This window comes from Cyprinodon tularosa, unplaced genomic scaffold, assembly GCF_016077235.1.
Source record: "Cyprinodon tularosa strain WSP-4 unplaced genomic scaffold, ASM1607723v1 ctg578, whole genome shotgun sequence".
NCBI classification, from domain to species: Eukaryota; Metazoa; Chordata; class Actinopteri; order Cyprinodontiformes; family Cyprinodontidae; genus Cyprinodon; species Cyprinodon tularosa.
The window spans coordinates 371,018-443,106 of NW_024039316.1; the positions used below are offsets into that span (position 1 = coordinate 371,018).

General features: G+C 39.4%; 1 protein-coding gene across 1 annotated transcript; it reads right to left on the reverse strand.

Annotated features, from left to right (window-relative positions):
• Positions 1 to 18,757: 18,757 nt before the first annotated feature.
• On the reverse strand, positions 18,758 to 58,991 carry aff2 (AF4/FMR2 family, member 2; the record flags this gene model as incomplete). Its single annotated transcript, XM_038306265.1, has 16 exons — positions 18,758 to 20,515; positions 21,837 to 22,051; positions 26,660 to 26,712; positions 29,783 to 29,876; positions 31,980 to 32,051; positions 35,753 to 35,889; positions 36,389 to 36,452; positions 38,660 to 38,793; positions 39,624 to 39,855; positions 47,854 to 47,969; positions 48,054 to 48,992; positions 51,885 to 52,089; positions 54,756 to 54,971; positions 55,053 to 55,203; positions 55,298 to 55,403; positions 58,872 to 58,991. Coding segments are annotated over 16 exons (2,976 nt in total), but the record flags the coding sequence as incomplete, so codon positions are not given.
• Between the last annotated feature and the right edge of the window lie 13,098 nt (positions 58,992 to 72,089).

Below are 72,089 nucleotides of genomic sequence, written 5' to 3' on the forward strand. Positions count from 1 at the left end.
CTCCGTTGTGTTCATTTTCAATCATCTCTGCATCCATACTACTATGCTAACGCCACCGCCACCAAGCTGCAATGATTTGCCGCGAATGAATACCGCCGAATCTGTTGATTCATCTTGTAGTGGTGCGTCAAATGCAACGTAGATTCCCATCCAATTAGATTGAATTTGGTATTGATGACGTGAAAAATAATAACGGTAACTCTATTGAAATGATTCAAAACTAAAGTAACGAGACAATTTTTTTAAATGTAAGGAGTAGAAAGTACAGATATTTGTGTAAAAATGTAAGGAGTAGAAGTAAAAAGTCGCCATAAAAATAAGTAGTAAAGTAAAGTAAAAATATCAGAAAAATCTACTTGAGTACAGTAACGAAGTATTTGTACTTCGTTACTTCCCATCTTTGGCCTTTGGTTACTTGGCTCCAAGACGTACCTTTTATCTCAGCATAACTCTATGTGAACAAATACCACAGAAAGTAAAAAATAAAAAAAAAGCTCTGTTTGAAGATACATTCAGACTGAGTGCGGTATCCGCGGTGAGGGCAGTGGATCCCAGCCATGAGCGTTAAATGCTCCCCTCTCACCTGCGGTGATCACTGAAGTTGAAAAATCGGAACTTTTCAATTACATCGCATCACGGTAGCCAATCAAATACTGGTTGCAGTTGTGAAGTAGATTACAGAAATGCAGCCGAAGAAAAGCTTTATTCAGTCAAAATGGAACAAAGAGGAAATAGTGTTAAAAAAGAATAAAATAAGGAATGTTCTGATGAGGTTTTCATGTGGCTTTTAAAGCTGTTTAGTTTAGCCCTAGAAGGGCTGTTCGTTGTCCTCCCTTACCTCCAGCTCACACCCCTGTCTGTAGCTGCCTCTTCCCAGCATTGGCGCCGAAATAAAAAATTATTCTATCTTAAAAACCAAATCAGCTCAAACAACTGTGTTACCTGAACAAATTAAGTAGGAATGAAAAAGTCGATTTTTTAAAATTCAATTCTGAGCTTAATGGGGGGATAGTATACCTCTGGATGACCTAAGAATTAATCTTTAATATCAATTCAATCCAGTTTATTTATTTAGCACCAATTCACAACACATGTCATCTCAAGGCAATGAAAACCAGCTAATTGCATCGACTCATTGACTCGCAGGCAATCCCTCATACCAAGCATGCTTGTATCTCAGAAACAGCAGTAGCAAAGATCTTTTTTCATTCTTTTTTTTATTTATTTTGTAGAAATTATCATTTTAAATGCACAAACCTGCACTAAAAAAGCATTTCAGTCTATCTGCTGAATCTTTTCACATGGGTCGGGCGTCGTCTTCACCAGCCGAAGCTCCTCCTATTTGATGGTGCGGTCCAGGATGTGAATACTGCATCTAAAATGCAGAGCTATGAACTCCCCGCAGTGCTGGAAATCGCCACAGACACTGAGTCTGAATGCACCTTTAGAGTACAGCAGCATAAAGTAGCATCTTCGTTTCACAAAGTCTCCACAACTATTTTCAGGAGTGATTACAGAAAAAAACAACATTTTTTTTATTTCCATCACAAACCTACACATAGTGTGTCTCTGCTAAATACACTTGTGATTTTAACTGGAAGCATGTATTTTGGTGAAATATTAGATGAAGATGAAGTATTATGGGAATAAATTACTCTGTTTGACATAAAACAACAAATTAATATGTGGCAAATAATAGGGTGACAAGATTTCTGAAATCAAATCTGTGGACAATCTAGCTCGTAGATTAAACGAAATACATCTCATCAAGATGAAATTGGGAAACTGGGAGAGTAATGGTTTCATTTATTTTAACATATTTATTAATATTTAAACACCAAAAATCGAGTGTAGAAGGAACGTGTCTCTCCACACTGTCCTTATTTCATAAGATTAACTAAAATGAATAAATTGATAGTGTTATTAATCGAAAACTAAACTGTAGTTCTCTGGGTTGGGAGAAAGAGGTGGGAGTGGAGAGGTCAAAGGTGGTAACCATGGCTCTCCAATTCTTTGGAGCTAAGTGGAGAGTGACATGAGGAACAGGAAACCCGGAAAGTAAATACAAACATTATTCCAACCTTTAGCCTGCCTGTGGAGACAGAGTTCCCTCACCTCTAAAAAAAGTGCAACAAATGCTCATTCTGTTCACATCTACATATCTATGAGAATGAGCTTTTCCTGTGTTATCACGGGTCAAAAACAAGTAGCTGTAAAGCCTGCAGGTAAAGGATTATATAGGTCTATTACAGCATCAGGAGCATCTGCAGCTCAAAGAAGCAGATTAATTTCTCCCACTAACGGGCTCTATCCATAGCTCCACTACTTCCTGAACTTCAGCTGCTCCTTTGTTTCCTGTCTTTCATTACTTGACAGTCTGATTAATCCAGGTGTGTCTGGCTGGTTACTGCGGTCCTTTTCTTGGTAGCTCTCTTCTAACTTCTGCCTGCTCTCTGCTTTACTCTTTTAAGTTGAATTCTCTCTCTCTTCTTTTTAACTGTTCTTTTTATCCATGTTCCTATGTTCCTCCGCTTTCCTTCAATCTTCTTTTTTTCAGTCTTCCTATCATCTTCCTCTCTCCTTTTCTATCAGTTTTACACTTTTCTAAAACAGAGACATAACCACAAATCCTTCCAAAGACTAAGAATGTAGAACATGAAAACTTACCATTTAATAGTTAAAAGGGCATTTTTTGTTTCACACACCTGTTGGATGTTGGTTATTTTTGGATGAGATACTGGGGTTATTATGGTATAATCTCAAAATACATATTTTTAATATCTCATCTGACTAAATACTGAAAATGACTAAATACCACAATATTTGGAGCAGCAAGCAAAAACAAGATAATAAATGAAGATCAAAAGGTGGTTATATCCTCCTTCATTGTTCTCAGATCATATAGATCTTTCCTCATTTAGTTCTCTTGTTACTCACTCCTATTTTTTTCTTGAGTTACTTTCCTATATTCAAACCGGATGGAAGAAAAACATACCTAATAACTATCTGAAAAGATAAACCAAAGGTCACCAATTATTTCTAAAATTAACCCTTGTTTTCAATCATTTTCTTACATTTTCTCTAAATCTCTTTTACTCCTGCCAGTTGCAACCCATCCTCTTGTCTTACCTTTTGTTCATTAGCCTGGTTTATGTTACATTTTGGGTCCTAATATTAATGAAAGAAAACACATGGAAGACCTTTTTTTTAATCACCTGGGCATTAACCAAACATTGTAGTGTTTTGTTGCGGCTGTTGTTGCGGTTTGTTGTGGCTGTTGTGCTATGCTGCAGCTGTTTTTGTGTTGTAGCTGTTGTTGTGTTGTGACTGCTGTTGTTTTGCGGTTGTTTTGTGGCCGTTGTTTTGTGGCTGTTGTTGTTTTGTGGCTCTTGTGTTTTGTTGTGACTGCTGTTGTTTTGCGGTTGTTTTGTGGCTGTTGTTGTTTTGCAGCTGTTATTGTGTTGTGGCTCTTGTGTTTTGTTTTGGCTGTTGTTGTGCTGTGGCCGTTATTTTGTTGTGGCTGTTGTTGTGTTGCAACAGTTGTTGTGTTATGTTCCAGCATTTTTTTTTTGTCGTGGCTGTTGTTGTGCTGTGGCTTTTGTGTTTTGTTGTGGCTGCTGTTCTGCTGTGGCCGTTATTGTGTTGTTGGCGTTATTGTGTTGTGGCTGTTGTTGTGCTGTGGCTGTTGTTGCGTTGTGGCTGTTGTTGTGTTTTGTTGTGGTGTTTTTTTGTCGTGGCTATTGTGCTAAGGCCGTTTTTGTGTTGTGGCTGTTGTTGTGCTGTGGCTGTAATTGTGTTATGTTGTGGCCTTCTTTTTGTTGTGGCTGATGTTGTGCTGTGGCTGTTGTATTTTGTTTTGGCGTTTTTTTGTTGTGGCTGTTGTTGTGCTATGGCCGTAATTGTGTTATGTTGTGGCCTTTTTTTGTTGTGGCGGCTGTTCTGTTTAGGCTGTTGTTGTGTTGCAGCCTGTGTTGTGTTGTGGCTGTTGTTATTCTGTGGCTGTTGTTGCGTTGCAGCTGGTATTGTATTGTGTGTGGCTGTTGTTGTGTTTTGGCTGTTGTTGTGTTGAAGCTGGTGTTGTATTGTGTGTGGCTGTTGTTGTCAGATCCAACAGCCTCGCTGTTAGGTATGTCAGTTTGCTTTGCTTCTGTCACCGCTGGGCTGTAATTGCTCTTTAGTTTATGCATCGTGTTTCTCTCTGTCTCAGACTTTTGAAGCTTCGTCACACACTGAGCCTGAAAGCAGCTATTTAGAAGCAGGGGATGATGGGATGTGTTTGCTGTCGGTTTGAAGCTGGTTAAATCAGGAGTCATTCGGTTAGAACAGACAAGTTCTTGCCTTGTTAGTACCTCTGTAGCTGAGAACCCAAGAGCTGAAGAGAAAACTGGGTTTTAACTGGATCACAGCATTGAATAAGGGGAGCAGCAATTTATTAGATCCGCCACTCTGCTTGTCAGCAGGGAAAATTCATTTCTGAGCGGAAACCCGATGATCAAATCTTTGGCTGAATTTACAGTGAGGGGAATATGTGTAATGAATGCAAAACAGAAACAAACTTCCTTTTAGAAATAGAATACATTTGGTCTTTTAATTTTTTTCCTCCTTTTGTTTTTAATATTCTTTGTTTTAAAGTCTTATATGATTTTATTAAAATCGCTCCATTTTGATTACTTGCTGTTGTCTTAATTACTTTTACATAAACATTTACATGTGAAGGTGACTCCTCTTTGTTTTCAGTGAGGTAATACTGCTTTGTTTTTGTTTTTGACCATCATCTTTGCAACATGGATCCTGACATAGTTAAGTTTCCTTTTCTTTCTCCATGACCACACTTCAAATTAATACACTATGTGCTGAAATGTATTTATAATACTTTCAAACAGTTGATGTTTTTTGATATTTTTTGAAGGTTAATTGTACTTTGTTAGTTTTTTTAAAAACTATACTCATTTAGAGTGAGTGTTCCAAAACATTATCGCTTGTGACCCCAAAACGAAAAAAAAAACAACAGCTGATGACCTCCGAAAAATAAAGTTTCACTTAATTCATCTCAGTTTATTTACATGTGTAAAATTAAGTAATTCTAATTTCAATTCACTTCAATAATGTTTAAATATTTTGTATAAGACTTTACATTTTTCTTTATTCAATTTGACGTTTATCATTTAACTTGCTATTTGATAGCTTCATGTTTTAGATAAATACATTAATGTAATTAATTTCATGGGACATTCACATTTCTGATATATATCTCTTATACCACCAATGCTCACCCACTTGGTTTCTTGTGACCCTTCATGGGGTCCCTACCCCCAGTTTGAGAAACACTGATTTGAAATATAGTTAACACACTTATTATCTATACTTTAAAACTTATTATTGACTTCAAATATAGAAAGAAATCAACACATCCACTTGAATGTTGCCATTATTTAAATAAAGGTTTCGATTCCAAGCGGTCAATTTTTTTTTTCTAGATTGTGGGGTTCTCAGTGCCTCCATTGGACCTTTTGCAAAATGGGATGTTTTGGCGTTCTAATTCTGTCAATAATATCTATTGCTACAACAACAGTCTGATGATCAGATAATTTCCTCGACTACTATAAACAGCAGTAGAGTGTTTTCAGTGAAAGGCTCCTCCAGATCTGCTGCAAGACAGACTGCATTCAACGTCTACAACAACAAGTCAATATAATCAATAATGTATTTTTGATTGACTTGAATTGAACAAACTCATTGGACTTCTGTCAGTATTGTTTACAGCCCCCAAATAGAATACATCACTTTATATAACTGAAAGTTATAATATAACCTAATATGTTGTTTATGTACAGTAAATCTGTTGTGGTTTAAACTGCATTAGCAATGCATAAACAGTGCAAAAACATCAACAAACAAAACATATTTGAAACATAAAAAAATAAAATAGAAAAAAAATGTAATGGTAGAAAAATTGACATAATTAAACCACTTGAAAATAAAATATTAAGCTTATCTTTTTGTGTGTCAATCCGGTATGAAGCCCAATATTTTGTTCCATGTATAAGTAATAATATCTACATGATTAAAAATCTTTCATGCATAAAAATATGAAATTGTGGGTTTTTAAATATTTACATACAATATAAATAACTATACATGTAACAAGAATCCAAACAGTTAGTTATAAGCAGTCACTAAATGTGCTTCTGCTTTGGGCCGGCCCTGGAAGTGCTTTTTATCTCTCCATAGGCTAAAGGTCTGTTTGTTCCCCATGATTTTCTGCAATTTGATAATATTTTGGTCATAATTTGGATTTGTTCACTCCTTTAGGAATTAACCTAAATTCTAAAGATTTTCTTAATTACTGATTTTGTGGTCTTGATAAATCTTGAAGCTATAATCATTCAGATCCAAAGAAACAAAAGGCTGAAATCTTTAACTTTATGTTTAATAACACTAAATAAGATACGATTTTACTTTCTGAGAAAAGGAACAAAACATTGAGCATAAAGTTATGTTTCCCACATGTAATTGTTTGAAAAATGATGTGAGCTTCTCCTTAAAGAACTTAAAAGTTTACTAAAACAAAAGATTTAGTCGTTCTGAATCCTGTTATTACGATTTTAACAGATGGGTCTTCAAATAAACACGTAGTTACTTAATATGAACAGTAAATGAATATGGATATTTAATAGCTTCTTTAAAAGACCAGTCACATCAAAAATTCAGCTGATTTGTTCGTAAAGCTTCTTTTTTTTTAGGCCTTTGCTCCAAAATCTAAGTGGAGTTCTTATTCAGCCAGTCTGCGAGCATAGAACTTGTAAATGTTTGATAAGATTTTTACAAGTTGGAGCTCTTTCAGTGTTTCTGAGCTGCTCACAAAGCCGTCTTGATCCCAGCACCAGTCCACATGTAGCAGCCGATAACGGCGGCGTACGTCAGTGAGTCCCAGCGCTCAGACTCCATTAGCTGAGAAACATCACACAGAATAAATTCACTCTAATCCCGAGGAGTGAGTTTAGAGGTGTAGTTATGCCGAACTTCAATAATTACATTCAGTAGAGTCTCTGATAGAGAGATGTGACACTTTCAGATGGATACGATCTTTAGTAGCTTAAATTCAGGAACATTTCCTTTGGTCATCTTTGTCATCTTTATTAGAGCACATTTTGATTAAGCGTGTTAGCATTCAGTCTGTCTGCATCCAACATGTTGAACTGGACAATATTTATCCACAGTAGCATGTGCTATAGAGAGTAAATATATGTAATATTGTGAAAAAGATGAGGATGTTCAAAAACTTTAACTTTCCTCTCAGAGCCTAAAAAATAGAACCTCACTTCATTTTCTTCCAGCTGAGAATTGAAAGCTTTAGGCAAAAACTGACAGGTTTTTAAATCTGCTCATAATTTAATCCACAAAGACAGGAAGCCCAATTCCATTTGAGGAAAGTAGCCCCAGATTATTATATATCTATCTATCCCTGCTCACCTTAGAGGTAATATCTACAAGCCTTTTATCAAAATTATCTCAATAACTCAAAGGTTGCAGTTTAAAAGTATTAATTTTACCAAAAAAATGTAAACTTAAAATTACTGCATTTCTCTTTGAAGTTTTTCTTTCACAGAGGCACCTTGTTGAACAGCTAACAGGTCCTCTGGAACATACTAAGTTGATGGGGGTTATTGGGTGTTTCGATTTCAAAGGCTTCATCCTCCAAGGACCTGGTCTACCTGGACTGGGTCCTTTCAGGTCAGTGAATATACGAAGGATGGAAAAGGTTTGGATTCAAACAGGACCAACCTTCTCTGGCTTTCACTGCCTGCAGGCTCTGTTGCCCAGCAACCTTGACAGTTGACACACAAAGCAGGCAAAGTATGGATACCAAACTTCTCACAACTGTTCTTAGTGCTAATAATATTATCGATAGGGTTGGGAATTGATACGATTTTCATGATTCTGATTCTCTTATCGATTCTGTGAAACAATAAACTTGGTAAGTGCACGGTGACATTTGTCTACCTTCGCCTGGGACATTCTATTTCTGCCTGCCTCGGCGAAAACAGAAGGCAGTGAACGGGAGCTGCCAGTCTCCCCCGTTTTAAATAAATGAGCGTCACCTTTCTCTCTCTCCCTGACTTGCGAAGCTACTTTGTAGCATTTTTAATAGCCCCAAAGAGAGGTCGGAAATTGGTTTATTTCCAGAAATGGCATCTGATTTACTAGTAACCACATTAAGCACAGCCAGTGATATAAAACTAGCTACTAACCACCAGAGTTGCCTTCCATGCTGGTCGTAACTATAGCTTCTGTCCGAAAGCATCAAAAACATGGCATTCGTTAAAATGTATGCCATGTTGTGTGCGCAGGTGTTTCTGTAATTGTCACTCTGCAATGATTGCAAAGCTCCTTGTTGCCATCTTTCTCTTTCTTAAAATGAAACCAAACTTTCTATTGCTTTACCCGCTAGGGCGCCATTTTTTTGTTTTGCTTTTCTAGACTTGCATCTGGTCACGTCGTACTCTCCTTTTTTCATCCACTAGATGATGAGAGGACTCAAGATTTCCCACAATGCACCTTAAAAAGAGGTTTTACATCCATGGTCACTAAAAAGTGGTATATGCTTTGAAAGAGTTCTCCTCAAAAAGCATCATGGGATTTGTTAGGGAGCGAGAGAGAACAAAGATGGCACAGGATTTGAGCAGAGACCCGGAGTCACTTGACCAATGGGGAGGGAAAAGTATTGATCATCTGTCCGAACGGTCAGGTAACTGAGTTCACTATACAGCCCACTCTAAAATACCCGCTCTATATAGTGCCTGAGGGGTTAGAGGTTAGGGCGGACATTAAGACACAGCCTATCGGAATTTTGTTTTTGCATTGATATAAATCTGTATTTGAGATGAAGGTAAGTTCACCATCTCTGTGATAATTAAATAAGCCAGACTTTGTCTTCCACCCTACCCACATTATAATTGTATTTTTGTTTTGTTGTATTATTTGTGTGAATTGACTTTGTAAACATTGAAATCAAGCTTGATTTAAATACGAGCCTTACATTAGTTCATTAATACAAAGATTAGTGTCTTTCCTTAATACTTGACAATAAGGACTTATGACCTGAAAAACAAAGACTTGGTCACACCTCTTTTTGTGGCTTTGTTGCAAGTTATATTCCAGTTTCCTAAGATGTACCTGTAGGGTCCAGTTAAAGTCCACAATGGAATACAAGGTCTGGGTTTCCTAGAAGAAACTTGTGGGGTGGAGGAGTGGTGTATACAAAACTACTAAACTATGATAATTTAGTAACTGTTCATAACTAACTGTTATTGAAATGCATCATAACTCAACCTTACTTCATTAGATGTGTGAATTATTATCCATTGCCTGTATCCACAATTCTTATATCTAATTTACCAAACAGACAGTAATCGGAGGCAAATGCATTATGACCAGAAACAGTTAGTTTCCTTAGAGAAAAAGCAGATTATAAATTATATTTACATTATACTTATATTCTGCTTTGTAATCCAGTGCAGAATCATCTGCAGCTTTGCTCATTGGTTATAGATCAACTGTAGGAAAACATAGCAGGGCTCCGCTCTGCCTGTGAGACAGCGCTGAGGGAAGCAGGGAGCGATGAAGAAGGATTTCTGCTTTAATGTGAAGTCGCTAAACTAACTGAAAACAAAGAGAAGTCTCCAGATTTGTCTCTAATCGCCCTCTTGAAAAAAGGGGCCTGATAAGTCCCCAAATAAGTCACTATGTTGGCACCACTGGGCTTCCGTCTCAAGCTTTCCTTCATCACACAAAGCACTGTAGGTAATTATAATATTTTATACATTTAGAAATTGGATATTTACATTTATGTTGAATGCTGATAGAATAAGTATGCAGCTATACAGAATGCTACATCATATATTTAACATTGTTTTAACCTCATTTTGTTCATTCTGAAGGTGTGGGAGATTTTATTTTATGTACTGGTAGTAGAAACCCGGAATAGAAGATCTCTCCACAGATCTTTCCACCCAGACTGCTTGTTGCTGACCTAAAACATCAAATCCCACTGAAATAAAGTGAAATATGCAATAATAATTTGGTTAAGGGGCTACTCAGTGGAGCAGTGGGTAGTACTGCTGCCTTGCGGCAAGAAGGTTCCAGGTTCACTTGCTGGCCTGGGGTCTTTCTGCCTGGAGTTTGCATGTTCTCCCTCAGCATGCCTGGGTTCTCTCCAGGTACTCCAGCTTCCTCCCACAGTCCAAAAACATGACTGTTAGGTTAATTGAATTCTCTAAATCCTCCTTAGGTGTGAGTGTGTGCGTGAATGGTTGTTTGTCTCTGTGTTTCCCTGCAATAGACTGGTGACCTGCCCAGGGTGGACCCCCCCCCCCCACTCGCCTGTAGACAGCTGGAGCTTAAGCGTAATGGAAAATGAATAATTTGATTAAAGTAAAACAACCAAGCCATTCTAACAAATTGCAGATCTGCCGTTAGAGTTCAGGGTCTCTCTTCAATAAAAATAGAACTTCCATTATCACATATTTATGCCCCTCAAGAAACTAGACTTTAAATCAACTTTAACCAGGACATCATGTCTTTCTCTCCTCTTCCTCCCTTTTGAATTTTAATATGAAACTTTATTCAGTGAATAAATCGTGTATGCTGAAGTAGCTTAATAGTTGCTATGATGTAGAGATAGGAGTTCATTAGTAGCAATAAGAAGACTAGCTTGACACTTGTGTACATAAAGGCCTCTCAAAGGCTAATTTATTGCAGAATCTCCCTGATTGTTAAAGCAAGCGGATTAAAGCATGCTCTTCTGTTTGCAGACTGTCTTATAGTTATGTTTTGCCCTTTCATTAAATGCTCCACTGGTGCGGTTCACACACTTCTCACATTCTTACAACCAACTTTAAAAAACCATGATGTGCATCTTAAAAGCTCCCGCTAGGGATGAAAGATGTGGCAGACAGCGGGATCACTGGTTCAAACAGGTTTTAATCCATATTTCAGAGACATTAAATATTTAAAAACAATGGAACTGCATCACAACTTTTTGATCATCATCACATAGAACAACTTCATTATAAAAAGAACCATAGAAAAAAAGGCCCAAAATATAGCACTGGTAGAAAAAAGAAGAAAAAAAACAGTGGAGGTTTTGCAACACATCTGAAGATACGACATGAACCATGTTGGACGGATGTGCTCTCAGTGGTGTTCTGCACAGATCTTTGTTTGGTTTAGCCAGTGTTTTTGATACAATCCACCCACAGATCAGAGTCACCTGCTGCTGATGCTGCTGCAAAACCACTGATGGCTGGTCTGAACAAGATGTCACTTGAGGTTGGGATGCATTTAGTGTAAAATTGTTGGTGTTTGGTTGGTGCATTAGTGTGGCCAGAAACAGATAAAAAGATGCAAACAAAATAGTTTTAGCAGTTTTTTTTTTTCTAACCAGAACAATAAATTCTAAGCTTTTACAGCTTCAGTGTGAAACTCGTAATCGTAAAAGTGAGTTCCAACAATTGTTGAAAGTTTGTTTCACTTCACCATATAAAATCTGCATTAAAAAATGGCTCAAATTTAAGAAAGTCAAAATAATTTTCAGTAGAATTTCACAGCTAAGTCTTAACAGGAAAGCGGAACTGCTGCATAATTTACTTGATAAACAGTTTTACAGTAAGTTGGAAAATAAATGTAGGATTTTTGAGATAAAATTTTCACTGTAACATAAGGGTCAAGTTATTTAGTTCTGCAGGGGAACAAAAATCATAGAAAAGCTGTTGAGTGACAAAACTTTACTGGAGGGAATGAGGGGTGACCTTTGTTAACCTTACTGAGTACGAATGCTAAGAGCTAGCAGTGCTCTTTTAAGTTAGCAAAAACCAAAACAGATAATTAACAAGCTTTATTCACTCAAAGATGCATGTTATTTAGCCACTTCAACATTTTTTGCATTTATTATGTTTTTTTTTTTATTTTGACAGCATTTTTCTTTTTTTACCATCTGGCCTTTTTGTGACCATATGCAGTTTGTACCTACAAAGAGGATGCTTTCCTGCTGTTTTGACAACAGATCATTTAAATAATTTTATATCATCCACTGATTGTTCACAGGGTTGTCAAAGTTATTTTGGTTAGATCTCTTAAGTGAACCCAAAAGGGGATCTAGGCAGAATGGAATAGCAAAAACTGAAATAGAAGTATTATTAAAACTGCAACACCTAAACTATATGAAATACAAGCAATTTATTCATTATTTAGCCCTCTACATCATGCTATATTTAGCTGTTAATAAAAATAAAATAAATGGTTTGTACAAAACAGCATAAAATAAGTATGACGGCCAGAATGAAATTCAATTAGCCCCTTTCATACGGTAGTCCCAGTATTTACCAAGACCACATTCCCAGGGCGACCAAGAATTAGCCCCTTTCACACACTCAAATTACCCCTTTTAAATAGCTGTGTCACTTATTTTCGCATTTAACCCGCTAGCGGTGGTACTGATGTACCCAATATTCCCTGCAGTAATGCAAAGCTATAGCTTACTCTAATCAAGCCAACATCTAAAGAGGTCCATAGGTTTTGGGGGTATCTTGTTTAGCACAGGGGCTAACTGTGGGTAACGGAGAAGCGCCCAACGGTGAGCTGCTGGTGTTTGTATCTGCTGTCTTATAATCTTTCTGCTAATCGCCTGGCTGTGTGACAGCGGCTGTGTCTAACCGATTAGGGAAGCCAGTTTAACATGTTGACTTTTAAGTTTATCTATAGCATGTTTCAATCAACATTTTTTTGTGCATTTTGAAGTATTGCTTTGGAAAAACTTTATGTAAACAAAAATTTTCTAATCATCTTACAAAAATTCTTTAAAAAGTTTTTACCCTCACTATAGATGGTTTTTGACTTTTTGACAGAGTAAATGCGCTAAAGAGGAGATGGAAACAAATTTAAAAAAAAGTTCTGATATAGTGAATATTTAACTCTCGTGATTTATTCCACCTTTGGCGTCCATGGGTGGGCTGCTCGATGCTGATACGCATACATACTCAAGGATTTATCACTAACAGTGGCCAGACAGGTTTTCCTAATGAGTCAAGAGGCAAAAGTGATCAATCAGGCTGTTGTTTTGCAAAAAGACACCGGGCCATTTCTACCCTTTGTGGATTCCTTCTTCCACCTCTTATTTTCTTATTTACTATCATTCCCTTCCCTTTTATTTTGTTTTGCATTGTATTAATCCCATTTGTGTATCAGCTGACCTATGATTGTTTCTTAACATGCAGTAAATTATAGAAATTAATGTTTCTGAAAGTAATTGTAATTTGGCTCTGATCCCTGTCTGGGCTTAATTTAAAGAAAAAAATGATTTGTTTTTTTCAGATCTGTGATTTAATTAAATCCAAACTATCAGAGGAAGTCGTCACTGCTGGAGAGATTATTACAGAATATTGGCTTGACACCATCTGCCAGCAACGAACTTTACACTTCCCATTATAATTATAAGTAAAATAATGTTTTATTGTTGCCTTTCATAAATATGTTGACAACTGTGATAATACAACAGCAACTAATGAGATCTGTAATGAGATACCAGCAGTATAGCAGGAGAAGCTGATTATGTCTGTTTCCAGAAATATTGTAGAAAACACACATTTTCAAATAGCAAACATTGAAAAGATTTGTTGCTTAAGTTCAACTTATCGTATCAATTGTGCAACAATACAAACATTTAATAGTAGCAGTGCACAACAACCCATGAAATAAAAAACTATTATAGGATAATTTTTTCACAGCAACTAAGCCATAAATAATGGAAATGTTTTTGGTTTGTTTGCTAACATGAACGCCAACATTTTGTCTTAGAAACTTGGTTATCCCCTTATGATTTTGAGAATAAAATGAAACTTATCATTCAAACTGGTCTTTATAATGTTCATATAAATATATATTTTGTAATATTTAGATAATTTTAAAAATATGCTTATTAATAAAGCTTACTAGATGTAACAGAGTCAGCGCTCAGCAATGCTTTGTACTATAGCTCCTAAGATTAGCTAATTTTATTTTACATTAGCATGGAAGACTTAATCGCGTCACAACACAAGTCCCATCGTTTTGGGGTTTTTTTTGGACAGTTTTTGTTGGCATTAAATCTATTGAAGTAAAGCATTAACAGTTAGCCATTCCCCCAAAAATTGTATTTCTCAGCATTCAAACTCAGTAGGCATTGAACACAGAAACAGCTTTTTGTTAAAACAAGAAAATGTTTTTCTTCTGTTCCTTTGCAAACTAATAATATTAAATATTATGCTAAAATGAATGCATACAGCATTACAGATGATTGCCATTTCAATAGCTATAGATGTGGCTTTTAAATTAAAAATCAATTCAGTCAACAGTAGCACCTAGGGGCGTAGGATGGAAATTACGATAGTTTTAGTATTTCTTTAAGCGCAGTAGATGACAGTAAAAACATTTTAAAGGAGACAAGTTATCGGAAGCCTGAAAACCATCCAAATTTCAATGGATTTTTGAGGTGTGCCCAGATATTCTGCAACGTATTGTTAGAAATATTTCTGTCAGGAGGGAAAAATAAACAATTTTCAATGGAAATATGTCATCCATTAAGGCCATGTTGGGTTTTAAGCTTGAATAAATAAAAGACTGGATTCATAAAATCTGATTTAAGAAAGCATTTCTGTTTTCAAACCTTTAATGTAAGCATAATGTTAAGAAACACATAACTAAGTAAATTTTAGCTTAATATGTAACTGCTAATTTACATATTTACATTTGATGGGGAAAAAAGGGGGGAAAAAAGCAATCAAAGGCAAATACTGTCCCTATAACCTGACTTTTAGATACCATATATTTTAAACTTGTTTTAAAAAACCATTAACACAGTTGGTTAGTGTAATTCCCTGCCATATGAATGTTTTTAAATCATGAACTGCTTAGATGCATCAGCAAGACGATTGTTGACAAAAATTTTGGCCTTAACCATCCCCACTTTTAACTTGTCACTTAAAAAAAAAAAGCATTAGAACAAAAATCTCCATGGAAAAGTTAACTTTAAAAAGTAAAACTGCCTAAAGCTAGGCTGTAAAAAACAGAATCATGTCCTCCTTGCAGCCACGAGACATCAAATTTCTCTGGCTAGTGAAGAGTAGCTTAAGCGTCAGCCACTATAGCACCAGGGTTTCAATTAAAACTTTGGTAAAAGGAAGGATTCTTTCATTTAAACAAGAGTATAATTGTGTTTGTATTAGCTGGTATCATATTTTTGTTTTAAACAAGTACTAAATTTGTATTTGTAAAAGATTTAGCTAACGTCTGAAGATAACTAGCTTAGCATAGCTAACTAGCTAAGCACTTGAGGATTTGTCAATAATTTTCCCACTGATCAAAGCAGGAATTGTTTGTTTTCTGTGCATCCTTTGAACGTTTTAATTGTTTTTGGATAGCCAAACAGCCGTCAGTGAAGTGCATTCAAAGCAGCTAGCTTCAGGTGACGAAAAAACCTTTCAATCAATAACAACATAAAAATAGACTATTTTCTTTTTGTCTTTCTCCAATGGGACACAGGCAATTATTGGTCTGAAGGTATCATTTATTGCATGCAATAATTTTTAAAGTTTCAAGCAATTCAGACAAAACAAACAAACAAAAAAAAAGTCAAATCATTAAGGAAACAAAATACAGCAATGGATGCTAATCAACACGCTTTTTTTTCTTCCCATCTTAAAGCCGAACCCTGGTGTCATCATAACGCCAGTAAAAAAGCTTATGGAGACATTTGATTTTATGAAAAAAAAAGTCATATTTATACCAATATGGTATGGAAAATTATTTAGATTCATTCTTTGTTTTTGTTTTTTAAATAAATAGAGCAATTCCAACTGGACACAAATAGAGGCACTTGAGTTTCTTTCTTTCTTTTTTCATGTTAACCTATAAATTACTTCCGACATCCAAATTGTCCTTTCACGCACATTCAAGCATGATAGATGATCCCAAACTTATGAAACTCATGCTGGATGTGCTGGATTTACAGAAAGCCTTACAAGAAGATTCTAAGCTTTTGTAGCACAATAAGCAACGGAGGAGAAATCACATAGAAACGGTGGGGATTCTTCTTTTAAATGTACCACAAAGAGTTAAAAATCCCTTAAGTTTTTGGGCTGTGTAAATGCAGCAATAACCTGTGCATGGACCCACATATGTGACACTCACTCATTTTCGTTCTTTCACATTGACCCATTCACAAGACAACAAAACAAAAAAAAAACCCAAAATACGCACTGCTTCCAGGTGTCACAATCTGTACAGTATATTACACAAACATTATTATTGGTCAGCAACAATTTCGATAGACTTGACAATCAGCTGTACACGTATACACACCAACAACACAACACAACAAATGCTGGGAAACGACTAGAAGATGATCCAGCAGATGATCTGATCTCATTAGGTGCTGTACAAAGTCGCATATTCGTCTTGACATCGGGGAGCAGAGATGAGATCTTCCTCGTTTACTCGCTCTGCACATGGGGGTGCTTAATTGGAGCCAAATCATACTGAGTCTAGTAGTCCCCCCCCCCCCATCACCACCAACACCGTCACGGTTGGGTTACTATGGGAACTAGAACTGAGCTGGAAATTCACAAAAAGCCCATAACCAGCAAGAGATACTGCTTTTGATTGAAGCCGGCTCTCATTTGGAGGGAAATTGAACAGAGAGCTCATTATGTCGTCGTTTACATCCTAAACTTTCTGTTCACAAACTTTTCTGACTCAAAAAATGACTGTTCTGACCCGATCTATTAAACAAGCATGCCTGCTCACATTTATTCTCCCTATTTCTCATGTAATTTAATATTCTTTTAGGAAATAATGCCTGTACTTGTGACCCAAAGGCGAAAAAGGGCATCAGGTCACAGGATCCTTTTATCTACTGTTGCTGGTATTTGATGATGTGATACATCTTATCTGACACCTTATGCCAGGAAACTCATTTCATTTCATAGCTTTAGCGTTCTGCTATTCTTTCTGTTGTGATGGATTAACATTAACTGCCTGTTCATGTGTGTATTGATAAAAACGTTTTAATTTAAATAATTTTCTATCCATTGTTGCTGTTAGTGCAGCAGTTGGCTACATCAAAGAATTGTAAATTGGGCTTTTACATCCTAAAAAAGTGCTTGATTTTCGTACAGGGCCCTAAAAATCAATCTCTACTTAGAATTTATTTTTTCATTTTTTTATTTTTAGTTGATTTGTGGTAGATTAAATAAAATTTAGATTGCTTTTTTTCCCCATAAATTGCTACACATTTCTTTTCATTATGCATTTCGCACAAGAAGAGGAAATTTCCTCTGAAAGATTTACAAAAGTAATCTGCTATTTTAGTATTTTGTTTACTTTAATTTCACAACAGGCCTAAACAAATCAGCTTGTTAGAAAACACTATGGCGTTTCACAGATTTGTAGGGAAGCATATATCAGGAGAAAAAACTTTTTTTTTTTAAACTACTGGTTTATCTGTAATTTTTTCCCCTCCGTAATTATTTGGAAAGTGGACATTAAAATGTAAATAACTTTGATTTTTCATTTAACACACTGATATATATATAAAGGATTTTTGTTTATGTGTTGATTTTTCCTAATTTCCTAATAGATTTGGACCTCATCTCTCTGTAAATAATTTGGACCACATTATTCCAAAATATTTTTTTCATGATTAAAGATTTTTTTCAAATGACAAAATATCCACAATCCAGACAAACATTTTTCCTACTGACTGCCCTGTGCTCTTCCCTCTGGTGTTCCCCATTTATGTTGAACGTTTTTCTCTTTAATCATGTAAATTTCTACAAATTTTTTTTTAACACACAAAAAAAAAAAAAATCAAGATAAAAGAAATCCAAACTTTTTTTTGTTTCAAAATGTTTTAAGAGGCACTCTTCTGTATGGTGTGCTGATACCATTTTTTGGCCCAGATACCCGATACCTGGCTGTGCAGTATTGGCCGATACCGATACCATCTGTTTGAAATTGATGTGTGTATAAATGAAGAACTGCATACTACTTGGATGTAAAATAATTGCCATCATGGCTTTATCAAGCTGCTGCTACCTTTGTAAAGCAGGAAAAGGATAAATACAAAGTGACTCCAGTAGAACTTTTTATTGCCTACCTGGAATGGGTGACAATAGTTGAATAAACCTTTGGCTCTCAAAATGGTATCAGTGCCCTATTTGTTGGTACCATTCAATACCTTTTGAGATGCTAGATAGCGACTCGCCTCACCTTGGATTCGGTCAACACCTCTTGCCTGGGAAAAGCGGGACGGCATTTTGCTCTGTAGTTCAGACTGGTTTTAAACAAAATGTAAGTGAACTACTCTCAACTAATTTACGCTTAGGTTTATTCTTTCCAGAGTCTTGTTTGTCTCAACTTGGTGTTTGTGTAAACGTGGTGTTTTTAGATGAGCGATTAATTAAAACGCTAAGAACCAATTGGGTTGAGTACATTTGCTCTGCACCATGGCAGGCATGGGATTTATCTTGAGAATCTGACATACAAGCATTTAACTGAGAAAAAAATCGAAGGTATTTTGATGGAAACATTTATTCTGGGTTATTACATTTTTATCTCAGTTTTAACTGAAAGGAAATATCATGGGATTCTATTCATTGTAAGCTACAAATTAAGACACAAATAACATTTAAAATGAATTCGGTATCTGCTTATTAAAGGTATGTGTCGATATCAATACCACCATTTTAGTGCTAGATAGTGACCCTACCCGGTATCGGTACAACACTTCTCTTCTAAAGGAAAAAGGGCGACGCCATTTTTACAATACATGTAGTTCAGACTGGCAGTTTTGGAGAAAGTCGTAACTAATGGTCAGTGGACTAACTACCCAAACCTAATTTAACACCTTAGGTTTATTCTTTCCCCCGAGGTCTAACGCTTGGCTAACATTAGGGGTTAGGAAACGTAAACCTACGGTTGGTGGATTTTAGCGATGGGCAGATCAATTCCAAATATCGCTAATATCCATATTGTGTTGAGTCATTTGTTCTGCACACAGGGACAGGCCCAAAATGGGATTTATTCTTTGAAATCTGACATCTATTTCAATTTGATCATTTTAACTGTTAGTATTAAAAAAATTCCTGAAGGTATTTGATGAAACAATTTATTTGTGGTTTATTAGCAGTTTTTTCTCCTGTTTTTCACAGAAATATCATGGGATCAACCCGGTTCGTAAGCTGGACAAAATTAAAACCACAAAAACATTTAAAATCAGAAGTTCGGTATCCTGCTTAGACATTAAAAGGTATCAGTGTTGATAGTGATATCGTTGATGCTTCCTCCTGTTTTTCCTGGGTATCGGACTGATACCAAAATAAGCTGTATCAAACACCTCTAGTGGGTTTAGGACTAAAAATGTCGCCCCCTGCTGCACCGTGCCCTTAACATTTTTTTTTGCAGGAATTTGCTCCTTTTTGTCCTTTATCTAGAAGCACCCTGACTGGTCACAGTTTTTGCATCCAATCTTGGTATTTATTTTGAAACACATGAAGAAATATCTAGTGAATTTAAAATTTGAAATTAAGCTGCCGACTGAAAAGAGCAATTCCCGCAACTCTGCACACGACACTCGGCAGTCAGGCTTCAGCCTGTCTTCTCGTGTCGGAGGATTCCTCGCTGAGGACTAAAACAGAAGTAGAGGACTGACTTCTGCCTGCTTTGATTCTGCCTGAGGGGTCACAGCCCGGCCTCTTTCTCCCCACCGGTGTGGTCCTTATCTGATGGATCGGTCTGCTACTTTCCCAGCTGGATCAATATCAGCCTGAGGCTTTAAATCCAGACCCAATCACTGACACATTTCTGCTCCTCTGCTGGGCTTGATGAGCCTCTGCTGAGCTCTTTGGCCACATTTAGCTGCCTTAATGCCGCTCACCTATCTTCTAGACAATCCTTCCATCTCAGTAAAAATCACTTTTTTTGTACTTTCTGCTCTCCTTTTGTTCTTTTTTTTAAGTCAGAGTCAAAGGGAGAGTTTGGGGGAGCGCTGTGTCTCCTCAGGAGTTTAAACCACCTGTTCTGACTCTTTGTTGCAGCCGCTGTAAAAAGCAGCATTACTGAGGAGCTGATCTGTGTTCCGATGCAGCGCTGACTGCAGGTGAATTTCAGCCTGATTAACAGACTCAGCCTAAACCGTTAAGTTACCGTGTGCAAAGCTGGGTCGTTGCAGGGATCTCTGTGGGAAGGGAAGCGTCCTTCCGGGTCTCGTCGCAGCTGTTATCCCAGCTCTAGTTCCCAGGCCCGTTTCTTTTATTTGCTTTCTGTTATTTTTTTGTTTTATTTCAGCTTATGTTCAGTGTTTATAACAGCTGAGCCTCTGTGCGGAGCCAGTGAAGTCCCTGCCTGATGTAGCGCACCAGCTCCGTCATACTGCTCTGCTGACTCAAAGGCCCCATCAACGAGTCCAGGTTCTGGAAGAAGTCTGCAGGAAACAGGAGGGGGAGAGGAGAGACGACAGGCAGAGGTTAGAACTGCTGCTGAGGAGAGGTCTGAATGATTTTCTGTAGGAAGACACACATATGAGGTTTAACTCTGCTCTATATTTGTTGTTTCAAAGCTACCATCTTTCTCCAGCACACCTGAATCCAATCAAAGGCTCCTTAGCAGGCCTGAATGCTGATGAGGGAATCCAGCTGTTTCATTCAGGTGTATTGATGAAGGGATGCACCTAAATTGGTTTGTTGACTCACCTTCACCACTCTGCCTTTATAATTTAGATTAGGATTAGTAACACTAATTCCCTCTCTTCTAACATATAAATATCATGTTGACACAGACTATAAGTCAGCAGTTGCAGGAATATATTTTTTGTAAAACATAATTTTTACTAATTCCTAATATTTCAAACTATAAAATAAACATGAAATTAATGTTCACTCACTATTTAATCTAAGCGTAAGATGTAAGGGTTGCAAGTCCCTAGACGTGAAAATATGGTAGAACCACATTAAGACCCAAGAGAAAGAAGTTTAGGGGATAAAATTACTGTAAACTGATTTATGATCTAGTATTAACACATTTACCAAAAGCTTTTCTTGCTTTTATTTTGATATTATTCATCAACAGGAAGTCATTTGGTTTGCATATCTTATTGGGCTCAATGTCCAACTCCACTACTTCCTGAACTTCAGACAGCTCCTTTCGTTCCTGCCTTATTTGACTGGACAAACTTATTGATCCAGGTGTGGTTGTCTATCGTCGTCATGGTTACTGGGCTGGCAGAAGTTCAGGAAGTAGTGCAGTTTGGCATGTAGGCCATAATTATTTTTGATGATCTCTCTTGATCTGAGTGAACATACTCCTGTTAAAACGGGCAAAAATAGGGTGGAAAAACTTTGAAACCCCTAAAAAAACGTCTTTTTGTTTTGATATTCGATATAAACACCTCTGTTGGCTTTCATTTGGTTGCAAACTTCACTCCCTTCCTTTCTTAAAATCATATGCTGAATTTGGGGCATTTCTCCAGCTTCTCTTCTGCTGCTTAGTGAGTGTGACCTAAATCTTAACCAGATCATAAAAGCTTTTCTATTTGCTCATCTAAGCGCCTGCTGTCAGGTGGGAGTTCAGACACAGCAGGAGCCACGCTTCTCCAACTGCAGCGGAGTCAGGGGCTCAGTAGGAGCAGAAACACAGTGAAGGAGCAACAAAAACAGCAACAGAACGTTGCTGCTGTGACAAACCAGAAAACGTTTGTCGAGTTATAATCCAAGCACATGTTGGGGCCCGAGTCTCTGTGGTCCTACCTCTGCTGTCGGCTGCCAGTCTGTCAGCCGTCTCCCAGTGCTCATAGCTCCTCAGGATGTTGTTGGTGATGTTCACATGACTGGCGGCCATGTGGTGGATCCGCTGGGGAATCGCCACACTACCAGACGACCCTGATGCGCCGCCTCCTCCCGGCGCTCCTCCGCTGCTGGCGGGAGATGGGCTGAGAGAGAGAGGCGACGGAGTGCCGTTGACCCTGGAAAACACACAGACAGGCGGTAAATCCCAGCGACATCCTGGGGGCCGAACAGGGAGCCTCTGTTTGATTTAAACGAGTCAAAGTGAGACAACTATTCTGGAACTCAGAGAGGTTATAGTAGAACTGCAAAGCTTTACAATAGATTCAGAGGGATTAAAGCAAAAAAAAAATAAAAAAAATCCTGAGCCTGAACTTTATGACACAGGTGAGAAACTCTTTGAAAATCCAATACCAAAAAAACAGCAAAGTGCATCTATATCTAGTGTGAATGAGAAGTCTGGTTCGGTGAGGAAAGCACAAACCCTTATTTTTAACTAGCATACACGGTCATTTATTGATGCTTTTAACTCAGCTGTTGCCATTAACGTGTAGTGTGCGCAGCTGCATGAACAGCAGCTTGATGACCAGGGTCTAACTCATGTTTGCGTAGTACCTATTTGCCACTGGATGCGTAAACTCCAAGCAATTCTGTTCTCTCTATCATCCTTCTCTCCAAACACAAAGTTCATTTATTTATTTTTTTACTTTTGACCCCTTGCTCACACTGGCTCCGGTGCGGTTACCGAGCCGACGGAGACCGCAACTCCCGCACACCCCCTCTCACACCGCCCTTTTGACTACGGTGCGGTGCGGCTCTGCTGCTCCGGCAACAGGTCCGGAGATTTAACTCGCGAGAACAGAAGTTCACTTGAGTTCACGTAACTTCACGCGATAACATGGCCCAAATAAGGAAGTGTCGAGTAAAGAAAGATCGCATTTAGATATATCACGCATGTCAGCACACTTCTCCGCATTTTTTGGCGACTTTTTGACTTTCTACTATGAAGGCGGAGAGAAAGGACAGACAATACATGCAAACGAAAGTGTTTTATTTAAAAAAAAACAGGAAGTCCTTTTATTCTCATTGGAAAATTTCCTGTTTGTGCCGTGATATTTGCGAGAGCTTGTTGCGGAGGGCTCCGGCACGCCGCAAGGATAGCTTTCTTGCTGAATTTTCTGCAGCGCCAGAGTGTCTCGGTAACCACAGCCGGACAGCTCAGCAGCCGGTGAGAGAGGTTTACGTCTTTTTAATGACTTGGAATCACTGCGGCGCCGCACCCACCGCACCGCAACGGTAAGACCGGAGTCGGTGTGAGCCGGGGGTAACACGTCTCTCATTTGACTGGAGCTGTAAACTGAGCAAGGTGACTTTCTGTTTATAACTTACGTGTAACACTGTACCACAATCTATCTGGCGACTTGAGCAAGAAACGAGAGGATGTAGACGCTTTCCTAAGACCTGCCCCCTTCTTCTTCTGATTGGCTAACACTGTTAGTTTCAGAGTGCTCCTTTGCTACCCTTGGCTGACAAACTTAAGTGGGATTTCGATTGTCTTTTTTAATTTATTTACCATCAATTTATTTTCAAGTGATTTTTTATTTTTTTTTTACCCACGGACAATCGCTACAAGCCGCAAATCCGGCATGGGGCCGGAATACTTTAATCCCTGGATTCATATCCCCCTAATTGTAGTATTTTATTTTATATAACATGACAAACATAAATAAACAATATGGTGAGAAGTCCCCTTTACTCTGATATCTGTAGACTTCTTTAAGATTCCTCCTAAAGTCGCTCATCTCAGCAGAATCTCAAACCTTCTCCTTATCAGTAAGATTATTGAAATAACTGTTTCAACAGTCAAACAGCAGCTGATTCAGCGTCTTCCACTCAGGTTCTACCAAAGTACATAGACTTCCCTTATCAAGGTTGTTCAGTGATATCTGTATAAAACAGACCGTGGAAGAACCAGAGTGCTGATATTATTGGACCTCAGTGCAGCGTTTGATTAACCTGACAACAGCCAGATGCATGTCTCGCTCCGCCTAGCTCCACTCACATACATCTGGGACACCGCTCATTGAAAGCGATTTCCACAACCAAATTTATGGTCTGGCCAATCAGGACGCAGGGCGGGTGTGTCCTGCATGTGACGTAGTGGAGAAGCGAGTTCTGTAAGTCGTTCGTCTATACTTTTTTGGTTGGCTTCTTTTTTTTAAATAAGTCTGCTGTGCACAATGTTGCCTTTTATCCGCACATTTTCATGGCCCAAAGGACATTGATCATTTACCGACATTGTGCTGATTCCACTGTTGCTATATCCAAGATGTCGGCTGTTCTGTTTTGTTTTTTTCCTGCGTAGCTCTCACAGCGTCACGGGTTAGCTTCGGTGTGAGTGGTTGAAATAGCACGTCGATAAAGATGACAGACAACTGGCTTATCCAATCATATGCAAGGAGTTTTGATAAGGCCCAGCCTTCAGTAAAGGCAATTCCTATGGCGGTTTCACAGATGTATGTGAGTGGAGCTAGGCGGAGCGAGACATGCATCTGGCTGTTGTCAGGTTAGCGTTTGATACCATTGATCACTACACTTTATTAGAGCGTCTGGAAAACTGGTTCAGCCTTTCTGGTAAACCACTGGACTGGTTAAAGTAGTTCGGGAAGCAGGTTATATCAGAGACCAGAGAAATTATATGATGTTCCCCAAAGGTCCATCTTAGGGCCCCTTTTATTCAGTATATACAGGCTCCCCCTAACTCAGGTCTTATAAAACAACAACAAAAGTCGCCATCGCTATGAAGACGACACCCAGTTGTTCATCACTCTGTCCCCAAGAGACTATGAGCCTATTTCAGCTCTGGGTAAAAGAGAAGAAATCAAGGCATGGATGAACAAAATATTCTTTTGTTGAAGCCAAACAAAACTGAAGTCATTTTTTTTTATTGGACCAAAGTTTAAAAGTTTGCAAACAGCTTCAGTTAATGCAGCTAGAAAGCAGCAATCAGGCTGTAAATCTGGGTGTAGTTACACCAGCGTATGTCTGACATATGCCAGCATTTTTTGCTAGATTTTTCATACGTCAGGCATAAAATTTGGCAAAAATGCTGGCATACGTTGGATAAGTTATGGATACGTTTTGTATACGTTATGAGAATGCTGAAGCATGGTGAAACACGTTGACATTACTTGTTGTATGCCACCGTATGCCATACATGGGTCATAAGTTACAGGTTAGTTATTTGATCGTTGACATACGTTAAGTGTAAGTTACTCATAAGTCCTGGCATCTACCTTATCCGAAACCTGTGAGTAAGTTGGGCATAACTTATGTGTAACCTATCAATAACTTCTCTCCAACGTATATCAATGTATTTGACGCGTTGCAGACGACCACTGAACGTGTTTCTAACTTCCAGCTACTGTATAATGGCGTATTGGCAGCGTTTTGGTATAAAGAAGGTTCACAGGAGGAAACCGTCAGTTCTCCTCCAGGCTTCATCCCCATCACAGGGTGAGAGAGAAGGTGAGTCTGATGGATCCTCCTTGCTTTCACACCCACGGCCAACAAATTCCTAGCAGATATGATGCTGATTTATTTATTCTTTTTTTTTGGGTGGGTGTTAAACAGCTAGGTTAATACCGCAATCAAATAAATCTTTTTATGCAGACCAGGGGCCTCAGGGCGCATCGCTGCCCCCCTCAGGACACTGGATTGTGCATCATTTTATGGGCATTACGCTGCCGTGCGTTATGCATAAATAAGGCTGTCTATGGAAATACTCTCTGGACTCATTATGAATACGCTATGTAAAGGCAAAAAACTTAAAAAAATACATAGAAAGTTCAGCGTATGCCAGCCATTTAAGAGATTCTGGGACGTCGGGAATACGCTGCCTAAATCGGCAAGCTGTGACAGGGCCCTTTGAGTCCAATGCTGAAGCTCTTAATAGTCACTGCTGCCACCCTCTGGTTTAGGGATGAACTGCTTGTTCCGTCAAATAATGTTAAAGAATCCTTGTAAAAATTCCTGTATCCAGATAATAATCTGGATCATCACCAACATTTAATGGACTGTTCCTTGGACTGAGGCACACCTCTGATAGAAATATTATTAAAATCTGTTCTTAACTTTTTAAGATATCTTTCTAAAAGAAAAACACGACTGAAACCATAACCTCTCAGGTTATTACCACTTCAACACATTGCCTCTATCTTTAGGTCTAGAATTCAGTAAGTGGGGGGGGGCTTCTTTCATTCAAACAGTAGAAGAAGCGAGATCCGTTCTGATATTCTCAGCAAACGAACATAAGACGTGTCAGAACGAATGAGTCTTCCTGTGTAGCGCAGCAGGGCACGGGTCTGTGCCAGTGATGTAATGTCTGTGATGTGGCCTTGACCTCACCGACCCCCAACTTGTGTCTAATTCAGTACCACTCCCCCCCCCCAACACACTCAGAGCGAGCTCCAACCCTGCTGCTGCGCAGCATCAGAGCTGTCCAAACTCATTAGTTTCACATCCGCGACTCCTCCACGCCTCTCCTCCTCCATCCATCATCCCTGCCTCCATGCCTCCATCACTCCTCCTCAGCAGCCCCTCCAGTCTTCTCCTTCTCACATCTACAACAAATCAATCCCTTTATTTGCTTCCTGAGGGGTTTGTTTGAGCAAGCGGCTGTCGTGCGCCGGCTCGGAAAGCTGCAGCAGAGCTCCGGTGAATTATAAATTCTCAATTATGGAGGTGAACCAAGGGGCTGATACTTGTTGGTGTGTGCGGTTACTCACTTTCCGTTGGTCCTCCAAGGAGAGGGGGCTTGATGGGAACTCTTTGCCGAATTCTGGATGACAAAAACACAGTTTTATTAATGCATGTTGTTTACGGCTGAGCAGTAGGAGGAAAACACAAGTTGGAATCTTAGGAGAAAAATGAAAAAACTAAACCTTAAGACAATCCAGAGGCGAGGGTTTACAACAAGACAGTGAAGATTAACTAAAGTTTAGGCATATTTATAAACATGTATCTTGAAATACATCCATTGTGAATCCTTTAATAAAACAGCTAATTTATTTCACAATCATTTAACATCCCAGTGTACTGCAGGGCCTAATATTAGGAAAAGAAACACAAATAATTATGAATAATAATTTAAAAAGGGAAACAAAACTCTATATAAGATCAAAATTATATAACATTACTTACAAAAGGAAGTTTTGTTTTATAGTTTTTATTTTTAATCTGCATTTTTCTCTTAAAGAAAAGATAACAACCGGGTGAACAGGAAACAGAGGAACAGTGAAAATGTCAAACCTTGCAGCTCTGTCTCGAGATTCGGCCCATTTTGGTACTTTTTTTAAAGCTCAGTAACTAGTTACATTATTGCAGCATATTTATGAAAAAAACTAACTTTACGGATTGGTATTTTTGGACAACCATTGGAGAAGTGAGGAGGAAAAATAAAATTTAAGAACTAATATTCTAGAGACATCCAGTAAATTTTTTTTTATTTATTGATATTAATCATTAAATTCCTAAAACTATTTATGTCAGTAGAAACGCTAGAAGGACTATTCTCCCTGCTGCCCTCTGGGAAGAGGCTTTGCAGCATTCGATGCAAGTCCAGCTGATTCTGCAACAGCTTCTTCCCCACCGCCATCAGACAGCTGAACTGTTAAAAAACTCTAAATCATGTCATAGAGTCTGCATCACACTGATAACACCAAACCAAAATACGGCATATTTGCACCGTATATATTTGTCCTGAAATGCTCTGAACTTCCATATAAATGTGTTTTTGAGCCACATTTTTTTTTTGTTCTCCTACACTGTTTACATTTGATCACTGCTGCACTTTATGAAATGTAGATTTATTTCACTGCTAAGCTGCTGCTCATTTACAGTCTGAAAGCTGTTCAAAATGAAATTTTGGTTCGTATACTGTATACTGTGTATACAAAATTACAATAAATGTTGTCTAAGTCTAAAAACTGTCTCACAAGCTTCAGCACACTTCATTGTATAGAATGTGAATGTTTTAATGAGAATAAAAGGTTCTGTCTGAAAGGTGAGATGTCTCATTTCTTCCAGAGCAGGAGCCTCACTCCTGCCAAAGCAGGACTCCTATAGCATACTACACATCCATTACAGGAAAACATGTTCAGCTTAATTTATTAATAATAAAATAATTGAACTTTATTGATCTCACATTGGAGAAATTTACCTCTGCATTTAACCCATCCCCTTGGGAAGCAGTGGGCTGCCATCGTGGAGAGAGCAGTGCAGGGTTACGGGTCTTGCACAGAGACCCAGACAGGCAGTTTGTGGGAATTGGGCTCGAACTCACAACCTCAGGATTCCACGCTCTATGCCCTAACCACTAGGCTGCCACTCCACTCTAGTGGGAAAAATCCCTTAAATGAAAAGAAAACCAATCTAATATGCTGCTGTAATCTCTTATTCTTTTAATAAGCCATGTAACTTGCTAGGATCACATCTGATGTTGCTCACAGGGGTCCTCAGTGAACTCCGGGGGGTTTTGTTTCTGCTCAGGCACATGAACAATTAGAGGGAATATTTAGAGGTATAGTGGAGGATGTTATTTTTCCGGGTTGATCACCAAAATAAGTGATCCTCCTAATTGTCAATCATTCTGTTGCTATGTTTACATAAGGCCATCCTACATACTCGTCTCCATTTTCACTTACCGGCGGTGAGTCTGACATAGTGGGAAAATTGCAAATCTTCTTTTGGAAAGTAACTTTTAAACAGAGCGTACACGAGGAGTAATGGGCTTGTGCATTCACTCGTACACGTTTAATAGGTGTTCCCTCTCTGGAGCAGGTACAGAGTTGTGCATGTGCCCTGCAAAAACAATCTAGACCATCTAGAAATAAGTAAACATTTCTTAAATTAAGTGTATTTCCCCTTAATTTGAGCAGGTAAATTAGATGATTTGCCAATGAAATGAGTAGTTTTGCTCTTAAAATAAGATAATTAGATAATATGCATTTGAAATAAGACAATGAAACAGTTTTTTCATATTTTAAATGTAAATTGTCTTGTTCCATTTGCAAATTGTCTCACTTACCACCTAAATTCAAGAAAAAATGCACTTATTTTATTAAAAATGACATTTAGATTTCTAGTTTTTTGCAGTGTGCATTTTTTTTAAGTGGAGAGAGCAGGTCTTCAATAATTATTGCAAATCCTCTACAACACCTTTAGCTTCCCTCTAATTCATTGCATTATAAAACTGCCTTTGTGTGTTGTTTTTTTTTTTTTTTATTTAAATGGTACAAAAAAAGTTTTGAGGACGAAGGTTTGAAGACAGATTGACCAAAAGATGAATTTCCTCAGTTTTAAAATGTCTCTGTAATTTACACAATTCTCTAAATCATCTCTATTCTTTTTTTAAATGCTAATTTCCTTCCTTTCCAGGCTGTAACTTCTGAGAAACGTTAGTCGGCTAAATGAGTTACAGAACTGCTCTGACTGTTGTTTTGCAAAATGAACCGCTCTGACTTTGTCAACACATCTCGTCTGTAAACAGCCTGCGCACATATGCGCAGCTAAACCCCCTGTCAGTTCCTACCCAGAAATCCAATCCCATCAGTGTAAAACGCAGAACTGTGATAATGACATCCTCAGTAATTAATTCAACTAAACGTAATTAATCAAAACAAGCACATTAAACTGCAACAATCCACTGTGATGATGGATGGAGCTAATTAGTGCATTAATATTAAAGGAAAAAGAAAGGAATTTCACAACGGCATGCAAAATTAATGCACAGGCGGCATGAAAATGGATCTGAAATGAGTTTTAGGGGACTGCAGTTGGCGCTGCGCCGCCTGTCACTGAGGCAGGCGATGAGAGACAGGGGAAGGAAATAAACTCTGTTCAATTGCTACCTTGAAGTAGTCCATGAGCGAGCGCGAGTACTTGACAGCGTGGTCTTTCTTCAGATGGAACATCCTCAGATACAGCAGAGACAGACAGCGGTTACTGTGGGAACACAAACATTAGGAGGCAGGTGAATCCTCTGTACAGATTTCCTGGTAAAGCTAAATATTATTTTATACAATCCATACAGAATTCAGTTCAATTCCGTTTATTTATATGGCGCCAATTCACAACACGTGTCATCTCAAGGCACTTTACAGTTCAACCAGATCAAACAGTCAAATTGATTCAAAGTTTTCTTTTGTAAGGAAAACCTTGATTGCCTCATAACTAATTGACTCGAAGGCAATCTCTCACACTAAGCATGCTTGTAGCGACAGTGGAGAGGAAAAACTCCCTTTTAACAGGAAGAAACCTCCAGCAGAACCAGGCTCAGTGTGAGCGGCCATCTGCTGAGGCCGACTGGGTTCAAGGAGACAGAAGCAGAGATACAAAAAGCAGCTGTAAAAGGCGGCCCCATCCAGGAAACACACAGCCAGGCAGTCGAGCTCCATGCCAGCTCCCATGTCAGAGGATGAAGAGAGCACACCAAGTTAGTCACAATCAGAGAAACAGGACTACACTGAAAAACAGGCCGATCTCCAACACCTATAAACAAAGGTGTTGATGGCAGCAGCACAGCTGATATTTCTCTCCAGGATGAAATATCCCCTGTGAAAGCGAAGACTTCAGAAACGCCCTTTATGAGAGGAGACTTATGTTAATATTAATTTAGCTTTTATTTTATCTGCATATTCTGGGCATGTCTACATTTATTTTACACTACACTGAGATCAAGGAGCAATGAAAGACAAAAAGGGAAACAAATAGGGAAGCCTGCAGTCGTTAGTGGTACGAATCTTATTTATAAACAACATTAATCTGGTAAAAAGGCAGATTGAAAACTGTTGGTTTTCAGGACACCAGACATTACTTTTCTGCTTTTCTGGAGTTAAGAGGATATGGTCTGCCTGGAACAGAGCACTGACAGTCAGCTGGACTGCTGGGGTCTGAGGATTCTATGGCAAAATGCATCAAACAACAAACATTTGAATTGGTTGAGGAGGTCAGAGGGGCTGAATTTTTACAGAAGATGGAAGACCATGTACGGAGATGCTATTTCCCTACTATTTAGTGCTTCTAACGTGGAAAACTCCACAAAGATGAAAGTTGTTACCAAACTGATCACATCGTAGCAGGTAAGAACACATTGTTGTCGCAAAATAAGCTTAGCTATCAGTACTTATTGTTTATAATAAAAAACTTGTCATATTTATTTAAATAGTATACTATCCATTTTAGTTACACTCAGCTCAACTTTATTTATAAAGCACTTTAAAACAACCACAGCCGCCACAAAGTGCTGTACATACCAAGTTAAGTTAAAATTGTATAAAAACAACATAGAAGTTTAAAAAATAAAACAAATATAATAAGATATATTGATTAAAACAAATAATAAAAATAGGTTTTAAGACAAGTTTTAAAAAGGATTGTTTAATATGGGGGAGCTCATTCCATAAATCTGTAGCAGTAACCTAAAAAGCTCTGTCTGCTCTGAGCCGCTGTTTGGACCTCAGTGCCTCCAGCAGCAGCAGGTCAGCTGACCTGAGGCACCGAATTGTTTTTATATATTTATATATATATACATATATATATATATACATATACATATATATATATATATATATATATATATATATACATATATATATATATATATATATATATATATATATATATATATATATATATATATATATAAAAATGGCAAAATCTTTTGTTTTCCAGACACTTTTTTGAAATTCACATTTTCCTAATCTCGCTTTTTCTCCACCACGAGCTTCTTTTCCGAACATACGGCTTTACGATCAATCGGAAGCAGTTCTGTGCAAACACGCAGATCCACCTATATTCTATATATCCGACAAAATTGTTTTTATAAATTTATTTATTTATTTATTTTAATAAAGCATTTTAAATGCCATGATAATCACATTTAATGAATTTTAAGGCCTTAATTTAAAAAATAATATTTGAATGACTTAATGATTTTTAATGACCCGCGGAAACCCTGATTAAAGAAATTAGGTGCAGAAAAAGTAGGTTTCCCTTCTTCGGTATGAAGCTGACACACAAACAAATGAGTGAAGAGGAAGGACGTACCAGAGAACTGCTAGCCTCTTCTCCAAGATGGTGGCCGAGTGGCTGGTGAAGTTCTTTAACCTCATGGCATACCTGTAAGAAAGAGAATATGTTCACCCCTTCAGGAAAATTTAGATAAATTCATCTGTTACTGATGGAATAAAAGAGTTTTTAAGAACCAAATGGACATAAATCATTGGAGATTTATGGAAGTAACAGCTTTATTATTTATTGATCTTTGAAGACAAATTCTCATCTTTTCTGCTGTCGTTTCTTTAGGGGAGCAGTCAAAGGGGAAACCACTGATCTGAAACCCTGCTTCTTCCAGCGATTCAGTGCCTTGCTCAAGGACACTCCATCAGGATGGATGAGTGCAGATGAGCGGATCTTGAACCCTGACACTCGAGTTAAATGACCGTGTCCCACTTCACGGCCCCACCGTCGGCCCAGCACCGCTCAGACGGAGCCGCTCAGATGGAGCCGCTCAGATGGAGCTGCTCATTTATTATTCGCGCCTCGCTCTTTCTGAATCGCACTCACTGGTTAGACAAGCTGGCATGCAGCTCTCAAAAGACAAAACCCTGAGATCTGGTAGTGTAGCACTGGCTGAATAACACGGATTAGCAACCATGTAGCTGTGTGAGGCTGGAAAAACAAAAAGCCTCTGAGCTGAAGGGTCCAGCTGATTAAAGACAGGTACAGTCTAGTTTGTAATTTGCAGTGGAAATGGATGGAAACATACATGGCCGCAGTATTTACGGTAAAAATAAAATGACAAATTTTCAATTTACATAAAAGGAAGGACTATTTTCACATCAGGCTATCACAGTTCCACGCCTCCTAGTGACCATCTACAACTAACAAGCAAATTAAAATGGTGGCGCCCTTAACATTCAGAAAGTTTGGTTGTAATTTTGTTGTTTGTGGAAAGTCAGGCAAAGAAGGCAGCCTTTGGTGAATTTACTTGACAGATTCGGCTTTTGGGAAGTGGATATAACAAACAATACACTGAAAAAAAAATGAAATCTACTCATTTTTTCTTAAAATAAGTAAATCTTTTCTTGAATTGAGGACGTAAGTGAGACACTTTTCCAATAGAACAAAACAATTTACATTCAAAATAAGGAAAAAACAATTGCATTGTCTTCTTTTACGTGCAAATTAGCAAATTATTTTATTTTAAGACTAAAAATATTAATTTCATTGGCAGATTCACGACGCTACGGAAGCCGGCAGACCAAACCAGATGAAAGTGCGCATTCAGCGTCTGCTCTGCCAATAATGCAAGCGTAGAAGAAGAAATGTGCTGTTTACCTGTGCAAAGAAAGAAACAACAAAAGAAAAATGTCTGAGGACTTCAGTGTTGAGGAAGAGCATGAGTTCTTTGCCGAGCTGAATGCGCACTTTCATCTGGTTTTGTCTGCCGCGGTTTCCGTAGACTCGTGAACGCGCTTTTAGGAAATCCTATACACTACTGTTTATGCTCTAAAAACATTCTAAATGACTTCGTTTCGAGTAAATTCTGGATGCTACCCACTCAGGACACTTGGAATACATTGGACGAGCAGTATGGAGGAATATTGACACGTTTTTTGTGGACTTTTATGGACCTTTCTGTCTCGGTCACCATAGACCTCCATTATTTGAATGTCAGCAGACAGCAAGAAGCCTCCCAGATCTCCAGATGCATTTGAGATATCAAAAAAGTACTCCAGAGTTTTGTTCAGCATGAGGGTGAGTAGAAAATGAAGGCTAATCATGTTTAGGGTGTACTATTCCTTTAAGTAATGTTGACTAATTTCTAGATGTTTTAGCAGTGTAGTCTAATCAGGGCTTACAGACGCAGGAAACAATGAAAGATGTTGAGGTTGATCACACTGCTAAGCAGAATCATCACTGGAAATCGTGTGACACGGTAGGAAAGCTAGTATTTTTATGAATGTCTGAAATTTCATTAATACGGAGGCTGACTGTAAAAAGATGATGCTGTTTTGTGGCAGTTGGCAAGAAACTTACTGATCTGCGTTACCGCCAACTACAGGAAGCTGACTGTAAGGAGATGATGCGGTCTGCTCATGCGCTCGTGAGCCAGAAATGAACCGCGCTGAGCCCTACGGTTCGGTTGTGTTCAGTTTTGCGTGCCGTTTACACTCAACAGTTATCTCGGTTACCATGCTCGGACAGATCTCGGTACGGTTTAAAAATACGTAGTTTAAATATGGATAAAGCTTAATGGGTAGGTCTTAAGACATCTTCAAAAAACTAAGCTGAAGTCCAGTTGCTTTCCAATTTAAGCCTGTTGATTTTTGCCATGACATAGATGGCTGAGAATTTACACAGGCAAATAAAACAGAGTATTCAAAAGTTTACTATGCTAACTGCATTAGAAAGCACAGAAAACGTTAAGCCTTTTTCCAGTAAAGGGTAATACTAGTTTAACAGCAGTTATTTGATTACCATCACAGGGCCTTAGAAGAAGATATATTAAGGAAAATGTTTTGCCTCTTCAATATGTTTGCTCTCTGTTTTGGTATGACTTGCTGATATTTTACCCAGTAATATATGTGAGTGATGGAAATAAATATTTATTTTATTTTTGGAGCCTAAAGCTTTACTTTAAATGTCTTAAAAATTACTGACCAGTAATTTCCTTCCTGCACAGGACATCAAACTACCACATTGTAAATAATGAAAACACACAGATTTAGTGGTCTACAAATAAAATAATCAGAATAAAATAAAAAAAACCTTTAAAACCACAGACACAAAGAAATAAGCAAGTTTTAAAAACTGTCGGCACCAAATGTGCCTTTATAGTTTACTTTTTGTGCCACTGGGAGGGGAGCAATAAACAAATATGTCAACAAAATATGTCATAAATTGTCAAAATAATGCCTGGGACGTGCAGACAGCACTAAAAGATCCATTTACTCAGTTTGTCCTGCTGAAACTCTGTTCCACAAAAACAACAGTTGTTCCAACATTACAGAGACATTTAAGCTTTGCTTTCTGTAAACCTAATGCATGTTGTGGAGTAAAAATGTTGAGGTATGTCTGTTCTTTGCCTCAAAGGCTCCAAATGATGATCATGTGAGGTAAGAATGAGTTAAACAGCCTACTTCATGGTATGAAGGGGAGGACTGTTGTTATGAGAAGTGAAAGATATATTAAACTGACAGGGAACGGCCTTTATGAACTCAAGTTGTTTTTCCTCCAAATGTTCAAGTGTGAGAAAGTTCTTTATGCAGGGGGTGGGTTGGTTCCCCTGGGATTTTGTAAGGTATAAATGTATGTACTGAGGTTGCCTTAGTCAGAGGTCTATCTCTCCGTCTGAGGACGTTAATTAAATTTGAACCTTTTTCTTGCTAGAAATGTCTCAGCTTCCTAACTCCACAATGTAAATTTAAAGCCAAAATAAACCTTTTCTGATTTTATAACATTTTAGCAGCTGATGTTTGAGACCAGGCAAATAAAGAGCAGGGATGGGTTCATGTTGACTGTTTGAGTGATTTCTGAATGTTTAGTTAATGGATGAAAACCAGTCTTAATCTGTGTGGAGGGAACCTGAGCTGGATCTTTTGAAGGTCGAACCTACACAACACAGAGAAGTAAAAGTTGTAAAAAAATTCATTAAGGTCAGTAAAACTCCATTCGACTGGCAGAAGAGATTACTCAATCCCATTGTATTTGACAGACAAGTACGTAAACGAGTACTTGTCTTAAATAAATAAACTTGTCTTAAATAAAAACCATAGATGTGCGACCTGTTACCTCCTGCTGCTTGTTCTCCATACCTGATCAGCTCCACGGTCTCCGAGTACATCGTATACGGCGATTTGGCCTCCAGCGGGTCTCGCTCCATGGCGTTCCCACACTCTATGAAGGAGAGGGCCCCATCTGCGTAGTTCACAGCTTTCCCGAATTTATCCGTCTGCAGCATACGGAAATAAAAGGAAGATGATAGACAGGTCGAGACGGGAAGAAATGCCAGAGAGAAGCATCCTAACAGCGCAGCCTTCACTTTGAATAATCTCCCACTAAGATGCTTATCCCCCAGATAAGTCTGAGAAAACAATGAGTACACCTAAGATAAATAACAAGTTCAATAAATCTCAGTTCATTGTTCGGGGAGGATCCAATAATTCTTCTGATACTGTATAGTCTTGCAGACATCATCACTCTTTGAGTACAATGCCCCCTTAGAGACAAACGGTGTAATAAATAACACAAATTATACAGTCCAGTCCTTGATACTAAATAGATTTGCATTCTGCAGAGACTGAAAGCCTGCATACGAATACAGCACAGGCAGTAGAAGTTAAACACCGAGTGTTTTCAAAGCAGTGTATCTAATGCTGTCTGAGCCTGAACTCATAGGGGTGACTGTGGATCATTCACCGATTGATTTTCAGAGAAGTGCAACATCTTACCAAAGCATCAGCCTTGTGCTTCAGCCTCTTTGCCTCCTGCATGTAGTACTCTGCACTGTGGACTCTGTAAAATAACAACAACAAGAGAGGACATTTAATTCATGTCTGCACAAAGCAATAACTAAACAAACAGGCTAGAATGATGGAGTGATTTACATAATCACTGACTACACAGAAGCCTGCTTATGTATACAAACCTCAGGCTTGTTGTAACCTTAGAATAACAACAACGAAATATGCTTCATGAATAATGCAGAGGCCTTTTGGGATAAATAAGTACGGAGATGTATCATCTGTCCCAGTTTTAACAGAACTGGACAAGTGCTGATGTAGTTAATGTTGCTACATAACACTAACAGGCCACCTTTTGGCTCTTATTAAGAACAAACCGCAACATCCTTAAAACTGAGAGTGTAACTTTGGATGGGCTTAACTGTTATTCTTTCTGTCTCTGAGGAGTTTGTGATGTCCTGGGACTCTTAAAGTCTCTGAAATCGTAAAGGTTACTTTTTTCAATACGTAACTTGAGACCCCAAAAAGTTCTGAACATGTGGCATTCTCCAAGGCTCCATCTTAGGGCCCTTGGGGCCAGCTGCTTCAACTTCTTCCATTCAGTCTGTTCCACAGACTGTTCTTATTATGGTGTTCAGTGCTCTTTATGATTCAGGACTGGATCAGTTTATATCCTACTAGAGAAACAGGGACTTCTTTGAGTCAGTCGGTACCTTTACATCAGAGACCAACAACTTCACGAGTTTCCCAACGGTTCATCAATTTATTCACTATATACAGAGTTTATACAGACTGAGTGACTCTAATTCAATGCTTTTTAATGCTCTTAGTTGACAGAGAATGTCACTCCATTATACTGTCTCCAACTGTGATTTAGCTCTCTGTTAGGTGGTGGTTCAGGTGGTTCTGGTGACTATCAAAGGAATGTTAAAATTTGGCTCCAGGAAGGGCATTAGTTTACAGAAGTTTTCTCCATCTTTCATGCTAATTGCTGGCATGTCCTTTTCTAACATGTTCCAAAAACTTAGCGTAATGTCCACCTCTTTTCTATCATCACAACCTCACCTTCAGAGCACAGCAGAGACGTTATGCTGCTCCACCATGCAGCATGGTTGAATTTTCCCTATTTCGGTGAGAACTGAAGGAGTTTGTCCAGGATTCATATTTAAAAACATATAAAGTTCATTCTGCACATGTGAAGAAGTTGAATTCCCAAAGAGTGACAATGTGTGTTTCAGTGGAGATTGATAATGCATCATAAGAGAACACAGCTTCATGTGTGCTGAGTTTCTAGTCATCATCATGCGGTTTGTTCTCTGGTGCTGTGTAAGAAACCTCTGAGGCCGTCACAGAAAAGCCAGATTTAGATTAGAGCTGTAGCAATTAATCGCTATTGTTTGATTACTAATTTGGTGATAGAATTATGTGTGTGTATAAACATTCCATTAGCTGAAAATAAAATACAGTCGCAGCAGTAATTAAGCCAAACCTGTAACCTGTATGTAAGAAATACATAATTTATTTTTTTCTTTTAATATACTGTATTCAAATCTCCTCAAGTGGTAGTTTTAGTTTCAAATTCTGTACATAAAAAAAATCCTACAAAACACAACTACATTAATCAATTAGCAAAATAATCATATATATATATATATATATATATATATATATATATATATATATATATATATATATATAGGATTCATTTTAAATGTTTTTTTCATTTTATGATTCTTTTTTTAAAGTGTGCAAGTTTGGATGTTAATTTACTGAGTATATGTTTTATATACTCACCAGATTAACTGATAACTAAAATAATCAATGGCTGTAACGCTAATTTATGCTGAAAATAAATTACACCTAGTTGGAGTTCTGTTATTGGCTAGTTTAGCTTTGAAAGCAACTGGTTGAGCCTAATGTGAATTTATTATTTTTTTTTGTTTAGATAAAAAGTCTCTAAACAAACAAATTCTTGTTGTTTCTAAAAGTGAATGGGGTTTGAAATGTGCAAGTTTATGATGTTCTGTCCATTAAAATCCAAATTAAATATATTGCTGTTTGTGTATTTGGTTTTCAAGTGAGAAATGAGGAGAAATTTACTAATAGTGAAAACCTTTGTTAGGCCAGTATTTGGCACATGATTGGCTGGGATTTCAGGAAACACCTGCTCCTTGTTGACCAATCAAGGCTGTCTACAGATAATGCCACATATATGACGTTGAACTCTGCCGGCGTTTTCTGCCGTTGCGTCGTACGTACGTGTCAGTGAATGAAAGCCTTGGCCTTCGTGGTTCAGCCTGGTCCAACAGGGCCTCGGACCACACCTCCGAGTCAGAGTGGCCGTTGGAGTGGTAACTGTCTGCGCCGGGTTTGTCACCACCAGAGTCCAGGTCCTAATGTAGAGAGATCGTTAAATTTCATGGTTTCAACAGCTGAATAAATTGTTTAACAATTAGGCATCAAACGTTACTGTTGATCCAGAGTGCGTCATTAAAACTTAGAACAAAAAAGGGAAACCATCAGCTTGCTCAGTCCCATAAAAGTCCTGTATCATTATAATAGAAATAAATCATCAGATGTTGGCCTATCCTTTAGGGCAGTGGTTCCCAAAGTGTGGGGCGCGCCCCCTAGGGGGGGCGCAATGCCATTGCAGGGGGGGCGCGGGAAGCGGTATGGATGAATGAAGAAGAAAAAAAAAAAAAAACAGCGCTTGCTTGACTGAGCATAATGGACAGTTGTGACACTGTAACCCAGATTTGAGAAGATCTACAGCAAAAAGCAGGCTCACTACAGCCACTGAAAAGATGGGAGGATTAAAGTACAAAGAAAAAACTCTCAGGGAGCTGTTAAATGTTTTCACTCCATTTTGCACAGAGGCTTTTTTAATGTATAGATTATAGCAAAGTTAAATATTGTTACAAATAAAAAAAAATAAATATGTTTAAAATAACACAGACAACAAAGAATCCTCTTCTGATCTACAGTATAGAACTATTAAAAAAATGCAGTTACACAAGTGTTCCTACAGATGGTGTAGTTTGTTTTGTTGCAACCTGAATGTGTATAGATTTATTATATCTGGTTGAACGATGTGTGTGACCAGTTGATGCTTTTTTTTTTTTTTTTTTTTTTTTTTTTTTTTTGGGGGGTGGAAATTTTATTGTAATCCAAAGGGGGGCCCAGAAGAAAATCTTTGGGAACCACTGCTTTAGGGAACACTTACGCTTCCGTTTCTTGCAGTCTTGCCCTCGCCTCTCCGGTGTCTGTGCGAGGAGGACGAGGAGGAAGCGGATGACGTGGAGCAGGGCAGCATCCCCACAGAACCGGCCTCCTCGGCGAGAGACGGGCCGCCTTCACAGGCGCGTTTGCGTGGCGGCTCATCGGAGAGCGGCGACAGCAGGGGGGGCAGCAGCTTCTCGTCACGTCGTCGGGTCTGCTTCCTGCTTAGAGAGCCGCTGGAGACAGAGATAAGAGACAAAATAAATATTTACTGTTTTATTCATATTAAATCTATGTTTTGAACACAAACAGAAGATTAACATTTTTAGAGTAATACTGAATTGAATGTAACACATACCTATGTGAGCATTTTGAGTTAATAAATACACGTGAACTATTCTCCATTAGCACTTTCAATGATCTATGCAGGGAGCTTCCATGCCATGAGGCCCCCAGTATGTCCCAACTGATTCTTGCTTCTTTTCTTGCTTGTTGTGCTAATGCAGATTCTTTCCTGTTCACACTTGGACCTATGTATGCGCTCATGTCAACTTTTGTCAGTTTGCAGGGATTAAAGCAAAAATATATACAGACAGTGGCGTTGGATGTAGGAGTTTGCCATGAAATCGAAGGGTTGACGGTTCAAGCCCCGACTCCGACTTTCAGTGTCGTTGTGTCCTTGGGCAAGACACTTCACCTGGATTGTCTACTGATGGTGGTCAGAGGGCCCGGTGGCGCCAGTGTACGGCAGCCCCGCTTCTGTCAGTGAGCCCCAGGGCAGCTGTGGCTACAATGTAGCTTGCCATTATCAGTGTGTGAATGGGTGAATGAATGTAGTGTAAAGCGCTTTGGTCAAGTCTCCTAACTTGAATAAAGGCGCTATATAAGTACATGCCATTTACCATGTGTGTGTGTGTGTTTTCAAGCCATGCCAGGAGGGTGTGGGGGCATGGGATCAGAGCTTGCATGAATAATTGAAGTCTAAATTTGACCTTTGAAAATCCAATACCAACAACAGCCAGAAGATAGCAGAAGTGCGTCTATATCTAGTGTGAATGAGAGGTTGGGTTCGGTGAGGAAAGCACAAACCCTTAGTGTGCAGAACGGCACCAGCCCCCTTCTTCTTCTGTTTGGCTAATACTGTACGTTAAAGAGCGCTTCTTTGCTACCTTTGGCTGACAAACGCAAGAGGGATTTCAAATGGCTTTTTTTTTTTTTTTATTTACCATCAATTTATTTTCGATTCATTTTTTTTTTTTCCCACGGGCAGAAATCCGGCCTGGGGCCGGAACACTTTAATCCCTGAGTTTGAGAAGGAAAAAACCCAACTATTAAAGATATTTTTGATTTATGCTCAATATTGAAGCATGTTCTGCGCTATGTTATTCCACGCCACAACGCAAGAGGGACAATCAGGAACTAGCTGTGGGTCTAGATACGGCCGAGGCAGTGAGGAAGCGGGGGTATGTTTGTCAACAATGGAGGGACATGAGGGTGAAAAAGAGCGGGGATCCAGGTGGAAAAAGGGTCCCAGCGTTCCCGCACAACTCGCTCTTCTAGCTGGTCCGTCTTAATGAGTGTTTTCCACAATGGCAGTCATACAAACAAAACAAGCCTGTAAGGTACCAAACAGGTAATATGCATAATGTAGAGCGGATGTAGATTTGACCAATCAGAGGCCTCCTGTCTGTGGTCACCTAGTTTTGGAGAGGTGCAGCAGAGTGTCTGCGGAAGGGGCGGGGCATATTTTTGCGACACACAGACGACCTGGTTTCTGAGTATAAACCAGCTTTAACTGTTTAGGGGCCTTTCTTTGCCTTGGGGCATTAAGTTGACCTGTAGTTTGTTGAAGCCTTACAGAGGGCTTTAGTTGTGTTTTATTAATGTTATAGTGACCAAACTTTAACCAAACCAATTTAATTCCATTCAATTCAGTTTATTTATATAGCGTCAATTCACAACACATGTCACCTCAAGGCACTTTATAGAGTCAATTCAACCAGATCATCAAGTGAGATTTGTTCTTTTCTATCTAAGGAAAACCAGTTGATTGCATCTACTCATTGGCTCTACAGCAATCCCTCACACCAAGCATGCTTGTAGTGACAGTGGAGAGGAAACCTCCCTTTAAACAGGAAGAACCCTCCAGCAGAACCAGGGCATTCTTTAAACTTCTCTGCCGTCTCCCTGACGTTTGTTCACTAATGTTCACTGACACAACTCTAAAGCCTTTGGAGAACAACTGCTTTAATCCCATGTTTAAATTAGACAGACTGACTGTAAGTAAATGAATACAAACACATAATGCCTTTTCCTCATTCTCTCTTTACATCCCACATCACAAAAGCTATGGATAAAGTTTAATAGTCTAAATATTTTACAAGGAACCATAAAGATTTCCAAAATTCCACCAAAATTCTTTGTAGGCTGGAAGTTGTCGTCAAGAAGGATTGCTCAATGGTTTAAAACAATACACCTGCATGCTGTTGTTCCTCTGCTCCAATGTGCCAGATTCATGGCAGCCCCAGCTTGACATCAACTTCTTCCAGAGAGCGGTTTATTACTCCTCACTTTCCATTTGCTAAATTAGGTAAAACATCTAAAACGCGCAGAGCAGCAGACTCTGGGGGCCAGGACTGGGAGACAACACCTTAAATGCACCAGAAGGAGAGGATGCAAAGTGGAGAGACTCCTGGAGGAGCCTGGAACGAGCGGAAAACAATCCCCTTAATTATCATTAGCATAACTTCTTCTCATTGGAGCAATGAGCCCATCCAGAGGAGCTTTAAACAGGGAGAAACAACCGTTTAAAAATATATATAAATATATATATTTCATTTCTTCTAAAAGTGCATTTTTCCTTCCCTTGTTTCACATTCATGGTTATTCCCTCAGCTGCCAGGTTGGAGCTCCAATGACTCACATTGTTTGCAACACAAGTGATAATATTTTTATGTTTTTCCTCTCTCTGGAAACTCTGGGGGGTTTGATGCAGCTAGAAAGTTGCTGAGCTCACAGAATAGGGCCCCAGGCACCGACATTAGAGATGATATACAAAATAAGGGAGACAAAGACTAATTACCTGCACTAGAGTATGTGTGTGTGTTTGCTGTGTGCAGCATAACCGCTGTGTGTTTGTGTTTGGATCTACTAATTTGCATGCATAAGGTGTTAAGTCTTCTCCTCCCTAACAGGCTCTGTAGAACCGGTGTTATATTTTTACCCTCTGTATATCTTGTTGAGTTATAGACTCACAGTGATAAATGGCTTTATGATCAACAAGCTCTTTATTGGTCTTTGTTGCCAAGATTGATGCAAATCTAAGGGAAAAAGAGTTTTGATGCTGCTGATTTTTGTTGTAATGTATGTTATCACCTGGAAATCTGATCTTTTCAGGTCAAAATGTTTGTGCTGCGCTTCAGTTAAAAGCTGCCCATCAATCAATAGGAAAGACTTTTTTTTTCTGTGGGATTTTGTTCATACCAGTGTTATTTTGGTAAATTTCCATCATTAGCGAAAGAGTGCTAACATTACTCCACCTTGTTAGCAACAATCAGCATCTCACTTGCAGGCGCTGGTAAACTATGTCACTACTAGTGTTGCGCCGATACCAGGATCAGGCGGGGCCCCGATCCAGTACTAAAATGGTGGTATCGATATCTGCGAGTACCAACAAATAGGGCGCTGATACCATTATGAAAGCCAAAAGTTTCTTCAACTATTGTCAACAATTCCAGGTAGGCAATAAAAAGTTCTACTGGATTCACTTTGTATTAGTCTTTTTCCTGCTTCACAAAGGAAGGCAGCAGCTTGACAAAGCCATGATGGTAATTATTTTACATCCAAGTAGTATGCAGTTCTTCATATATATTCACACACACATCAATTTGAAACAGTTGGTATTAGTATGGTATCGGCTAATACTGCACAGGCTGGTATCGGGTATCGGTACCGGTCCCAAAAAATGGCATCGGTGCAACACTAGTCACTACCCAATCCCAGAAGGACAATCATCTGCTCATTTGCGCAATCAGATATACATCCAGGGCTTCCATAATGTAATTATGGTACTAATATTACTTATTTCTATCCTTAACTCTTTTTTTCTTTCTTTTTTCTGTCTTAATGTTGGCAGTGGGCTTTATGCTGCCCTGCGAGGCTTTAAACCTGGGTTTCAATGGAGACTAAGCCTAAAGCACATATCAAGGAGCTCATTTTGAGCTTGGATCCATATTTATTTTTGATTCTGTTCATGGTGGAGAATCCTGCTTCACAGCAACAGGTTGAGCCAAACATCCTCTAAATGTGCAGGGTCACCTTTGAGCACCATTTCACTTTTCTTTCACCAGTTCACCACAGTTCTTCCAGCAGTCCACACTTTCTCTGCTCTCTTTTTCTCATCATCTTCTCCCGGCTTGCCACAGGTTTGCCTGCTGTGTCTAAAAGTAGCAGCAGCAGCAACCCAGACTGACAGCAGCTTATTGGATCATTTGGCTCATGTGCAGCCTGCTGATGGATGCCCCAGTGGGCTTTACCGTATTAACAGGAGAAGTGGTGCAAGTGAAATTAGACACTGTCGTCAGACAACATGTGGTAATTAATAAATGTTTTAGATCAGGTTGGGTCCGGAGTAGCCAGCAGGTGGGTTAATCGTTAATCTATGACCTCTGCAATATGTTAAATGTCCCCAGAAATCATGGATGTCGGGTCACCATAGAGCAAACAGATTAGTCAGATTCTCATTGGAGCCTCTGAGAAAGAAAAATGAGTATGGAAAAGGGTCTGAAGGAACATCAGGATGGATGCTTGGAGTATAGAGCCTCACTTCATCCTATTTACCAGGATTTGGTATAGGCATATAACATAACATAACATTCAAGTGTCCATGAATTTTCCAGCTTTTTAAAATTTTTTAATTGTCATTACACTGTCACAAGTACAGTGCAATGAAATTCACTCTCTGCTTTTAACTCATCCTCTTGGGGAGCCGTGGGCTGCCATTGTGCGGCGCCCGGGGAGCAGTGTGTGGTTAAGGGCTTGAAGTCAGAACCTCTGGATCCAAAGCGCAATGCCCTAACCACTAGGCCACCACACCCCTGGTGGTAAATTTGAAGATGCTAAAGAAAACATAGATCTTGTTTTTTCATGAGGTAAATGTAACTGATTGCTGAGCATGGGGGTGATCAGTCCAGCCTGTAAACTACCTGCCAAAAGTCCCGGGGAGCTGCAAACAGAGCCTGGCCCTGATGATCTCATCACCCTGTTCACAGCTTTCCACTGAAAGCCTCCGGGATGATAAACAGAGCCAGGTGACAATCACACAGTGTCACAGGTTCAACCCTCGGTCACCCTGTCTTCCTCTCCGTGCCTCTTTAAGAAAGGCTGAGACGCTTTAAAAATATTTCCTCCATAGCTGTCACACAAAAGCTTATTTATAGCGCAGAGTCAAGCAGCCTGGTCTGTTTTTAAATAATTCACAGGGACAGCTGAAATTCACGCTTCGTCATTCCTGTGTCATACTGTGAATGAAAGTCGCCCTGCATGGCAGCTTCATTGGTGCAGTGAAAAATGTAAAGTGCTGCCAAAAAGACCCGCTCAGCATTAAAGTCGCCTGAAATCCTCTCTGCCAGTCCCCTGGGGAATGCTTGCTCAGTTTAGGGAGTGGGGAAAAGACAGCGAGGGGCATCTTCTAATTCACAGCTATTACTAACAACCTACTGATGAAAGAATGCATTTCATTTCCATCAGTTCACTCAAACCTCTTTAGACCATCTGAGTATTCAGAGCAGAGGGCCTGATAGCAAAATAGAGAACCATTGCAGAAATTACTCTGTTATCTAGAGAGGAAATTAAAGTAAATAAGCCAATCTGTTTCCTCTCACCCAACCTAGACTGCTGAGAACAGTGAAAGCAGGTTGAAATTGTCCCTCTGTAGGAGCACATTTCTGTGGATTGTAAAGTCCCTGTAGCCTGTTGCTTCTCAGTCTTTTAATTGACTAAAAAAAAAATCAAAAAGTTCTTTCTTACCAGCCCTCTTATTTCACATCTAATTATAAAGTCTTTGCTTCAGAATTATCTCTTATAGTATAGTATAGTATAGTATAGTATAGTATAGTATAGTATAGTATAGTATAGTATAGTATAGTATAGTATAGTATAGTATAGTATAGTATAGGATAGTATAGTATAGTATAGTATAGTAGTGATGATCTTGGCGCTGATGACTGGCCTGATTACACATTTCATTCACCTGCCTAGTTCCACCCAGTTCTCGTTACCATCCTCTTATCCACCTGCTTCACTGTCTATTTAACCGGCCTTCAACCAGTCATCAGGGCCAGATTATTTGAGCCTGTGGTGAGAGTTTTTGAGTGTTTCCCGATTGCCTGATCCTGACCAATTCTGCATCTGGACATCTGAGCCTGGCTTTCCCCGTTTTGCTATGTTTGCCCTACCTGCCTTCGGACTCCTGCTGGATTCTGTCCGTGTACCAAACCTGAAATTGTTCCCCGACTCTGTTCTGGAGTTCCCTTTGGACCTCTGATCTCCTGGTTCTGACTACAGAGAATGTCTTCAACACCGGCTTTGGCTTTGCCCTCTGGATTATCCTGCCTTTCTTCATTTGCACGGTTCTGATATCCTGCCTGTCCCCAGACCTGCTACAAACCAGCGCCTGGGACTCTCAGGGCGGAGTACTGGCTAGAAACTATCCCATCCCCTAGTAACGGATTAAACTTTAAGATCAGGTTAGTGACTCACACGTTCATTTAAATCCTCTGCCAGATAGACGTGGTCACTAACCTGTGTTCTCCTGCTGCAATGGTTCCTGCCTTAGATGCCAATGCGACATTTCAGTCTTAAATAAAGGCTTTGTTAAACCTGTCTTACAGCCTTGAATACTGGGTCCTTTTGTACTGAGCCTGACAAAAGTATTGTACAGTATATGCTACAATATAGTATTATATAATATTATTTCACATTGAATGAAGTCTTTGAGTCAGAATTATCTCTGGCAGTATAGTATAAGATAGTATAGTGTAGTATAGTATAGTAAAGTAGATTATGGCACAGCATAACAAAGTTTTATCACAGTATTAGTGTTGTTAGGTATACTGTGCATCAGTAAATAATATCATTGTAGAGTACTAAATATTATATTATATAATAGTGTATAGTAGCAGAGTATATCATAATAACTTATAACATTGTATAGTACTGTATAGTATAATAGTATAGTAGAGTATCGGTGTAGATTAGCTTAATATAGAATAGAATAGCAAAGTATACAGTTTTAGTGTAGTTTATATATTAGTTTATAAACTAATATTGCATAGTACAGTAAAGAATAGTATAGAAGAGCATAGCATATTAGAGTATAGTATGATATAATATACAATAACCTTAAATTAAATATCAAAGATGTATACGGTAGCATTGTTTATTATTGAAAAGCGAAGAATAGTATTACGCTGATTTAATATAACATAGAATACTATAGTATGGTATGGATAAGTCTGTTATTAACGTGGTTTAGTTTATTGTAGTATAGTATAGCTTAACATAGCATAGTGAATGACAGCATGGCATTGTATATTGAAGCACATAGTATTATATATTTAGTTAGCATAGCATAGCTTGACATTACAGATATCATTAAATCTCAGTTACTTTCCTGAAGTTTTCAATTATGTAATTTTAAAGTGGTAATAATTGTTGAATAGGTCAGATATTATGCTGATAAACTATTAAGTGGTGGCTTTTAAAAAAACACAACATAATTGGGAGTTTGTGGTTTAGCTGTTCTGTGTTTTTATGATACATTTTAGATCTCCACATTTTACAAACATAAAGAAGGCCAAGCCAGCTCTATTGTGGGAAAAACAACACTTAATTTAGTATTGGGATCAACAAAGTATTTATGACTTCAATTAAATGTACGACCACTTCTCTGTTTTCCAGCTATCTACTCATACTTCATGGTTAACTACAGTAGTAATTGTGGACAACTCTTGACTATTATTAACACTTACCTACAGATACCTACCTGCATAACACCCCATAGCATAATTTGACACCAGTTTTTGTTCCTGTTATATTTGTTACTGTTTTACCAATTAAATGTCAGATTGTGCTTCCAGGGGAGCACAAAGCTGATTGAGTGATTGACAGCAGTGTCGTTTTTTTCTTCTTACTGTTAACATGGCGTCTGTTTTATCCACACTGTCAGAACTTACTCAGCAGAGCTGCTTTTGTGGTTGTGTATTGGAGAGATGCATGGTGGGAGGAGCAGGCAGTCTTTGTCCAGACGTAGCTTCTTATTACACTTGACTGATGATTCGCCATGGTCCAACTGGAAACACAGTTAACAGAGATTAGATGTAGAAACTGCAGAAAGGTTGGAGATTAATGGAGAGAGTTAAGTCCAATTTCGAACCTTGTGTTTCCTTTTGCTTTTGCTGATGTGTTTTTCTGTTGGAGTCCCCATGTTTGCAGCTGCCTGCCTTCTGTGTTTACCTCCGCTCTCCACCCTCTCCATCCTCCCAGCCAGTCTGGGATTATTCTGCTCGTGCCCAGGGGGGAGGTCCAACACTCCCAGACCTTGGCTAATCTTCTCTCTGTCCCTTGCAGCAGTCCTCTCCCTTTCTCCAAATGCAAACCTGTCCTCTCTGTCTGTCTGCCTCTCCCTGTCTGTTAATCTGTCTCTGTCACTTTGCCTTTCCTTGTCCTTCACTAAACGCTCGTTTTCTTCCTCCTGTCTCTCCCCCTTCGCCATCTTCTGCCTCTCTTTGTCTATCCCTGCATTGCTGTCCCTTTCCACCGCTCCCATCCTGGATCGTTCTCTCACAGCCGGCCCCGGCACCCTGCTGAGGAAGCTCAAGTCAATTTTCACCCACAAACTCTGAACTTCAGGATATTCCCTCAGAGGGGACAGAACCACAGCATGTCCAATATTTGGTGATGGGGACACGGGCTCCACATCCTTGCCTTGCACGCCAGACCCTCCGGGATCCGGCACGGAATTCCCAAAAGAAGCACTTATGCTGCTGACGCTCAGAAGGTTGCTAGCAACGCTTCCGCTGGTGGTTACGCCGCCGCCGTCTTTGCCTCGAAGTCCTGTTCCTGCAAACGCGCCCAGATTTCCCGCACCTCCAGCAACGCCAAGGCACGGGAGGAGAGGCGTATGGATGTGAGAGTTGGCCAGCGTCTGCGTGTTAACCGCGGAGCGTGTCGCCTGGGGTGGCAGAGAGGGGACTTTGTTGGCGTCCTCGCCGTCCGACTGGCATTCTGACGAAGAGGAAGAGGAATCTGTTTCGATGAATTCTCTGGACTTTGGTGTGATTTTGCTGCTGGGACCTCTATGTTTCCTCTTGTCCTATGCATAAAGATTATTTTAAAAAAGAAGCAGAGGGGACATTTAGTCAGTTATGTGCATGTGGAGGATCCCAAACAACACCCACCCAAACCATCTGACTCATCTGCCATGAACTGCTGCACTCCTACACTCTTAACAAAAGAGATCTGCTGTAGACAAACATTATACTCAAAAACAAAGGCTGTAACTGGATCACTGGATGTGATAATATCATGTGAATTATGCGGCGCAAGTTGGCAGCTTGTTCTGCTAATCTGTGAAGTGAAATGAAACATGCTTGGATGTGTGACTCTGAATGTCACCAGCGTTCAGCGCGTGGAGTCGCACAGCTGAGCGGACCGCCGTCTGTTTGCCACATGCTAATTAAAAGATGCATCTAATACTTCTATCATAGATGGCTTTTCTTTTGGTTATAAACTTTATTATAGTGAGGAAGACTGAGTAGAAGTCAGTGTTTTAAGATCACTAATCTTCAGATAGGCCATTGGCGGTTCTAGACCGGGGCCAACGGGGCCTGTAGATCATGTCTTCGCCCCTGTTAAGGCCCCTGTACTAAAGACATCATATTCAAATAAATTCTAATTATGATATGCTCTGTAACAGACATACGTAGTTACTGATAGTGATTTTACAGCTGCTTTTTGTATGTCTGCTTCTGTCTCCTTGAACCCCAGTCGGCCTCTGCAGATGGCCGCTCACACTGAGCCTGGTTCTGCTGGAGGTTCTTCCTGTTAAAAGGGAGTTTTTCCTCTCCACTGTCGCTACAAGCATGCTTAGTGTGAGGGATTGCCTTTGAGTCAATGAGTCGATGCAATCAACTGGTTTTCCTGAGATAGAAAACTTTGAATCAATCTGACTGGATGATCTGGTGAACTGTGAAGTGCCTTGAGAAGATGTGTGTTGTGAATTGGCGCTATAGAAATAAACTGAATTGAATTTAATTGAATTGATAGGTCTTTTAGATCTATTTAGTTTTTTTCTTTAACAAATCGGTTTTACTAATTATTTACAAACAATAAGGTGATCGCTTCAGTGGTATTAAGACAGGATCCCATTTTTTATCTGCTAAATTATTATTTTTTTTTTCCAAAACAAATTGCTCTAATTTTTTTACAGCTGAAATTATCAGTTTTTCTTGAGTCCTAATTCAGATTTTATGGAAAAGGGTAATTTTAACTTAAATTAAATCAAAAATATGTACAATTCCTAAATTATGAATGTATATTGTTGACCTAATAAGACATAAACTTCATGCAGCTTAATATATTTGAATCCCTTGCCTTGTTTTTTATTCTATGCTTTTCTGGGCCCCCATGAAAACGCACTGGGCCTCTCGTTGCCCCCTGGTACATTTGATCTAGAACCGCCACTGAGGTACGCAGTTTTAAAACTATTAATTTTATACTTCTAATTGAGTAAAAGGCTTGAACTAATACTTGCACCTCTTCAAAAGTATTTTTTGACCTGGTATCTTAACTTCTACTTGAGTAATGATGGTGATTACTTTTCACACCTCTGCTTCTATACAGTACAAACACACACATATATATTTAGAAGGTGTGGTGGCTTTTATCTTTCCCTGGCAATGCATCATGATTAATGAGGAAACCATGTTTTATGTGTTTAATAATTACAGAAACACTCTGCTGAGCTTCTGCTTTATCTGGACTCTGTATTTCCTTTTGCTGTAACAATAAAGTACGGAGCCCCTCTGATGACATGGTCAAAAAAAATGTTTAATTGTGGCCACGAAGTAGTATTTCGCGGCCACGCAATAAGTATAACGTGCACACGAAATACTATTTCGTGGCCACACAATAAGTTTAACGTGCGCACGAAATACAATAATATCAATAAATCCGCCCCTGTTTTCAGGCTTATGTTAACTGTAATGACTTATCTTGGACAGGCTGCTATGTAAACGGGCCTTTAGTCCTTCGTTTAGCTATGCTGCGGTTGTTTACACTACGCCTTTTCCACCTAAAATGAAGTACACTCCCTAAAATAGCGTCTTAGCAACAAATGTCACGTGACTGGCGGAGACCGACTGGGTAAGCAAATCGAGCGCGCCTTAGACCTTAGAGAAGGCGCGCTCGATTTGCTTACCCAGTTGTCCAGGAATGATATTAATATTATTAATAAGTATTTCGTGCGCACGTTAAACTTATTTCGTGGCCACGAAATAGTATTTCGTGCGCACGATAAACTTATTGCGTGGCCACGAAGTAGTATTTCGTGCGCATGTTATACTTATTGCGTGGCCGCGAAATACTACTTCGTGGCCACAATTTTTTTTGACCATGTTATCAGAGGGGCTCCGTAATAAAGCAAAACCGGGCTGAGCAGTGGGTAGCGCTGCTGCCTTGCAGCAAGAAGGTTCTGGGTTTAATTCCCAGCCCGGGATCTTTCTGCATGGAGTTTGCATGTTCTCCCTCAGCATGCGTGGATTCTCTCAGGGTACTCCTCCTTCCTCCCACAGTCCAAACACATGACTGTTAGGTTAATTGGCTTCTCTAGATCCTCCTTAGGTATGAGTATGAGTGAATGGTTGTTTGTCTCTGTGTTGCCCTGCAATGGACTGGCGACCTGTCCAGAGTGTACCCCACCTCTCGCCCATAGACAGCTGGAGATAGGCACCAGCACCCCTCATGACCCCAGCTGGGATAAAGCGTGACAGAAAAAATAAAATGAAACCTCTGTATTAATTCTTTTTGCATCTTTTTTTCAAAGTGTCCATGGCCGACCCAGATTATTAAAGTTGTGATTTATTTTTCCTTTAAAATGCCATTCAATGTGTCAGTATAAATAAATAAGTTTTCCAGACATTGAGGAGTGTTGGACGGAAGTGTTGGTTTTTCAGTCATGAGCTCCCAGAATCCCAGCATCCCTAACCTGGTTCACAGTGACAGCAGGAACAGGCACAGCGGTCTGCTGCAGCGCCGCTGGTGGAGCGGCTGTGTTGGCGTTGGAATTAGCAGCACTGCGAGGCTCCTTCCTCGGGGCCGTCTTCCCGCTGAGAGGTTTCCCTCTCGGCCTGGGGGGGTTCTGATGCTCCAGGGAGGGAGGAGGCAACAGGTCCTTCTCTCTCGCTGCGGGGCTGGTTAGAGGAGACACAAAAACAGGAAGCACGATGCTGCGAGTTAAGATCAAGCCCAAAGCAAGCCCCAGTTACTGCTGTACGGCTGAACACTGACAAACAGCTGAGTGTAATGTTTGCCTCGGCTAACTCTGGGGGGGAATGTGAGTTCAAATGAAACAAAAAAAAAATACGAGAGGATGAAATAATTGAAAACAGCATGTGTTTAACTGAACTTGTTTAGAAGTTTAGGTAGGAACAAAGGAGAGGAATAAGAGTGAGGGAGAGGGAAATGAAAAAGGAAGCAGGAAAGTCATTTTGTTCTCCTAATTGGCCTGAAGTCATGCAGAGCGACGAGCTCAGAGATAGTTCCACTAAATCCATGTGTGGAATGATTATCCTAAAACCTGTAAGGCTGGAGGACATCACAGCCATTCACTGAATAACACCTTGTTTATTCGTCCTGATGACACATCTTCATATTTTTATTGTGTTTTCTGTTCTTAAAGGTATAGAGAATGATTTTTTATTTCCAACTGGATCATCTAAATAAGTGGTCTTCCTAATTGATTCAAGATTCAAGAGACTTTATTGTCATTCACACCACGTGTTACATGAGGTAGAACGAAATTGAGAGTCACGGCCCCAGTTACATCCGAATATAAAAAAATTAAATATAAAAACTAGCTACAAGATCAAATTATATAAATAGAACAAAATATTTACAGGTATATAAAAACAAGAAGTAGAAAATAAAATGTATATTAATAGGAATGTACAGAATGGATGAAGTATGAGTAATGTAGCAGCGTGGGAAGATAAATTTAGCAGTGCAACATTTTAAAGTGTCCGAGTGTGAACTGCAAATACAGTGTCATTGGGGGGTTAGGGGTTGAAGTGACCAAGGTATTGTTAGGGACAGTTTGAGAGTCTCACAGCTTCTGGTTGTCCTGCATTGGATGCTTCCCGGCCTCCTGCCTGAGGGTAGCGGGACAAAAAGTGAGTGTGCTGGGTGAGTGGGGTCCTTCATGATGCAGGAGGCCCTTTTCCTGCATCTGGAGGTGTAGATGTCTGTGGTGGTGGGGAGGTTGACAGCCTTCACTACTGTCTGCAGAGCTTTCCTGTCTGCAGCAGAGCAGCTGCCATACCACACGTTGATGCTGGAGCACAGCACGCTCTCCACCACACATCTGTAGAAGGAGATGAGGACTGAGCTCCCCAGTCCTGCACGCTTCAGCCGCCTGAGGAAGTAAAGCCGCTGGTTCGCCTTCTTGACCAGAGCGGAAGTGTTGTTGCTCCAGGTGAGGTTGTTGCTCAGGTGCACACCCAAGTACCTTTAGCTGGAGACAACTTCCACCGCAGATCCTCCGACGAGCAGGGGGAGGTGGGCGTGTCTGCTCCGTCTGAAGTCCACAATCATCTCCTTCGTCTTCTTGACGTTGATGCAGAGGTTGTTTTCTCTGCACCAGCCCTCCAGGTGTTCCACATCCTGTCTGTAGCTGGACTCATCACTGTTTGTGATGTTTCCAACCACTGCTATATCGTCTGCAAACTTCACAATATGACAGCCAGGATGGAGAGGAGAGCAGTCATATGTGAGCAGCGTGAACAGGAGGGGACTCAGCACACAGCCCTGTGGAGAGCCAGTGCTGAGGACTGTGGTGGAGGAGGAGATGTTGTGGATCTTCACAGACTGCGGCCTGTTGGTCAGGAAGTCCAGGACCCAGTTGCAAAGTGAATTGCTCAGTCCAATTGGATTTACGCTGAGGGCGTGAGAAGCCGCTGCACTACTGCGCGCCGCCATTCCTTCTGGTGATATATTTACATAAGGCCGTCCTACGTGCTTGTCCCCTTAGCTACCTTTTTCTTCGCATGCGCACTTTCAGGCGTATATCTGTGGTGAGCTATGGTTTCAGACAGTCATTGAAGCTCACCTTTCTCACCGCGGTTCTTTGAAAATGGCCGATGGTCGTAAGAGAAAAAGTGTCTACAAAGTTTTTGAGAACAAAAGAAAGGCCTCAGAAGAGGCAGATATATCCCAGAATGCTTTGCGTGGACAGCTCTTCTCGCAGAGCATTGTGGGATTTGCTGTCACAGCGGCCCACTGTTCCCACAGGCTGTCGCTACCCGACAGCTGTGACTAATAACTAAGATGGCGCAGGCAGCGAGCAGTGGAGGAGTTACTTGACCAACGGAGCAAAAAGCAGTGATCATCTGTCCAAACGGTAAGTTAACCGAGTCCACTATATAGTCGCCGCTCTATATAGTGATTGAGGGATTTCGTGGTTAGGGCGGACGTTTGGGCACGGTAAGATTGTGCGAACTACGAGAACAGCAACTTTTACACAGGGCATGCAAGAGGAGAAATGGGCTCGTGCACGCTCTCGCACGTGTTAAATAGGCGTTCCCTCATGGGAATGGATACAGGATTGTGCATGTGCATTTTTTTTTTAAGTGGAGAGGGCGGGTCTTTTAAAAATTCACGAAAATCCTCCACAATACCTTTAAATACACTAAAATCAGTGTAATTTCCATCCCACAGCACTACTGGGTGGTGTGTATAACCATGGGCATGCCTACATACACTTCCTGATTTGTAATTATTTTCCAGCATCAGTTCATTGTTTGTTTATATTAGGTAAACTTTTCCCACCAGCCTTTTTCTAGCTCCTTCCTCTCCTCCTCACCTGTGCTGGTTCGCTCTGCTCCATGGCTGGTTCTGGTTATCCTCCACGCTGCTTGACCTCTCGGCCCGTCGCGGCTGTTTCTTCCCGGTGGTGATTCTCCTCGGGGCTGGGACCTCCTGCCCCGACAGCAGGCCTGGCGACAGCCTCATCTTGGACCTCTGACCCTCCCCTGAGGCTTTCTGGCCAAGCTTGGCTTTGGCCTTTTCCCTGCCCGGGCTGAGCAGAGGATAATCACACATTTACACTTTAGACTTTAGAGAGCAGATATCTAGAAATCTAGAAAACAAATACACTCACCAGAAGTTAGCCCTGCTGTCTTTGTGCTCCACTGCAGGTGCAGCAGGAACAGTTGCACCGTTGGACCCACAGGGTTTGGTTTTAGCAGATGAACACGCTCCTGGTGCTTCAGTCCCAGGAGAAAATGTCTGTGGATCCTGGCTGATGGAGCCTTAACAGATTTACCCAGGATAAGAGCTTATTAACCAAACCAATGTTCTTCTTTATCCAAGATGTGAAAGCTTTAACGATTATTCTCCACTAACCTGAGCCATGATGCTCCTGCTGTGCAGGGACCAGAGGTTTGGTCTGAGCTTGGACTTTGTTCAACCAGCTGTCCAGTTGCCACTTGTTAGTAGAAGGGGGCTCCGGCTGCAGGAGGACAAAAACAACTTCATTAATATTTCAGCAACCTCCTACACTTTATCAGCGGAATAATAACAAACCTTCCTTCGCTCATAAACAAGTGAGAAAACTCAGTGCGCCTCTGAAATAATGAAGCTGTCTCTGAATGAAAAATCTTTACAGAGAAATATAAAACTATTGCCTTTCTGGATTGTGGTTATTGTATCACACAGCAAGCCCCTCGCTGAGCTGGATGTCCTTTATTGCTTATGTTGAAGCCGTTCCGCTGTTTGTCGGGTTCTCTCTCTGCATTTCCCCGTCACTTTCTCCCACTGTTAGACGGCATAAGCCCATAAAACCAGGCAGCGTTGAGCTATTTAAATAATGTGATAACTAATGTTGTAACTCGGTCCTCTGCAGCTGGTATGTTATGACTTTTGGGAGTAGTGGAATGTTAACGTACGGATGTTCAGAGACTGAGTGAGGGTGAGGGAGGGGGGACAAGGGGGTGGGGTGGGGTTTGTGGGGGGTTTTGGAAGTATATCCGACTCTTTAGGATGTGAATAACATAGAGTAGAGGTCACAGGTCCAAATCCAGACCCACCTGCTGGCTAATCCAGACCCAACCTGATTTAAAACATTTATAAATTACCACATGTTGTCCAACGACAGTTTCTAACTTCACTTGCACTGCCTCTCCTGTTAATACGGTAAAGCCCTGCAGACCTTCCAGCATCAGGCTGCACGTGATAGTAATTAGCCAATGAGCTTCTGTCAGTCTGGGTTGCTGCTGCTGCTACTTTTAGACACAGCAGGCAAACCTGTTGCAAGCTGTGCGATGGGAAAGAAGGAGAAGATGATGACAAAAAGAGAGCAGAGAAAGTGTGGACTGCTGGAAGAACTGTGGTGAACTGGTGAAAGAAAAGAGAAATGGTGCTCAAAGATGACCCTGAACATTTAGAGGATGTTTGGCTCAATTTTCACCATAAACAGAATCAAAAATAAATATGGATCCAGGCTCAGAATGAGCTCCTTGATATGTGCTTTAGAATGGCTTTGTCTCCATTCAAACCCAGGTTTAAAGCCTTGCAGGGCAGCATAAAGCCCTCTGCCAACATCAAGACAGAGAAAACAAACGGTCAGTTCAGGTGTTTTATAAAATATTTGAACCAGTAAATTGTCTTTATATCAAACTGAAAGATATTTTTTTCTGTCTTTAGTTGTGGACATCTACCAGTGATATTTTGACAATATCACTGACAATATTAAACAAGTCATTTAATTAGGGCGCAGGAAGAAGAATATGAGCTGCTCTACTGATCCAGATGGATAATCTGCTTTCTTAATCACCAGACAAACAGGAAAAACAGCCATCATACTTAGCCAGCAGCTCAGACAACCATCCTCTACTTAATAAAGAAAATAAAGAAAATCAACAACAAGTAAAGGTAATTTTTTATTATTATCCTTTACTTTAAACAGAATTTAACACTGAAGTAAAATGAGGTTTTTAAGCATATATGTTATACATTGACTGTTTAAATAAAAAAATACATATATAAAAAGAAAAAAAGGACATTTTTCCATTTTAAAATCTGAAGTGTTTTTTTTTAAGTAGAGAAAATCAATCAGTTTGGTGTATAGACAATTTCCTGAATCACACCTGATCTGACCATTTGTTTTTTCTTTCAGCTCATTGGCTAATTAGCATCACCTGTAGCCTGGGGCCGGTTGCTCTGGAGGGCTTTACCATGCAGTAATTTATAAATGTTTTAAATCAGGTTGGGTCCGGATCCGGACCACGGTCCACTAATCTGTGACCTTTGTACTAGGGGTTTAAAAATACTCTCTTTCTCTAAAGGATTCTGTTATCTTAAGAGCCTTTGATTAACTTGAACGTCATTTTTGCATCTAGTTCAAATCTGAGAACACACACCGCTATGGGTTGCATGGTTTCAATCTCCATACCATGTATGTGTTCTGTCCAGGCACTGAACCAGGTGGTTCCAAACTGCATGATTTAACTTACTGTGTACTCCCCTGGGTTAGTTACTGAGCAAAACGCATGGTAAACTCATGCGTTTGAAGAACAAGTGTGAATTGATTTTCTTGAAGCCACAGCAAAATCGAATTACACATAAAGCACAGAATTGAATACGCAGGTTTAGATAATTTCCCTTCAGCAAATTGCCATAAAACATCTAGTTCTTGTAGCCATCAACATGCTCCTCTTTGTTGTTTGTTGATGGGCACCCAGACGTTAACAGGGAAAACAGTACAGGCACAATGGAGGTGGAATGGAGGATTTAATAACGGAAATTACAGAAAGACACGTGGGTCATGAACACAGAAACAAGGCCATGTGCAACAGTACAAGGAGAGAGAGAAACCAAAGAGCTTAAATACTTTGGAAACTGGGAGAATGCAACTCAGAGGGGGGAGAATTTCAGCAGAAAACTAAAAACAGGAATAATAAGCACAGGGGAAAGAGCTGAGGTGATCTAACTAATTAAAGACTAAAAGCATTAAAAGTTTAAACCAAATGCAAAGAACAGAACACAAGAAAATCTATCAAACTCAATACAAACCAATGAAGTTAAACATTTCCTCCATTAACTCTGGTTGAAAACGTGATCAATCATCCAATCAGAAATAGAACTAATTTAATTGGTTGGACTGACTTTGGAAAGCCTACAATAAAGGAGGTTACGCTTAGCCTGACTAGAGCTTGCTAGTGACTCCACAAGAACCCTTTAATTTGTTCTTGTTCTTGGGGTGCTGAGAAAAGGGACAATGTTTGCATTACCGGGGCAACAGCGGCGTCGGGTGTAGGAGTTTGCTCTGAAATCGATGGATTTGTATAATATGTTATATTACACGATTTAGAGACTTTATGGACTTCATAATGACTGTGCAAAGTGATGTGCCTATTTTTTAATTTTTAATTTTAAGTTAATCTACCTAAGCTACGAAACAGCCAGTGTGTGGCAAAGTGATGAATTTATCTTTATTTTAAAAGTCTTAATTCCCCCTGAAAATGAAAATATCATTGTTGTTTGATGCTGTAGCGCACATATTGTTTACATTGCAACCGGTCTAACAAGGGAGTGCCAATATGGCGGCCGGTTGCTTCATTTCAATCCCGTACTACCAAGGGGCAATCAGCAATCCAGTGAATAGAGATCATGGCGTAGAACATGGAACCGTTTTTAATAAATAACATAACGTGGAAGCTCTGCCGGTCGGATGTGAATGGAACGGAGCATCCAGGTGTGGCATCTGGGGCTTAGGGTAAGGCTGAGGGTATCCCAGTGTTAGTGGAGGTGTCTTATAAAATCTGTAAGATGTACCTCCAGTTCTTGATTTTATTTAATTTGTATGTTGCATGATGATTAAACTTAAAAAGAAAGGTTTAAAAAAAACATATTTAAAGTTAAAGATGCAGGTCAGATTAAATCCATGATGAGTGTAAACTGACTGCAAATAGAAAAATACCTCTGGAGTGTTTGTGCGGGAGGCCTGATTATAGTCGCTGTCACTGGAGCTGCTTTCGGACTCGTCCGTGTCAGACTCTGAGCTGCTCTCCGATTCGCTGCTGCTTCCTGACGCACCACTACAGAGTGAGACAAGAAGGAAGAAAGACACAGCAAAATGTCACAACACCACCAAACCAAAACCCCGCTAACAAGATGACAAGAGGCACACTGAGGGACACCCTGGCTGGTAATGAGGGTCATGGTGTACAAGTTTTAGCTTAAAATAAATCCAGTGTTTCTTCAAACTTTGCTCAAACGTCACATTTTTCAACAGATTTTCTATTTTTTAAGTACGTGTTATATTTAAAAAGAAAAAACATATTTAAAGAAATGAGAATTGTACAGATATAGCTCACATGTTTGGTCTTAATGCAGAAGCATGGGGTATTCTGTAAAAAACAAAAAGTTACCTCACAAATAGAAGAGACAATAATATCTCAGGAATAGACATGACAGCTTTAAGATATAGCAATCCTACAGGGTATTCACTTTATATCCAAACTTTACAGTGTGGAGGCTTTTCTTTTCCAGGGGCTCCACATGACTAACTGCACCATATCATAAAGCTATTTTATCCCCAAGCTGCGAAAAACAAAACAAATCCATCAGAGAGACATAGGAGGAACATTAAGAGAAGCCAAATCAAAAGTCCTCATACATTTCAAGGAAAATAATGTAATTTTGTGCTTGGCAACATAAAACGTTCTGGAAGGCAACGGAAGACAGAATAATCTTTTTATACCTTATAGAGAGGAATGTTTTTCAGGAGTGGAGATATTACCGTGGTTCTGCTATAAAAAGAAGACTTTACAGGAGCAAAGGCAGCGGCTTCTCCACAGGATGCACAGTTTTCATTAACTCTCAGATTCTCGGTTCAGACTTTATAAAACATTTTTAAAAGGCAGAAAAGACCTGGAAGGGAGTCGTGTAAGAAACTGAAGCCAAGATTGAACCGAACTGGGGGGGAAAGAGAATAAATAATGGAAATGGTCTGAACTATAATGCAGAGCAGAGAGTGAATTGAAGCCAGAAGAGGCTGAAGGTTGATTTAAATCAGACTGGAAACGATCTGAACTCAGAGTAAGCAAACCGGAGCTAGACGCTTAGTTAAGTCAGTTATGTTTATAGAGCCAACATCAGACAACCAACTTAAACCCCAGTTTCTTAAAAAGAAAAAAAAAACACACAAAGAAAGCAAATTAAGCAGCTGAGTGGCTTAATTTGCTTAAAAGTTTGAGAAAATAGTTGTGTTTTAAAACAAGTCACTGTAGCATCTGATCTAAGGTGCTGTGGAAGAACAGAGAGAACAGCCATGATAGGGGGACCTGATGAGGTTGGCTGAAATTCAGAAGGGGGGCGCGCGGTAGGCTGACTTACATGTACAGAAATAAAAAAATCGCATTTTTCATGAGGGAGTATTAGGGCCAGGCTAAAGATTTTTTTTTGTTCTATTTTGAGATTAAAGTTGTAGTATAACGAGAATAAAGTCATAAAATTATGAATATAAAGTCGTAAAATTACAATAATTAAGTTGTAACATTACGAGAATGAAGTCATCATACAACAATCCATTTCATAAAGAAAGCTTGGAGCTCCGACCAGTAGATGACGGCCGACCAGCTCCACCAATCAGCAACCTGAGTCCACTTTGACATTCTGCACAATTTGATGCTGGTGCCAAAAGATTTCATTATTTGTCAAACCAGAACCAAAATAAAGCTCACCATAATGCTCCACATTCCTCATTTTAGGGAAGAAAGAGCTTCTTGTAGGAGTTGGCATAAAATACAACGCGTTTCTTGTAATTTTAGGACTTTATTCTCCTATTATTACGACTTTATTTTCATAATTTTATGACTATTCTCGTTGTGACTTTTTTCTCGTAATATTACAACTAGTCTCATAATTTTACGACTTTATTCTCGTAATTTTATGACTAGTCTCATAATTTTACGACTTTATTCTCGTAATTTTATGACTAGTCTCATAATTTTACGACTTTATTCTCGTAATTTTATGACTAGTCTCATAATTTTACGACTTTATTCTCATAATTTTACGACTTCATTCTCGTAATTTTATGACTAGTCTCATAATTTTACGACTATATTCTCGTAATTTTACGATTTTATTCTCGTAATTTTATGACTATTCTCGTTGCGACTTTATTCTTGTAATGTTACGACTATATTCTCGTAATAGAACAAAGAAAAATCTCTAGCCTGGCCCTAATACTCTGTCTTACCTCTGCTAATCAAGTCTTTAGTAGCCTATATTAATCAGATGTGATCACAAGAGCAATAAAACTAGGCTAAAAATGTAAAATAACATTTTATATTTACATACAGCTGATTTAATTGCAAGCTGATTTACAGGCTTTTGCTCAACTGCAATCATCCTAACAAGGGCGTAGGTCTGATTTGAACTTTGGTAGGGACACTATTGGTCTGGTGTCATTGGTGCTATGCAATATGCATGCCCTTTTTTATGCTCGATGTCAGCATCCGTACTGATAAGAGGAATTCATTGTTAAAAGAGAAAAGCAACATTTTGCTCCATTAATAAAAATGTTATAAGCTCTACACTCATTAGATGCTGTTTATCAATGTTTGAAGTATCACCGGCTCTGATGACTGTGGAATTAGGACTGTTTTCCACTTTGAAAACGGTTTCATTTGAATGACTAAGAGAGAAGGTAAATGCAGTATTTTCTTTTGAAGATATAGAATTGTGCAGAGTTAAACCCCACTCTAATATTTGTACCTACTATTCTCTCTCTGTATCAAGCAAAGTAATACATTCAATAAAATATTAACTTCACTATAAAAGTTGAACATCTGGGCTGTAGTTACTCTGTGAAGCCAATTTCATGTATTTCATCTGGGGCTGAAAAAAATGAATCATAATAATTGATTATTTCAATAATCGTCAACTAATTTAGTAAGTGATTCATAATGAACTGGAGTATAGAGACTTTAAAACATACAGTAATATAAATGTAAAATGTGCCTTTCCCCACAAAGCAACCCACTTAGATCAGTTATTATATCAAAATTGTAAAAAAAAAAAACAAAAAAAATGAAAACAGTAATATCAACTTAATATCGGTAAAAAGGAAACCCTCACATTTTCTTTTTTAGTTGGCTGTGGCTAAGAATCAGAAAAGTTGATGGCTTACAGCCTTTATTTGCCCATTTTCCAACAGTCTTTTTGTTTTTTAGTGTACATGATATTCATTTTTTTTATTGGGACTAGTTTTGTAGCCTAATATTAATTGTAGTAACCGCTACATTCTAGTGTGAATAAATTTTCAATGTTGTGCTCCAAGCACACGCGGACTAGAAAACAGCCAATCAGAGAGAGAGAAGGCGGAACTTAAGGCAGAACAACCAATGAGAGTTGAGTTAAACAGCGCAGCACAGTTCCATGCGCTGCTACATGAAAGGGACAGGAGAGACCAGGCAGAGGAGCTGCGAGAGGAAAAGAAGCCACTGCTGCAACAACTACTGCTGTAAATTATAAACATGTTGCTCACATCCAATTATTGGTAGGGACAATTAGTTCGGTTCAAAATTTTGGTAGGGACATGTCCCTTTGGTCCCTATGCAAACCTACGCCCATGCATCCTAATCAGCTGTGCTAAAGCAGGGAAACCTCTAAACTTCTAAGGCTGATTTATGCTCAGAAACCAGGTTGTAATTGTAGGTGACCGCAGACAGTGTCTCAGACAGTAGGCCTCTGATTGGTCGCATCTACATCCACTCTACACTATGCGAATTTTCTGTTTGATACCTTACTGGCTTGTTTTGTTTGTATGACCGTCATTGCGGAAAACGACTCGTGAGGTTGGACCAGCTAGAAGAGCGAGTTGCGTGAGAACACTGGGACCCTTTTTCCACCTGGATCCCTGCTCATTTTCGCCCTCATGACCCTCCATTGTCCCACAAATTTGCCCCCACTTCCTCACCGCCTCGGCTGTATCTAGACCCACAGCTAGTTCCTGATTGTCCCTCTTGCGTTGTGGAGTAGAATAACATAGAGCAGCTTCAATATTGAGCATAAATCAAAAATATTGCAACAAGCTCACTGCGACACACTGCTGCAGGAGGATAACCTGCCCTAAGAAACGGAGGTAACATGATCTTTAAAGTTCAGCTGGTCCTCAATCATGACACCCAAGTTTTTTGCTGCCTTTGATGGCGTCAGTGAAAGGGATCAAGTCTGCATGTGAATATTGTGGTGAATGGTTGGTTTGGCCGGGAAAAATAGAAGTTCAGTTTTTGAGAGATTCAGTTTCAGTCGGAGGTGATGGGCTTTCATCCCTTTTGATATATCAGTGCCTGAGATGCGAGCTGAGACTGTGTGGACATCAGGTGGAAATGACAGATAGAGCTGGGAACTTTAGAACAGTAATGTTCAGGCAGTGGAAGTTGAGGAAGAATACAAATATCTGGGAACCATGATGTAGGCAATGTATCCAAAAAGGTTTATGAATGTATATGCTTCTAGCATTAATAAGGAACGGTACCATGGACAGTAGTTGATGAGAATGTTTTATCGAATCTGTTCTCACCTTCTATTTTATTTGCTGGTATGGGTTATTGACAAAAAAACAGAAACACATTCATCAACTTGTCAGTCTTTGCAGCAAAATTGCCAATGTTCCACGGAACAATATCTCTACCCTTCATATAACCAGATCCCTCAGAGAGCCCAGGCAATTTTAGCTGTTTAGTTTTTAACCATCAGGTGCAGATTTGCTTTAAGAACTTGTAGAACCAAAATATTTTCTTTTTGATGTTATTGTTGCTTGTTGTGTGTCTGTCAGTAGTTATGATTTCATGTTGGTATTGTAATGCTTTATTGTACTATGGTTTATAAAAGTCTATTTTGTTGCCTCCTGGGGATATTAAACATACCTTGAATCAGGTTCATAGAGTGTAAACATACATATAAAATGTTCCTGTGAGGAGAAGGGAGTCACTAGATACATTTTCTGAAATACAAAGCCATGAAATCTAACAGATTTCCTCCCTACAAAGGGATTTAAAAGTGCTCTGTGAGGAGCCCAGTTAAACTGTAGTTCACCATTCATAAAAAAAAAGTATAACTGACAGAACTTTGATAGAGATTATTTCTCTGCCATTGTGACCAGCAGTGTTACTCCGATGAGCAGTGATATTCATCGTACTGCCATTTTTACTGTGTCTCCATACAAGAAATTAATTTTAAAAGGAAACAGCTAAAGGTCTAACTACTATGGGTTTAACTGGATGTCCTTCACACAGCTCTCAAAATTTCACTCTCGTCTGAAGTTTTCAGGAAAACCTATAACAACTCTGTTGCAGTGATCAATTCTGCTAAAGATATATGCAGGACTGAGTTTTTCTAGATCCTGCTTGGACATTTGACCTTTAATCTTGGAAAAGTTCTTCAGGTGATAAAACGTGGTGACTGCCTTTATGTGCATCTGAAGGTTCGGTTCTGAGTCGATCATGACACTGAGCCCTGATTTCGGTATAATCGGTGGTTTCTAAAGCATTTGCAGGGATGCATTGCATGGCAACAATTCTGACTCCTCCTAAATGAAGCTGGCAAGTTTTCAATTATGATGAAAACTTGAAATAAAAAAAATGAAAAAGAGAGATCATATCTCTCCTATCCTGGCTTCTCTTCATTGGCTTCCTGTTAAATCCAGAATAGAATTTAAAATCCTCCTTCTCACATATAAAGCCTTAAATGGCCAAGCTCCATCTGATATCAGAGATCTGATTGTTCCTTATGTTCCTAACAGAGCACTTCGCTCTCAATCTGCAGGTTTACTAGTCGTTCCTAGAATTTCTAAAAGTAGAATGGGAGGCAGATCTTTTAGTTATCAGGCTCCTCTCCTGTGGAACCAACTACCAGTTTTACTCCATGAGGCAGACACCCTGTCTACTTTTAAAGGTAGGCTTAAAACTTTCCTTTTTGATAAAGCATATAGTTAAAGTGACTCAGAATATCCTAGGCTATCTCTATAGTTATGCTGCTATAGGCTTAGACCGCTGGAGAACATAGGGACCCCTTTTCATCCTTCTGCTTCATTCTATCTCTATTCTCCCACTCTGCAGAAATTTGTTATTTCAATCTCTAATATTATGCTCTCTCTGCTTTTTTTCTCATAGTAACTTCAACTGGTCTGGTCCTGTTTAGCCGTGACACCATCATGGAGAGAAATATCAGCTGTGCTGCTGCCATCAACACCTTCATTTATAGATGGAGCTTGGCCTGATTTTCAGTGTAGTCCTGTTTCTCTGACTGTGGCTAACTGTATGTGCTCTCTTTTATCCTCTGACATGGGAGCTGGCTTGGTGCTTGTCTAATAACAACTATAAGAACATCCAGTCATTAAGCCATTGTTTGCTACTGTTAATTAGCTGCTTGACAGATTAAATATCCAGAAGAATACCCTCTTCTTCAGAGGTTACGTTGATCAGTTAACCTTTTTGTTTTGTGTTACTGCCACCTGCAGGTGATATTACATACATCTATTCCAGGTTAAAAGTAAAAAGCTGAATCTGTAATTTACTTGGACTAATTTTCAGGTGGGAAAGATGAGGAAGATGGAGTGGGAGATCGATAGGCGGATTGGTGCGGCATCTGCTATGAAGCGTGCGCTGTACCAGTGTGCTGTGGTGAAGAGAGAGCTGAGCCAAAAAGCAAAGTTCTCGATTTACCGGTCTATCTACGTTCCTACCCTAATTTATGGTCATTAGCTTTGGGTCTTGACCGAAAGAACGAGATCCCGGATACAAGCGGCTGAAATGAGTTTTCTCCATAGTGTGTCTGGGCTCAGGAGCTCAGTCATCCGGGAAGGACTCAGAGTAGAGCCGCTGCTCCTCCACATCGAGGGGAGCCAGTTGAGGTGGCTTGGGCATCTGATTAGGATGCCTCCTGGACGTCTCCCTGGTGAGGTGTTCCAGACACGTCCCACCGGGTGGAGGCCCAGGGAGAGACCCAGGACACACTGGAGGGACTATGTTTCACGGCTGGCCTGGGAACGCCTTGGGGTTCCCCCGGAGTAGCTGGCCCAAATGGCTGGGGAGAGGGACGTCTGGGCCTCCTTACTGAAGCTGCAACCCCCGCGACCCGACCCCGGATAAGCGGAAGAAGATGGATGGATGGATGGATGGATGGAAAGATGGTCATTTTTGTTCGACCTGGGAATGTGGTTCTTGTATACTTATGTGGACTTATGTGCGAAATAAGATGTGAAAAATTGTCTACTAAGATTTGAGAGCAAAATGTAAGAAATTTACGAACCTTAAGTTTATTATGTTTAAATGACTTTTATTGCATTTAACCATTTACAAAAAAAAAAAAACACTGATCGAAGACGACAAAGTACTCAAAGTACTTCTAATCCACTAAATATTTAGCTAGTGATGGAGGGCACAATGAAATCGCTATTAACAGACATGCAAAGGTAGAAGCTGTTTAATTGTGTTACCCTCTGCGGCGCCTCGTCTGCCCTTGTGTTCATCCATCCCTCCACGGCACCTTAAATGGCCTCCTGGAGGGAACCTGCTCATCCCAAACTATGAACACACACAAATGTACTTGCACACGTTCACGGCTGCCATCATGTGTAGCTCTCTTTGTGTGAGAGTGTACGTAATTTCAGTTCAAGACTGCCATCACAGCGGGCACCAATCTGTGTGAGCAGTCAAGCAGCAAATCCATCAACTGCTCCTGCGGCAACACACACTCACAGTGACAGATACTGTATGAATGCGGTGGATGTCGTGTGCTTTTTCTATCATTATCATCTATTCACAGAAGCCTTTTCCCTCCATCCTTCAATTCCAATTAAATTTTCTCCTCACTTTGCTCTATTAACATTCCAATTGAAACAGCTACTGCCTATCACTACGTTAAAACCCCAGTGAACATACAGACCTGTGTGGGTTTGAGTCTTCATGCAATTTCTATCATTTATGTCTTTGAATGACACAATAAAACATTTGAGATTCAGTTTTTTTTTTTCATCATTATATAATCGTCTGATTTCCCTGATTCATAATATTTTCCAAGAAGCCATGTGTTGGTTGAGTTATGTTCTGTGTGTGCTGTTATATATCAGGGCTGCCAAAAGGTCAGTTTGCTGAGTTTTATTGTACCCTGGGGAAACATAGTAATAAGGCCAGATGCCCCTAGGTAAACTCCTGGATATCACCAGGAAAAAGACGAGCTAATATATCAGGAGTAGCCAACACAAGGCTGACATCTAAACAATAAAACAGTATTTCTACAACATGAGTGTTGGTTATGGTATAAAAAGATGTCTTGTTTCTTTTTCCTGCTGAGGTTGGAGTGTTATTGGGTGTTTTATATAATATAATTATAACACCCCAGGTGAAAATATAACCAAATATAACCGTCGAGACATACATTGAAAAAAATGTCACCAAAGTGAAACTAATTAAGATGGAGTTTGGTCATGAAGAAGTAGCAGCCATTCTGGCAGCAACCACTGTCATTACCTGATCCATCACGGAAGCACGATCCGTCCTGTGCAAGATCTGGGTCGCCAAAAACTACGTAATAATGGTACTGAGAATACTTATTTATATACTTAAAACATCACAGAATGCTAAAATACATCATATAGAAAATATTTAAGATTCTGTCCATGATGATACTCAGTGCAGGCACAGTGACGTTTGAAAGGCTATTTAAGCGTTTTTTTATGCATTCGCTTTTATTCGTTTTTAGAACATGCAATATTTATGCAAATAAAAAATACTCAAAAGGAAACCCTGCCTGAAAAAGACAGAATAAATAAGATGGAAAAACGAAGCATAGCTTTCAAGGAAGTTATTCTCTTCGTGCATGTGCAAGACAGATCATGCTTCCAGGATGGATCAGGTAATGACAACTGCTGTTTCTCAATACAGGTATGTGTACTTGTGCGTTCTCATGTACTCGTGCAATGTCATCAGCCTCAGCCCTAGTGCTGTTCCATTTTACAAGAGCTGCAGACCGAGAACGGACAAAGTCCCCGGATGTTGTTCTGAACCCTCCCTATTTACCCTGCATGTATCAGAGCAGACTTGTCCATTCTTGATATTGACAGCTATCCCAGCATGCACTGCGGCAGCAGCAGCTTTTAATGGAGCGCTCACAGAGCTTAGAGCATTAAGTTAAAAGTTCTCTTTTCTGTTGCAAATGTTCAATAAAAGTACATTTTAAGGTCATTCGATGCAAGAAGATTATACATTTAAGTGTCTCTATATGGCCCATTTACTGATTTAATGCATAATTTAAAAAAAAACTATTTCTGAAGTTGAGAGGACCTCAAAGGGTGACGACAGTCAGGTCTAATCCTAGCCCGTCTGCAGCAGCCCTCTCTCTGCATAGCCGTGTGTGAAGGACCGCTGGCTCTGATGGCGATTTTATTGTTTTATTTGGCAAAATGTTAATTTGATTTGTGTTTATGTGACTGTTCATCATTATTACCCCAAAAAATTAAAAAAGTAGAATTTATTATTATCTAGAGACTATTAATAACAAGAGGTGACGAGCTCCAGATGAGCAGAGCGTGTGGTGATGTCATCAGTACGCTTCTGTTCCAATTGACCCATATTTATGCTACGTACTCCCGTTCTCCTAGAGTCCAGACTTTCCTGTGTTCTTCTCAAGAACATACTTGGTGAGGACACGAGTCCGTACTTGCGTAAGGTGACCAGATTTCTGAAATCAAATCTGGGGACATTTCTTGCTCGTGGATAAAAATCAATACATCTTATCGAGATGAAATTAGGAAACGGGGACAGTAATGGTTTCATATATTTTTACATATTTATTAATATTTAAACAACAAAAATCAAGTGTAAAAGCCAGGAATGTGCCTTTCCAAATGTTTAGTGTATCCTAAGATTAATAACATGAATAGTGTTATTAGTAGAAAACTAGAACTGTGTCTCTGGGTTGGGGCAAAGTGGTGGGGGTGGGAGCAGAGGGGTCAAGGGTCATTAGCAGGGCTTTCCAATTTTGTCGGGCCCAAAGAGCTCTGCCGCCTCCTAAGGGGAGAGTGACATGAGGAAAAGAAATTTAGAAAAGTAAATACAAACATTTATTCTATGCCTGTGGCTGTTGAGACAGAGTTCCCCCACCTCTTCAAAAAAGTGCAACAAATACTTATTCTGTTTACATCTACTGTACATACCTATAAGAAATATTTTTTTTCTTCATTAACATAAAAAAACAAGTAGTAGTCAAGCCTGCAGGTAAAGGTTCATATATGTTTCTTACTGTCACCTAGCCACATCAGGGGCCTGTGTGTCTCAAAGTAGCAGGTTCATTTTTCCTACTAACCTGAATATACAGCCACTCTGTGTTCCACAGCATACTTTGCACACTACATCACTCAATAAGTTAGTTTATCACTCAAATCATGTCAACGCTTTATCACTTGAACTTTATTAATACATATTATACATTTTAAATGTTTGAAACAGAAATATTAACTGAACAGGGTCTGAGCCAGTGGCCCTGGTAATTTGGGTAAAATAATATAAGAGAAGACATAGCAAGTAAAAAGCAAAATAACCTTTTTAAATATCTTAAACAAGTTTAACCATTGAACAGCAGAATAGGCTTAACATCAACACAATGTATATAATCCAAGAATAGTCCATATTTATAAACAGCAATAACATATACATATATTAGGGTTGTCAAAAGTATCGAAACTCAAAAAAGTATTGATACTGAAATGTTGTATCTGGATACAATACTCGTTTTTAAAAGTATCGATACAGTGCCGTCACCAGTGGCACCTAAGCAGTCATTCATCTAAAGTGCAGAATAGAGGACAATGCACTTTCAGAACACTGTGTGAATGAATAATTCTGTGCTCTTTTCAGTTTCAGACTTTTTTTTTGTAAGCGGTGCAGCTGCTGAGAATTATTTTTGTTTCTTAACTGGTTTGGCTAGTGTCTCTGTTATGTGTTGAAAGCATAGCCAAGGAAGGAACACTTAATTTGAATTGTATAAGTTTTTTATCAAGCTTGCTTAATATTATGCACAGCATACAACCTTTATTGTGTTTATTTATTATATTTTATTTATTAATGAAAATATTTCTGTAGACTTTTGGAGTCTTTGTTTTTATCCTTGTGGTATCGAAAATGGTATCGAGTATCGAATATTTTCCTTAGTATCGGTAACGAGTTGAAAAGTTTAGTATCGTGACAACCCTAACATATATAATTTCCCAATGGAAATTGTGATTGTAATTTCTCCGTAAAATGACACTTCCTCTTCTTTGAAAGAGCCATCTGGTCATTCAGTCTTGTCTGTTTTCTTCCCTCTCCACCTTCGCTTTTGTTTCTAGCCCTCTTTTGACTTCTGCCTGCTCTCTGCTTTACTCCTCAAAGTAAATTTTTCTCCCTTCTTGTCAACCGTTTTTTCTATCAGAGTTCCTAGTTTCCTCCTCTCTCATTCAATCTCCTTTCTGTCTTTCTATCTTCTTCCTCACTCCTCCAGCATCAATCTTAAATTATTCTAAAACAGAGACATTATATAATCAAAATCACCTCCAAAAAAAAATTAGGATGTGCAACATGAAAACTTATTATTATTAATATCTCATCTAAATACTAAAAATGCTAATTACCACAATATTAGGAGCTACAAGCAAAAACCACATAATAAATGAACATTAAACAGGTGGTTATCTCTTCCTCCATCATTCTCAGATCCTCTAGATCTTGTCTTATTCAGTTCTCCTGTTACTGACTTCTATTTTTTCTCAAGGAACTTTCATATATATCCAAACTGAGCAGTAAAAAAGCACACCAAAAACTGGAAGTCTATGCTCATAAATCACAACCATAAATCATCAAAACAAATTGAAATAACTCTACTTATAATAACTATCTGAAATATAAACTAAAGGTCACCTATCCATTCTAAATCATCTTTATACAAACCCTTGTTGATCCCTGGAGAACCAGCGTACCAGATTAGCGCCTTACAAGGAGTTTTCAATCATTTTGCTACATTTTAACCCAGCGTCTTTTACTCATGCTCCACTTGTGGTCTTGTCTTACTTTTTATTATTGTTTTAACCTGGACACAAACCAAACATTTATCACAAGATCAGCCCGATCAGAATAAAATAAATTGATTAACACACTCACCATCACTCAGCGTAGCTCCCCATCAGTTGCCACAGGTTGTAAAAAACGAACTTCCACTTCTTCTTCTTCTTCTTCTGTTTTAAAAGTGATGCGCTCTTCCTCTTTTTTGTGTTTTAATGGCAGCTGACATCCAAAAGAATCATTACGGCCCTTCTAGTGGTGCGCTCTGTTCCTTATCTTTATGTTATCAGCAGCGCAACCAGCTACCGTAATACCTATTTTTGCGCGCAACAGCTCTACCGTAATAACAGTCTACACGCAACATTTTTCGCCTCGGTAAAATCGGGGACATTTCCGGGGACAGCTTTAGCCGGGGACAGGTGGTCCAAAACGGGGACAGTCCCCGGAAATCGGGGACGTTTGGTCACCCTATACTTGCGTTCTTGTGAATTGAGAAATGGTTAACCAGTAGCACTCTGGCTGGAGCTAGCTTAGCGTATCTTAGCTTAGCCTAGCCTAGCCTTATAGAAGCATGTCAGTTGGATCTCTGTGTGGTTTCACCAGAGACGGAGTCTGGATGGCCTTAGCCTTACCACTTCAAGACCGACTAAAGAGATGTAGAGGACTGAAATTATTAATCGGAATAATTGGGATTAATTAATTACTAATATAGTCGTCAACTAATTTGGTGATGGAATCAAATGATTATCTAGAGTGATGATAAATATAATGTAAAACATCCTCTTTGTAGAAATGAATATAAATCTCTACAGATGTAGACTGAAAAAATCTTTAAACTATATAAAATTCTTTAATTTCATGAATATTTTCTTTTTTATATTCCAAATGTTCATTTATAATTATTTACCTTTAAGACCAATTGATAAAATAATGACTAAATGAATCAACTAAAATAATCAATAGCTGCAGCCCGAGAGGTGTATGTATGAGTTGAATTTAGACGGTAAGAAGATGAACGCCTGTAGTGATGCATTTTATAACACTGTTCAGTCAATGGCAGTATTAGGCAGTTTTGAAAAATGGATTATTAA